This window comes from Myzus persicae, unplaced genomic scaffold (assembly GCF_001856785.1).
Source record: "Myzus persicae strain clone G006 unplaced genomic scaffold, MPER_G0061.0, whole genome shotgun sequence".
Classification (NCBI taxonomy): Eukaryota; Metazoa; Arthropoda; class Insecta; order Hemiptera; family Aphididae; genus Myzus; species Myzus persicae.
In genome coordinates, this window is record NW_019103952.1 from 69043 (window position 1) to 141131 (window position 72089).

At 28.5% G+C, this 72089-nt stretch overlaps 2 protein-coding genes and 1 long non-coding RNA gene across 15 annotated transcripts; 1 reads left to right on the forward strand and 2 right to left on the reverse strand.

Annotated features, from left to right (window-relative positions):
* Positions 1 to 12219: 12219 nt before the first annotated feature.
* Positions 12220 to 14766, reverse strand: LOC111036801 (lathosterol oxidase-like). 3 transcript variants are annotated; one of them, XM_022318997.1, is made up of 6 exons: positions 14524 to 14766; positions 14187 to 14336; positions 13812 to 14060; positions 13048 to 13231; positions 12741 to 12913; positions 12220 to 12642 (listed from the first exon to the last, which is right to left on the reverse strand). In XM_022318997.1, the coding sequence occupies exons 2-6, from the start codon at positions 14229 to 14231 to the stop codon at positions 12445 to 12447; spliced, it is 849 nt and encodes a 282-aa protein (XP_022174689.1). In that variant the 5' UTR covers positions 14232 to 14336; positions 14524 to 14766; the 3' UTR covers positions 12220 to 12444. The 3 variants fall into 3 exon arrangements, with proteins under 3 accessions (XP_022174689.1, XP_022174687.1, XP_022174688.1); XM_022318995.1 differs by having other exon boundaries at positions 14155 to 14336; XM_022318996.1 differs by having other exon boundaries at positions 14155 to 14336; positions 14484 to 14598.
* Positions 14767 to 14948: 182 nt separating this feature from the next.
* Positions 14949 to 17655, forward strand: LOC111036802. The gene is made up of 3 exons (XR_002604804.1): positions 14949 to 15178; positions 15418 to 15697; positions 16823 to 17655. It is a non-coding gene; the product is annotated as an uncharacterized LOC111036802 (long non-coding RNA).
* A 1924-nt stretch (positions 17656 to 19579) lies between these two features.
* On the reverse strand, positions 19580 to 57938 carry LOC111036804 (F-actin-methionine sulfoxide oxidase MICAL3). Of its 11 annotated transcripts, none has more exons than XM_022319007.1 (19): positions 57619 to 57932; positions 37855 to 37900; positions 35187 to 35333; positions 34530 to 34631; positions 32079 to 32171; positions 31863 to 31934; positions 29814 to 29906; positions 29611 to 29750; positions 29441 to 29538; positions 29133 to 29204; positions 28350 to 28509; positions 27611 to 27863; positions 27125 to 27350; positions 26945 to 27057; positions 26485 to 26667; positions 25053 to 25391; positions 24674 to 24877; positions 21106 to 21242; positions 19580 to 20078 (listed from the first exon to the last, which is right to left on the reverse strand). In XM_022319007.1, exons 2-19 carry the CDS (start codon positions 37870 to 37872, stop codon positions 19892 to 19894), a joined length of 2637 nt encoding a protein of 878 aa, XP_022174699.1. In that variant the 5' UTR covers positions 37873 to 37900; positions 57619 to 57932; the 3' UTR covers positions 19580 to 19891. The 11 variants fall into 11 exon arrangements, 10 of the variants coding, with proteins under 10 accessions (XP_022174699.1, XP_022174694.1, XP_022174693.1 ...); XM_022318999.1 differs by having other exon boundaries at positions 19892 to 20078; positions 37150 to 37900; positions 57619 to 57937; XR_002604807.1 differs by lacking the exons at positions 19580 to 20078; positions 21106 to 21242 and adding exons at positions 21676 to 22455; positions 24449 to 24570 and having other exon boundaries at positions 37150 to 37900; positions 57619 to 57938.
* Positions 57939 to 72089: the final 14151 nt, after the last annotated feature.

Genomic DNA, 72089 nt, shown 5'->3' on the forward strand with positions numbered 1-72089 from the left:
GCTTCGCTTGATATTTCCTATTACACTCTATAATTAGAAAGAAAATGGGTTTTGTAAGAGGATAAAATATATTGTATTGCGTGTCAACGAGTTCATATACCAATATTGTGTTGGACTCTCAGTGCAATATTATCGAACGCATCTGTCAAACCTCTCTTGCAGACTACATAGCGATAGTGCACACCGTTTTCCCGGCACGTTATTCCGATGGTGGTACCCTAATTAAGTTTGTCAACCGACGTTGTGTAGTGACGGCGAACAAAAAAATTAAGCACATTCGACGTTCTCGAGCACTGTCGGCCACGGTAATGCAATTGCGGAAAAATAATAATATTTCACCCCCATATCCACCATCCGCGGGGGTGAAGGTGACAGCGGCGAGGCGGTCTGCACACAGAAATAGCAGCAGAGCCGTCTCTTTCATTGGGTTAAAAAAAAATCCTTTGGGAAAAAAAAAATAATGAAAAGAATGATATCGCGGATCGACGGCCCGGAAGAAATGGTGCACTCGCTTCGTGTTTGTATAAGTGCCGGCGAGAGGTGAGTGGGGTATTAAAATCCGTTCGAGTGTCCGCCTCCCCAATTAAAAACGGCTCTTCTTCCGCCAAAACAGCGCGCGCGAAGTCCTTTGCATCGTATATATTATTATATATATATACCAGATACCTACACATACACCATTATATACCGACGTTTTAATATTCAATATATATGTGTGTATGTGTGTGTGTGTGTGTGTGGGGGTGGGTGGGTGTGTGTGTGTACATAAGCATACGGTGTGCACCTTGCGCGGGATAGGTATATTAAATTTCCGCCAACACGTCAAAACCACTCGGCGAGTGAACGGTGAGATTCCTTTTGTTCTCGGCGCCGACAATAAGCGCAGATTTTTTTCCCTCTGGCCGAATCCTTTGTTCGTGTATATATGGGGTATTTTTATTATCATTATTAAATTATTATTTATATAGGTATATATATATATATATATATTGTGATGTTTAATGTGAAAAAAAAAAATTAAATATCATCGTATTGTAAATCACACACGGGTCATATTATGCGGTCGGTTTAATTTAATTTTAACAGCTCAACCCGCTCTCGTATTTTTCATGATAAATATACCTATAATATATTATTATATACCTATAATTTCATTTCCGCTGAATATTATTGTGCCGGTGAAAAAAAGATCCGAAAACCGCACAGGTTGGCTATGTTCCAGATATCTATAGGTATACGCGTTGCAGCGCCGCCGGAAAATCCTCCAGGCGAGCTTTAATTAAATTAAAAATCTCTACACACGACCTCGCGAGACCCATAATAATTCCGAGCTGTGCGGTTAATTCCGTCGGATTTGCCGTCTCTACTTTTTATCGTTATTAAGTTCATTTATACAGTCAGCGCTTTTAATGTCCGTCCAACGAGTATATGCCTTTGTGGGTTACATACCTATATATGATCTGAACTATATACATTGTACAATATATAGTTTTTGGCCCTCGGAACATTACCAACTAGATCAAATTCACTAACTAAAACCACCCTCAAAGTGGAATATTCAAGGGTTTTTACTTTAGGTGATGTCAGATACAAATAAAGATTTTGGTTTTAACAGGGTTCTATACATTCCAGATGAAAGATTTTCTGAAGATTCTTTTTTAATCACTGTTCCTAGCCGTGTGGCATAATTGAATAAACACAATATTTATAAATACCTATATACCTAATTACTATACAAATATTTATTTTATGGACGGGGAAGTGATTTGAAAAATAGAAACACAATGCAATTTGTTACATTCGCGCGTTTGAAGTTCAAATTTAGACATACGCCTATAGTTGGATCGTTGGATGTTGGATCGTTTCAGCCTTAAAATAACGATTACCTACTTTTCAAACAATTTTTTTTATTCTGTTTTCAATTAAAAATATTAAAGATTAAATATTTGGACTAACTTTGATATCCGAGCTATTTCTAATAGCAGGTACTTAAAATTAAAATTTTTTTTTTTTTTTGCCATTAAGATTGTCAACTAATATTTTGTCTTTAAACAAATTACCTTATATTGTGTTTACACAAGTATAGACCCCAGTCTAGAATCGATTTTAATATGTTATAATCATTCATCATTGAATTTAAATCTAACACTTCCATCACAGTGGCCTACTCAACGACGAATACACTTAAGACCTATACTGCGCAGTATATACAATAGACTAACTTCTCCGGTTTTTGCTTATCTTATGGTATTTTACACTTTGAAAACTAATTGTGTATTTACTGGAACTCAAATCTTTTTTTATGTAATTTTAAAATAAAATCCGAAATTATAATCTAAAACATTAAATTTTGAAATCCGCAGGAATCGGTTCCAAACCATAGCATAATATTAAAAGCCGTTTATGGACTCGATACGTGATTGCTTAGTCGTCGTCGGTTTTTCTGTATCTATGTACAAACTGGCGAAAAAATAGTTTACAAAATGACTGTAAGAATACCGCAACAATAATAATATGATATTGTGCAGGTGACGTGAGACTGTGAGAGTTATATTTCGTAGCCATCGTACATTGGAGGTACCTATGTCCTAAAATTTACGTATATGGATTCACTACGGTGTTATACAATATTTTATATTATAAAACGCATCGTAAAGCGTCGATGAAAAGTCGTACGGGTAGACTGCTCTTATTATAAGAGACCGAGACAAAAACGAATTGGCTCGAAAACACTATATTTTTACTGTATACATATATATATTATATACGGCGTGCTGTGAGCGCGCTCCCGTTCGGGATTTATGTACCGGCCTCCGAAAGGTCAATCCCGGCTTTCAATAAAAACCTCTGTATTTTCATCCCTTTCGGGGGGGGCCGCCTACACCGCCAGCGCCGGTGCCGAGGAGCGGCACATAAATTAAATCTTCGCCGTACGACAACAAGGGGGAAAACACGAAAAATATATCGCCACTCTTGACACCGGAATTATTTACGATCGGCTATAACTTACTGCGAGGTTTTCCAACCGCCGCCGCACAACCGGCCCGGTCCCGTACTCGTATATACATATACAATATACATATACATATACAATAGATATACATATATATTATATACCCATGTATATACGCTTCTGCAATATCTTCCCCAGCGGCCCCCGTGTCACGACTGCGTTGTTTTATGGACAGCTATATGAAACACTTTCGTTAATTCCGACCAGTTTCCCCGTTTTTCGTTTTTTTCCCCCATCCCCGTTTTCTCTCCGTTTTTCTCGCCCCTTGACGTTTTTGTTATTTTTACGGCCTTTTTTTTCATCTCGAACGTCGCGTCGACGTGGTTACTTATTTAAATAACACGTTTTTCGGCGCCTGCTAAACTTATCGCCACAACACTTCCCTCCGACCCCGTGCACCGTGTGATGAAACGGGGCCAGAAGCCTAAAGTCAAACACCACAGCTTCCGTTCTTTATATACCTGTGTGCTGTGAATACGTTTATGCGTATGTATTTACAGCTGGTGATGGACGTGACCGCAGGTTGCGGCAGAGAATATTATGCTGGCGATTAGCTCGAAAGAGGTACATGTAATAATTGGAATATTTTACTACGAAAATATTACATATTATTCCCTAGACGTGGTGTCCACATGCATAGGTATATTTGCATTTAACAGGTCCCAAATAGTATTAAAGATTTTGTATCGTATTATAATACTGGGCAGGTACCTGATAGACTAATGGAGGTACCTATTCACTACAAAGTATTGCGTTAAAAAATTATAATCTAAATAGTAAATAGTCATATTATTATACAGAAACATTAAATATTTTAAAATATTTTACTATCAATGATAAAAACAAGATTATATAGGTATATGATGAACTGTAAACGAAAACTAACAACAATTTGAACCAAAGAATATCCAAAGTATTTTACGCTTTGAAGGCTTAACGTTTATGTGAATACTGAATAATGGCTTATAATTTATATTAATATGTATATGTTAGTATGTTACCGTAAATGCCCGATCACTAGGTAAACCTAGGTTTTACTAGTTAATGCTAATTGCTAGGTTTTACTGTTTGTACTCAGTAAATGCTGAAATTCTAAATTTTATTCGAGATTTTACTAAACACGTTGTGTACATCCTCGGATATACAAATTGACTTAGTAAAAGCTGATCAATACACGACACATAACATTTAAGCTGCTTAAAAATTATAATTATATATTATTAAAACAAACTACTGACAGTTATTTAAATTCTTTATACAAAATAAAAATCATTTAAAAACAAAATCATTAAAAATAAATAAAAAAATTTTTTTTCTTCATAAAAATTAGTAAAATTGGTGGATAGTTAGAAATAATTATTCAAAATTTTTATTTATTTGCACATGTTGTACCATTATGGCACCTGCTGATAAAATGCAAGTCCCTGCAACACATTGCAGTCGTAAATTTATATTCGCAAAATAATTGTTATTAATCGTTGCAAGCAAAAATGTTTGGGGTATGATTACAACTTAAGATGCATTTTTATTTTGTATAAAGAATTTAAATAGTAAAACCTAGGTTTACCTATTGATAGGGCATTCACGGTAACATATATAATTATAAGGATATAAGCTATAATATGATCGAATCAACTGAATCCCATTGATTTTTTTTACGAATGTAATATGTTATAAAAATGAATATAATATAGGCATTGTATACACCTATACAAAAATAATAGGAAATATTAAATACCTATAACATATGGTAAAGAAATATAAATAGCATTTATTTACCTATACAGTAAAGTATAGAAAAACATTTGTTTATTCATTGTTATATATAATATGATAACTTGTAATTAGTATACCTATAGTATAAATATTTTACTGACTTGAAGTTAAGTAAGTAATATAACAAAACAGAAGTCGTCCATACTCGACCATTAATTTGTTTTTATGGTTTTTCTCTACAGTAAATTGGAAAATAACAAATAAGCTTGTTGTGTAATTGCAGACATGCAATAACTGATGATGTAATTTTAATATATAAATAATTTTTGTTTGTAATGAATAATAAACTCGACGCGTCTTAAAAATATTCCACACACGACAACGCTGTTATGTGCAGACGTGCACACACACACACACACACACACACAGAAGAACAAACACATAACCTACAAGCGAGACTGATAGCGCATTACGACAAACGGAACGGGCAGTAAATTAACCGCGGCGGAGGAGTGTTTTCAAAAATAATCTAGAACGCGAAAATGTGTTAAAAATAAGGATGAAAAATTCCTCGGGGACTGTACGCGTTCGGGTCGTGAAATATATGGCCGTGTAGCCGCCGCTCCTCCTCGCGCGCTCCTTTTTACTAAAATATATCTGTTTTTTTCTCCTTCGTCTTCTCCTTCTCGTTCTCCACTTACTAGCACCGACCGTACTTTTCGTGTTGTCCGCCACGGAGGCGTTACAAATCGTGAACATAAATAACACCTCGGAAAACGGCGGACGGAGAGGGACTTACAACACGCACGAGCGGGAGACGGTTAAAATAATGTTCGGGGACCGTCAGTTAATTTGTTTCCACGTGTCTTGGCCTTTGACGGCGTTATTATAGAAGACGCAAACGGTCCCGGAATGTAATTTGTATCCATCAATTACTATTATTTTTTTTTCTTCTTCTTCCTCGATCGCCTCGTCACTTTACGCCAGCCATCGCTGCATCGTAGCCGCACCAACGACTGCACCTATTCATATTGTATAATATTATATGCAAATATTAAATTACGCAAATGAAACGTATAAATGCGGGGAAAAATCATTCTGATTACAAGAATATTATTAGTGAAAAGTTCGTCAATAATTAATTGTGTGACGTCGCGTTAGCGATTGATAAGGACGACGGTTCAAAACAAACTGTTATCGCGGTTCACTCCACTAGAAGAACCTGGAAGTAAAATAATAATTTTTTGTAATTAGTATTTTGTGTTCAGGTCTATTTCTAAAAATTTTAACTGTCAAGATCGAATTGACAGTAATATCATCTGCATTATCAGTGTATAATCAGTAATCTTCTATTCACCTATACAATAACAAAGTAAATAAATATAAATAAAAGACAGACGACCACTTGTCTCGTTTCGCTAATATCGAAGTTGGAAATTGATAGCTTCTACCTATATGTAATCTTAATGATAATAAATTAAAAATAATAAATAACAAAAAACTATTTTAAAACCAATTTAGGTACATTTCTCTTTATTCAAAATCTAAAATAGTGTTTGCAACATTGGTACCTAGTTAAATAATTTTAAACTTTCAATCTTATTTTTAAAGGACTTTTCCTTTGTTATTATTGTAATTTTAAAACCTGACTTAACTTTCGCTCAGCATAATAATATAATAAAAATTGATCCTTTCAGTCCTCAGATAAAACATATTGTAAAATCAATTATACAATCTACTCTCCACTAAGAATCTAATTAAAAACTAGATGCTGATTTTTAGTACTATAAAATACGAGGTAAAATATTAATACAAATTTCAAATAAATATTTTAATACATATGTACATATTACTAGCTCGATCTAGTGTCCAACTACTTCACCACTCGTTGTGATCATCGCACCAATAGTGCAAACGAATAAACGACCCATTCTCCATAAAATATATTATGGTGTAATAATGGAATAATTTATTTGGCAAAATGTTACTTAAGCTAGATGATTCATGAAAATTTCAGCTTCGACTTTTAAGAGGTCAGTAAGTATACCCACTATATCCATTATCCACTACTGGCACTACTCACTAGTTCGTCGAATAGTTATTTTATTGTTTGATTATTTCAATATATTTTGACTTGCAGTTCAACTTATTCTTTCGTAAATTTGTTAAATCGTGAAATGATAACTAATCTAAAAGCAATGCCTATATTGCTGTCCTTAAAAATAATTAATAAATCTTTATGTATGAATTAGAGCAACAGAACCTATAAAATGTGATGTTGTTGGTGCTATAATTCATATATCGATATATATGTATCAATCAAAACAATTGTTAAAATATAGACAGTGCAGAATAGCAGTGTTCTGAATGTTAAATATTTACAAATCACATACCTATTAATATTTTATTCAATGGTAAATTTTTCTTTTGGTAAATTAAAATATGTGGGTAAATGTTATAAATTTATACTTCAGATAAGTAAATATAATATTACAGTTCAAAATAAGTATCTAGCAATTTTTGTGGTATAACTCTACTGTTGAAATTTTGTGAAAAATATATTTTTTTAATGAATAAACCACTTGTGAAATTAGAGAATGGCAAATACAAACCAATAGCCATTGGAACCGATTACATAAAAAGATTGAGTACAAATTATTAGGTATGCATTTTAACTGCTAATATAGATTCAATAACAATACGTTGCTATAACCTATAACCGATTCTTTATTCTTATTGTTCTAAAGTTTTGACAAGAACTACAACAGCAGATAGCTGTTTTCCGATATTCTCGAACTCTATTGCTTATAGCACATCAGTACGGATTTGTATGTACAATGTACATATGTGTGTGTATGCGTTGTGTGTGTATAATAGGTACACGTGTACGAGCAATCGACGCTGTATTATTTCATTTACAAAGCGACTTATTGATTGTGAACAAGGAACAACAATAGCAATAAAGACAATTGAAACGGTTTATCGACTTATAAGCCCTGTGTGGATAGTGACGTGATCACGATACACTCACACACACACACTCGTATAATATATATATGGCGATACGTATACAGTGTTATGGCCAAAAGTAATTGGAAATCGGTTGTCGAAATGGTCAGCGGGATCGGTATAATGTCTCCTGCGAAGAAATATTGGAAATACACCCGCGGGAGGTCAGTAAGAAAAAGAAGATTGTGCGGATATTAAGAAAATAAAAATAAAAACGCCATCTCCCCTATCATTCTAGTTATTTCTCAATTCCGAGAGCGCACAATAACCTCAGTTTTTGTCGAAAACGCGTTTTTTTTTACTACAACTTACCGCACCCAAAAGATCGTTTGCACTCTCACTCACAAACACACACACACACACACACACACACACACACAGTTCAGTGGCGAAACTAGGTGTAAAAGGTTTTTAGCACCCCTTGTTTTTTATATCTAACTTTTATTATTTTATTGAAATACCATGAATTTTATGTTTTTAAACTATAGACAATTTCCTGAAAAAATGTATAGTTATTTGGTCGTTATTTTATACTATATTTACTATATAAATTATAATTTATCATTCAATTACAATGACATTTTCGAAAATAGTAAGTTATACTATTCCGCTGGAGTAGGTACCTAATCAGTTTACACAAAAATATAAAAGATTTTAAACTATGCATGGAATAATTTTAGTTTATTGCGTTGTATAATATTAAAATATAGGAACATTAGGAACGTCTCGAGAACCTGGAATTTACCGCGCTCGCTTTCCTAACTTGTTTAATTCCTTAGGACAATTTTTTTAAATTTTTAGATTAATATTTTAAATAATAATCAATAATCAATAAGGCAATATTTATATCCGATGTACAAAAACTACAAACCATTTTGTTGCTATGGGGCACGATAAGTGTTTGATACAAATTGTATACGTTCTAATCGTCATAACCTATCTGCTTGTCGCACTGAGCACATCTAATAATTTGGTATATTATTTACTGTCTGTATAACTTACTTTACTTTCGGGATTTACCCTTGTACCATAATTAGCCGTATCATCATGTCTGCAAATAGCATCGCTTGAGATGAATGTGCAGTCCAAAACGGAAGTGATGCGCCAAGTGTTCGCCGATCTGCTGTCGAACTCTTCGAAACCATGGGCGTATCTTGCTGGTCCACGCAAGGCAGATGGCACTCCTGCCGGCGACGCGGCGCTGGTCGAGATGCCTTCCGCGACCGCCTTGATGCTTATGGCGTTCGAAGATCTCAGGACAAATCTTCCAACTCTGACAAAGCGCCGAGGTCTGCCGGGTTCGCCGATGCAGCGAGGGGCAGGATATTATTGCACGCCCAAATCGGTAGTGCCGGAGACAGGTTCCTAGGAGTCTAGTGTGCCGACGAACCACGCACTGTCCTCAAACACAACGAATCCGGAAGTTGAACCGCTGGCAGACTGCACCCCAATCGAACTGGCGAATCACACGAGTCCAACGTTCAGCTATTACGTAGGAGTTATGGCGCCTTCAGCCCTCGAAAAAGGTCCAGTGTCGTCTGCTTCGCCAGAGAACTCGTGACGCCACGACTTCGCAGCCCCGTCGTCGAGCGGTTTCAATGCCGAACATGTGGCAGTGCTGCAATTCTGTCCACAGGTGGATCGACCAATGCGGTCGAGTTCATAGATGTCTCACCGAAATTGGCTGTCCACGAGACGACAAGTTTCGGCAAAGCCCCCCACAACTCTGTGACGCATTCGCAGATTTATCACCCCGCGTTTTAGGGGTCTAGTTGCGCCACTGGTACACACACACATACGCGCGCACACATATTTCTCTATATACGTGTACGTTGTTGTACTCCAGTACACTATTTTCGTTTTAAGTCCATGGAAGATTTGCGAATTTATGAGGCGCCTGGGGGGCTGTTCCGAGTGCTTTCTGGGCGGATACGCGCACGCTGGTCTAGATTAATATCGCCAACATGATTAACGTGTTAATAGCAAAGTGCTCACCTTAACTCGTGTAGAGCCTTACGAGAAAAAAAACAAACACTATATAACACAACAGATAAGGCATATACACAAATACAATATTATACACATTAATATTATAATATGCTGTGCAATGTAAAGTGGAATAATAGAGGTGTGGTGTGTGTGTGTGTGTGTGTGTGTGTGTGCGTGTGTGTGCGTGTGTGTGCGTGAACACAGTATTAAATTGAAACAGAAAATTACTGGAGTCCTACGCCGGCGATGGCGACGACAGAAACATAATATATCGCCGAAATATTAAATCTTGTAACGTGATAATAACGTAATATATGGCGACGAGGAATATTCAAATATAGCCCGTGCGTATTAGTGTAATAATCGCATTTTGTACGATGATAAACTATAGTTTACACATAAATTATAATATATAACATAATAATGTTAATTTGCCGTCTAGAAAAATGTATTCTTATGAAAAATTAGGACAAGATGACATGGAAACTTAAATTGAGTTAGGTACTTATTAGCATAGATTAAAATATATACTTCCTATAAATTAATCTGTTCCATAAGTTATAACTCATCTATGGTTATACAGAGAGTACCCAAATTATATTTTACTATTAGGCTGTAGCATTGAACATATATTTATACCTCTTCAATGCTAGTAGGTATAATAAATTGAAATATATATGTTATTAAACATTAAACAAACATTAGGACAATATTTTTCAGACTTTAATATTCAGATTAACCATGGTTTATTCTTACATAATTTTGACATCCATCTGCAGGCCATTGCTAAGTAAAAAGTCTATTAAAAAAAACAGATGTCATTAATCATATTAAATAAAACAAACACAATTAATGATAATAATTTTATCAGAGCAACACATTATACAATAACAAATATTTTTACACATTAATATAGTAAAAACTAAAAAGAACTTGAACGTTTTAACTTAACTTTTCTTTAATTTTAAAACGACCACAAGTAGAAACGTACTGCAATTTGTAACAAAATACCCTCCACTTTTAAAATATTATTATATATAATATATTACATATAACCAATGTATTTTGCATAATACTATAATTCTTATAAAGTTAGGACTTAGGTATTTGTAGTTAGGATTTTTAAAAAAAAGATGTAGGTTTAAAAATTTAAACATACCACATGAAAATACAAAATTCACTTAAAAATTATAGAATTTATCTTTAATAATTCTCGTAACCGTTGAGCTGTAATTGTATTTTACTGGAAACTTATAGAGAAAAAAACAAAATAATTAATATTTGCGTAATGCGTATGTGTACGAGATATATGTGAATGACGTGTGACTGCCATTTTATTTGTTTACATTTTACAGTCACTACACACTTACGATCACTTACTTCAGACACATTTGCATGACATGCATAACTTGGAAAATTGCCTATATGAACTCCTTGAAAATATTCGGTATCATATCCCCTTAATATTAAAAAAAAAATCAAGTTTGTTGAAATATCTATCCATCTATTCTATCCATATAATCATAAACAAAATTAAAAATTGTACCTACTTTATGTCTATGTACATGAAACTGGGGAGGATTTCAAAACAACAGCATCATAGGTAGTTCTTTTTGTAATTCCTCTTGTAAAAGACAGCAGAACATCTGAGAAGCTCGCAAATGTAAGTATCTAACAAGAGCAGTGTCCATAACGTGTCGCTCTGTAGAAAGTTAAACGTATATGAACGTATAAGTACATTACTAGCTCTTGTTGAATAATCGACCAATCGTAAATGTAACTTAAAAATTGTTACAACTAAGTTTCATCCAAAACGAATGTGAGGAAAATATACTTAATTATTATAACGAAGAATGAATATAACCAATATAGGTACTAGAAATATTCACAAAGATACAGTACCTAATCAATTTAAATTCCAGTTTAGTTTTAAGTGTTGATATGGTGTAATTTATAGTCATTTTTGTATCGAAAATTGCATTCATTTTAACTTTAAAATCTCTGACACCAATCAGATATTGTAAAAAAGTGCTCCAAAAATTGATTATGCATTGGAATTGATCATTTGTTCGAGCAGATTGACTAACTAACCTACCTATTATAGCAAAGAAGGAATATTTATCTATTAAAATTATAAAGTGTCATCAATTAATAATTATAATATTACAATGCTTAAATTCATTTGTTGATTATTATTCAAAAAAGTTAAATAATTATTTGAATAAATATCCAACTTAAAAGTACCTTATTATTCAAATATTAATACATAATTTAAAATTAAATACTAAGAATATGTGTCTCGTTTGTTTCATCATAATATTGTACCTACTTATATATTTTGTATTTTATTTATTCATTATTGTAAATATTGTTTAATTGCGAAAGACGTTTTTGGTAAAGGTATTAATCAAAAACTAGACAATTTTGTTTCAAAAAGCTTCAATAATTGGAGAAAAACAAAAGAAATACCTATTTAATAAACATGAAAAGAATGACTATCATAATACCTATTAAAGTATATCGTTTAGTATTGAGGAAACGAAAAATAACACATGTCACATTATTAATAATATTTTGTCAGCGATACAGAATTTGTTAAACGAAAGTCACAAACCATATGGAGTTTAAACATTACTCTAGTTCGTATATATACGTAAAAAGAAGAGAGGTCGGCCCAAATCATAGGCGGTGGTCATGCAAATAAGTCTTCGCAGTTATTATTCACTGTCGCCGTCGATGTCTTTCAACAAGTACGGATTAATTTGTTCGCGGTAAGCCATTGGGTTTTCGGCGATCCTCTCCTGGATTTCTCGGTGCCGTTCTTTGCTCGACAAGTACACCAATGGTCGCCCAGAACCCCAAGAATCGGTGTGCACACTGTAACAACGATCGACCTTTCTCATGGATCCGTGGATCTAAAAACCAAAAAGCGGTAAAGATGGGTATTCCGAAATATTATAGTCTCTTTATAGGTATTAATATATATTTTTTAATCCAGACACATTTTACCGACCTTGTCCCACATAAAGCAATTAAATCCGTAATTGACGTGACAGTACTGATGGTGGTTGTCGTGGAACATGCAATCCGGCTGCCACGGTTGCCACCACTGAGCCTTGAGAGCGATTCCCGTGTGTTGCACGATACCGTGATAGTACGTGTAAAGAGCCAATCCGTAAAACGGAACTGTGAAGAAAAATGGGAATACATTTGATTCGGGAGGGTCATATTATAGTCTTATAAAAGTTCACCGTATAAGTCGGGGTACGACCATAACCACCTTTATTTTATACAACAACTAATACTTGAGATATACTCACGCCAGTGCACGGGATAAATAAATATTGGCACGACCATGGCCAGTTGCACGACAGTCAACTCCACCGGATGTATGGCGGTCACCGACCACGGAGTAGGCTGAAAGTACCTATGGTGGATGCTGTGAAAGTGTTTGAACAAAAACTTTGAGTGGAACGACCGATGAATCCAATAAGTTACATAATCCTGTAAGGACAAATATGAATTTTAAACGTATGTAAGCTCACTGCACACTACCGAATTCAAAAATACGATATATTTAATATAATATTGACATCATTGTAGCAAATCCTATAATATTATGTAATTTCACATTTAAATACAAATACCTACAGTGAATGATTTATCTTTATCAATATAGAATTCTATATAACAGCAACAATTTCTGACACCTATAATATTATACTATATACCTACAATTGAGTATAAAAACTGATAACAATTAAAATGTAAATAAAAAATATAAAATAATATGATAATATAAAATATAAAAAAATGATTTCAATGCAACAATATATGATAATTGTATACAAATATTTAAAAATATTTACAACGTTTTGCGGTTCACTAGGAAAATGTCAACGAGACGCTAGCAGTAAAGTTTCTATATTGTAAGCTGCACAGGTTGGTAGTACCAGAAAAAATATCTTCAAAACTTACAAATGAAAAGATGAAAGATCTACAGGTCCAAATACGTGTTTATTTTCCCACGCACTAGCTCTATATTAGACATTTTAAAATTATTTTTGAACTATATACGACCGACCTGCTGGAGGAATATCACTGGCCACTGGAGAATCCACCACCACCACGGGTACTGGCCGAATTCGATGTAAACTTTGCTGTAACCGCCGCAACTGACGTGTGTGGCCACCGCCGCGGACACCGCGTTCGTCACCATCAGACCTATACAGCCCCATTTGATCTGGTCCCAGAACAGGTGTGTGGGCAAGTGTCGGTTCGGTTGACATTTCCACTGGGCCTCCTTGCCGCGTCCCTTCACATAGTATTTCCACTGCAATGGAAAGTCGTGGAAAATAACGAAAAATCAATGACAGACCTGTTGCGAATGCCCGCGGGTTATATGTAATATGCGAAAACGCACTCACTTCAAAGTACCCACAAAAGCCAAAGTATATACCGTATCCGATGACCATGGCCCAGAATAACTGCACTTTGAATTCATCGAAGAACGACGCGCAAGACAGTCGCGGTCGGTGGTGTGACCACTGTGGTCGATGTCCTTCGTCGAGGTACTTTTGCGTGTGGGCCACAACCGTCAGCCAGTCGCCTGATATCGTGTGAGTACGCGATCATCGTTTCAATAGTTCACATCACACACACCACGCGGACGACGGAGTTGGAAATAAATGGCCCCGATAGAGAAAAAAAAATGATGATAATACTGATCACATTATAATACTAAAATATTTTATACCTAACCGAACAAAATAACATTTGGTACAAGTGATGGTTACCGTTCATGAAGGCGGCGGCGATCAGAGCCAATACGATCATGTCGGCGCACGGATTCGGACTGCACTGGAACGGCAACAAAAAATATTCTTGTCCAGACGGTATACAGTAATAATAAATTGAGATTTAATAATACTATTCGCGTAGAAGCATAGTCGCCACCTGTGGCATTATAGAAATAATTAAGAGCTATCAGGTTTTTTTTTATCAAGTAGGATAAAAACGTGCGTACACACCCGCGTGTCTTTAATTGAGTAAATATTCAGTGGTTATCTAAAAAATAAAAACACACGCTCCGAAGTCCCTACTATGTCATGTTCTCTTATAAGCGTATGTATTCAAATGATAACCATATGACCGTCTATTAATAATATTGTTTTAGTTTATAGATTATAAAATATTCGAGTGCAATAGGTACAAAAAAATCTAATGCAACGCACTCTCAGCTATATCAGTTTGCTGACAAATAGGTATTGCAATGTTAAGATTGTATACATACCTATATAGTTAACCATATTAAACACTTAATATGAGATAGACCCAATTATTATTGTTAAGAGGATGTCAGCGCAATGTTTGTTTTCTCTCCATAGGCGACGCGCAACACGTAGACAAAACGCATTTACGCAAAATCATTATTTTTATGTTTTTGACTAAGTAACATCGCTCATTACTAAAACGACAGAGAATAATATTTTTGAGGGCATGACTTATCGATTTGACTTATCGACATTAAACTTCCTTTAAATGTATAGCCTAATACATAGTCTAATAATAATAAAATATAAAACCAATATGTCATATCCTCAAATATATTATCCCCTATAATTTTAAGAGATTACTATTATATAATTTATTTTTTAAGATTACTCAAAAATCATAAAAAATGATTTTAGGTGAAAGCATTTTATTAGCAGAAGATCTGAGGGAGAAAACAAATATTGAGCTGACATCATATTTTAATGCATACGAAATCGAGGATTTTTTAACAAGGTTGTCCACGTCATGAAAACACAGAGATAATGTATAATAATTGATTAAGTCAATGATTAATCAATAATATTAGGTACTTTAAAGTTGAAGTGCAAAATTAATTACAAAAATTAAAAGCATGACGTATCTTTATACAGGTTAGCAAAGCAGTGTTTGCATTATCTAGACAACTAAATGTAATAGGTATGTATTATTATAATATTTTATCTTATCTAGATTGTTAAAGAAATTGTCAACTTAACTAATTTATCCACACAAATAAGTTTTAAGCATATAGTTTGCGAAAATATAATGTGAAAGTTAAGAACTACATATCTCAGCTAAATAACAAAATATAAAGTAGATAATAATAATATTGTTTGTGGAGCCGTGGGGGTTTAAACTTTTTAAACACATTTTCATAATATAATTTGTACTTCGAATATAATATTAAATACAGGACCTTAAATTGTATAGTCAGGTAAAAAGAAATAAACTGACCGCAAATGTCCCAGAACCCTACTTCGTCCAACGAGAGAACCGCCGACTATGCGCATAACCTTGTGACAAACCCTGTCGTCAAAACAGTTCCACTTTAATAGGGTATCACGCGATAGGGATGATGCCTGTAGCAAAAGAACTGGCGAACAGATTTTCTGGTGCACCGTAACTCCGCACGGATCGTCGCCATTTTATAATATATCACCTTAACTCCGCATAGAAAGTTTTTTTTCGACACCTTAACTCCGCATACAAGATTTTTTTTTAACACCCTAACACCACACACAGTATAAATATATTATATACACATAATAGGTATTTATTATTGTATTAATTAATTTATTTTAAATACAATATATTATGTTTTTAAAATTAAATAAAAATAATATTTAAGAATAAAAAGGTAATACTGGAAACGGCTTAAACAGCCTAATCTAAACATAGTATAATAATAATAATAATAATAAAGACAATTTGCAACAAGCATTGTCGCTATTGGTAAAATAAAATAAAATATAACATATCTAATGTATTGCATTAACTGAATTCAAACTCTTTACAAAATTATATCTATCAATTTGGTTGTCGTTAAATAATTGTATTTTTTTATTTATAAATTGTAAATTATTTTTTTGTTGTATTCTAATTATCCTACTTTCATTATTATTGGCAAAATTTATTCGTATATAAGAGTCCGTCTGCATGGCTAATAAATTTGTATATAAAACTGCAATATTTGGATTTGCGGAAGTAAATAAATTACTTTATTACTTTACTATTATATCAGTTTTATGACATGTGGACTTTTGGTGTTTGAAATATTTTTAGAATGCGGAGTAACGGTGCGTTCATGTTTTCGACCGTGCGGAGATGTACGGTGCATGCAGAGTTACGGATTCACAAAATATTTTTATTCATGCGGAGTTACGGTGCGTCCAGATTTTCATGTGTCAGGGTGTGTTCTCTCGCAGTACATAGTGTATATTGAGTCGGCAGTAGGTTATCGCAGATACAAGCGACTTATTATCTATAATAGAGGTAGACGCAGATATAGTTCTGGTAACTGATGGTCGGTAAAGTATGTACCAATACATATAATTGTGGCCATGTACCTATATTCTTTGATATTTTTTATTATTATTAAATTCAATACAACTAATGATAAATCATACAAGCTTCTTTTTACTCACAAACAAATATTTTATCGTACATATATTGGAGAAAAATATGTCAAAAGTTGACAGTTTCAATATTGTCTACCTATAAATAGCGTGAAAAATCCAAAATATTTAGAAAACTATGCCGTCATATGTCTATAAAATGCCAACATAAATATTATTTTTGAGCTACAATATAAAGTAAATAACGTTTCGCCACTTCATACCAAACCATCGACCAGGACTAAATTGGCATTTGACACTCGTCCAAAGAGATCCGTGAGGCCCACTAACATCGGTTAAACTCACGCACATGCACAATAGTTCGATAGGTCCTCGTTTCGTTCATAATCGTTTAAATATGTAATCAAATTTGGATTGACTTTTTGTAATTCGATTAGCTTCATATTCATACTTGGCGTAAATTATAGAAGAAACTTTTCAAAATGTATTTTTGAATTTTGATGTTGAGTTGATTTGTTTTTATTATACCGACATCATCGTTGCCACTTTAATATTTAGTTTTGTTATGAAACAACAATATTTTTCAAAATATGAAGTTTTTTATGAACTATTAGTATATTTTAAGTTTTGTATAAATATTTTCCATGCATTATTTAGGTAATTAATTTTTTAGTATTATTTAATGTATTGTTGCTGTGAATTGTTTGTATTTATTTTTATTATTTTCAAATTGAGAAGTGTATTATTGGTTAAAAAAGATATCATAGGTATATTATTATATGTCTTACTATATATTGTATGTAAAGACGATCCCCTCGATGTATACATTATGCTTTTTATAAAGTAGTTAATATTATATTGGTGATTGTTTTTATTTTTTATACGTATGATACATACTAATGTTTTTGTTTTATTTAAATTGTTGGTACAATTTTTAGCACCCAAGCTCGGGATTACTTGTGCGAAATAATAACTAAAAAAATCTAGGCAGTGGGTAGGTACTACTCTGCTGTACCTACAAATACAATACCTAGGTCATAGATATCGAATGTGTCTGCAATGTAATATAGCCATGTGGCGATATTCAAAACAATTTTGAACTGCCGACGATTAATTTTTGTTTATCAATACATTTATAAAAAAAAATGGTATGCCTAATCTCTATTAATTATAATATACTTATATACCTATGCCGGGTTGAATGAACGGTCACTAAACATGTAACGAATCAATAGCGAGCAATGCCACTGAGCTAATTGTCCTTTAAAAATGATTTAGTAGATTATTAGATTAATACATTTTTCATGCAACTCCCTCCCGACACTAGTATTATAGTAATATAATATAATATGTAACCGATGTGTGAACACTGAGGTATACCCTTTTATAACTAATAGGGGTTTAAAAATTAAGATATTACACCCTTCAAATCTAAAGAAATGTATTGGTATAACTTTTTATTGAAAATGGTGAAGTAATTTTTGAACCTAGTTTTTTAATATTTAGGATAAACCAACGCGGGTTAAAAATGTAGTGACCAAATATCAAAACTTTTTTTTTTATTGAACTTAAGCCCGTCGACTAAGGCCATAAGCTGTTGTATGGGTTATGAACTGTGGTATGGGTAAGGTTGCTACTGCAGGTTGTTTTTACGATTGTTAGGGTTGTTACGGTAGGTAGTAAACACGTGTATGTGTGGCAAGGTTTTTAACTACTATGAACACGGGTAGTCACCCATCCGGAAGCTAGTAGCTGTGGCCGTTACTTACTCCCAGTCGTATTCCGCGACTGGTAGCAGCCAACGCGCCACGCCAAGCCACCAAATACCAAAATTAAATTTTAAAATTTTTATATCCAATCGGATTACTTATATAAAACCTGTGACAACCATTTATATTAAAAAAAAACTAAATTTTACTACCGTTATTATGTTGTAGGTAATATTCTAATATGTAACAAATGCCCGATGAAAACCTCATAGAAAAAGGGTTTACGGTTTTTCCCAAATTCTAAAATAGTAATATATATTATAAAATAGTAATATAATATGTAGCCTATGGCAACCATTTAAATAAACAAAAAAACATGCATTATACGTGAGCTGAAAAATGCATGTATGAGCTACTCTTTAGCAACCTATACAGTATAGGGTTTGAAAAATAAGCTATAAATCTCCTCCAAGTATCAAGGAATCTATTGATATAACTTTTATTGAAAACCGTCCATGAGAAGCACGATTCATCTGTGGGGACATATTAGATATAGTACTTTGTATAGATCGAAAGTGGTTCAAACTTCAAAATACTCTCTAAACTTTCTTGATATCTCTAAAAGCAATTCGACATATTCTCAGGCATGTAGTTTTCCAGTATATAAGGTTATGAAAAAAAAAATTGATCTGATACAGCAAAGTAGAACATTATGTGAATTACCTATTCAAAAAATATTGAATATTTACAAATGAATGATTATTTTTTTATTATTATTTTAATATAATGTCATTCACAATGCTTATACAAATAAAAAAATACTAATATAATAAATAAAAATAATTATTTCGGTAATGCTTACCAATATATATAAAATAAATAAATTCTGGCGTTAAGTACACAAATATTTTAGAAATAATTTCAATTAATTTTTTTAATATAAATATAGAAATACAAATTAAATATTTTATAAGATCACATTTTTTTGCCATTGGTATTAAACTGTTAATTTTTTTTTTAATATTAATATAATTCAATTGTTTTCCTTTGTCTAGTATAATAATACATTAATCAGTTGATGAGTCGGCGGTGACGGCGGCGACTTGGAGAGCCTGCTGCATGTGTCCGTTTTCCCATTTCTTTTTGTGCTGATCACCACCAAATCCTTCGTCATAATTTCCTTTGGATATGAACAGCCGCTTGAAATGCGGCAAACAGTACAGACGTTTGTTATTCCATGTAAACGTGTCCATTCTACAGGTTTATAAATAAAGTTTAAAGTAAGATAAAAAATTAAAATTAAAACGACTATGATTTGTAAGTAAAAAACTTGTAGTTCAGTTTTTTGTATACATACTATAGTTTAGTCGTACACAGTTGTAAACAGAAAATAGATAGCATAAAAACTGTAATATTATACGAATACGAAATTTATGATAGATAACTTAGGTATTCTAATATTTTATTTGGTGCAATCATTTGAAATACCCTTACAAATATATTTAATTATTTTTGTTTATACACTATATGTATGTTTTCTATATGTAAATAAAAACAGCTATCCTAGTATTTTACCTACATTAAGCCTATATATATATATATATATGTTGATTTCTTCGTTATTGTTACAAGTCTACAATATTACTTGGTGTTACATTATAAACCATGTTATTCGTAATTCAGTACCAATAAACTATGAATAAATAAATAATTATAGTAATTAATAGTTGACAATTGTTTGCACAAAAAAAGATCAATACTTTTGATTTGTATAGGTATTGAAATAGAATTGATAATGTATATAATATATATTATATAAAACAATCGCCTAGGTAGATCTTTCTAAAGAATTTAAAAAGCATGTAATTTCTATAAATTTCAATTTAAAATAATTGAGGTCCATCTTCGTTGTCTAAAATCTATATTGACGTAATTATTGCGTGGATAACATAATATATAGGTAGGTATGTAAAGAGCGCAGACGTATCTGAGAAGTAGTCTATAATAGTGTACCTATTCATAATACACAAAAGGTTTTATACAAAGTTCATCAACGTAACTGCAAGAGTGAAACAGAATATGTTAAGTAATTTCTAATTTGAACACAACTATTTTCTAACACTCCTACTATACTAAAGAAAACATATATTTCGAAACATAATCAGTCTCTGGTTTTAAAAAACGGTAGTACTACAAATAACTGTGGAGGTTGAAAAGTAGAACATCAAAATAAACGTCTGAAAGTATTTTTAAGTAAATATATGAAAAATGTGAAACCCACCTCAAGACGCATTGGCATTGTGTGCACCTGAAGCACGACCGGTGGAACGGTCTGCCTTCGATCTCGACCTTCTCCAGGGGATAGACTTTCTTCTCGCAGGATTCGCACAGCGTGGTAGCGTGGCTATCGTGATCTTGCTAAAACGGCAAACACATGAAAAAATGTTAATCATACACAATGACAGACAACAACAGCACCAACATCATAGTATAAGTATATAAATATTATAATATAAGATATAGCAGCGTAGAACAGTATGAAATAACCATAGTAAGCCTAAAGAAACAATAAGATATAAGAGGAATGGCCAATAAGTTATCACAAAATAATATATTAAGACGTGAAGGCATATGGAAATGTACATGAGTGGAATGTGTATGTGAAGGGAATAGGGTGCAATACCTAATTGTTTCGAATGACGAAATGCACACGGGGCAGTTCAGGTTTTCACAGGGTAGTCGGTCTTCCGCTAAAGATGCCACCGCCATTATCACCCACGAAGACGCAGAAAAAAAAGAGGTAATAGAAAATACCATATTGTAAAATACAAAAAAAAAGAAAATACCATAATATATTGTACCACTACACGATGACAGCGTATATTGATAAAATGTTTATTAATAGGTGTATAATTCAAATCACAATCATAATTGGTATTATAATATTATGTATAGAATTACATTTAAAAATAATAATTATGGTCATGATATATTCTTGTAAAGGTTTAAAACTAAAAAAAAATCACAAGTGTAACGACAATAATAAATTATTTCTCCTTCTAAAATTTAAAATTCAATCATTCCGCAACAATATTAGTGATTTATCACTAATTTTTTTTCGTTCGTTCTAATACTTAAAACGGGAAAAATCGTTACTGTTTTTGTTCCACTTAACTATAAAATGTTGGCAAGCAATAACGTAATTTATATAAAACTAAAAAGATGATTGAAAATAAAGATTTATACAAAAAAAAACATTCAATTTTACGCACTAGACTTTAAATAAATTCACAATCCAACGTTAGAATAAACTTATAATTTTAAACATAACAAAAACGTGATACTGGATACCAATTTAAGAGTGTATTCGAGCATCACTTTAAAACAGTAAAAGTAAATATAAAATTGAATAAGAGCATCGCGTGAATCTTTTATTTTCGAATCGATAATACAATATTTTTGATTATGTGCCTACGTTATTATTTTTTTTAGAAGAAAAGTATAAAATGAAATCCAAACAAATAATATTTATGTTAGATAATATACGTATATGTAGTTTCAAGTAAGTTTTTAATTTAAATTTGTATGTACACTAACGAAGTCCATGGGGTGTACGGAGCTTCAGTTATTACTGTAACAAAAGAAAACAAAAACAGAACAAAATAAATAAATAATAGTTATATGCATTCCTTATTAAATTACTATTATTATTATTTATGACGTAGGTATAGTGTATGGATTTTATTTTCGTCAAACGTAGAATAATAATATACTCTACAAACATATAAAATATCATGACGACCGTCATACGGTTCGTTGGTATCAAATATCATAAGTTATAACGTATATTATTATATTGTTAGTATGGAAAATAGTACGAACGCGGAGTAATATATAGTATTGTGTTATGTTTTCAACGAAAACGAAAACAAATGCATATTATTTATGTAATAATTAATATTATTATTTAGTAAAGTCATGTTCAAGATAGCGCAAAAAATTGTCTTTTACACCCACGCATCCGAATTGGTGTTCCATTAATAAATGTCGAATCGCAGCAAAATTTGCTTATTATGCATATCGTATACCGCGTACTTTGAACGTCCGGTTCACCCACCACCGGCAATACAAATAATAACACTACATAAAAAATAAATAAATATTTCACCGCGACTCCGTTACACGTTGTTATAAAGCTGAAAATTAGATTTGATTATTTAAAAAAAAAAATTAAAATAATAACATTAAAATAAAAAAAAATTGTTAAACAAACTCACCTCGCCACTATACGAATCTACTAATAAATTCGCACACATTTTATGGACTCGTTGTTAATGGATATTAAATTATATGACTATAATTATATAGACGTAGTATTGTGTAAGCATTTCGTTGTCATTATTAATGTTTTAAATTTTAATCACAACAAACGGTAAGTAAATATGATTCAAATTAAAAATTGTTTACGATGTTAAACGCGATTTTTCACAACAGGCACGCGAGGTAAATCGATCAATTTGTTCTTTTCTTTATAGACATAGTTTAATTTTAAATAAACACAACAAACATAATGTTAAATACTAATTAGTAAAAAAAAAACTAAACGTTATATTTCGCTTTCTGTGATAACCACTGAACTAAATAGTCAAATAATTGCAGATATATACACTGTTAACTTAAACTTTTTACATACACCCTTTATGGAATTATACAATAATTGATTTAATTATTTATTAAAAATTGATTTCTATTCATTTGTACAATACATATTTTTTCTAAGAGCATATTATACATCAATGCATCATTCACACTACTTACAACCACCGAAATGCAATAGTAAAAGAAAATTCGTTTTTCTGATGGTTATAGGAAAGTTTATTATCACAGAAAACGTCATTTTCAGGGATAACAATTATTGTTAGCTATTTAATAATTGTATGTAATGAATTACCATAAGCATCGTTATAATATTGTAGCAACATAAACTTGAACAAAATTAAACTGAAAGTATAAATAAATTCCTTGATTGAAAATAAAATCGTATGGGTAAATTTGAAAATAATAGGTTCCCCCTCTCTTTTGAGAATATTACTGTGAGAAAAAAAATAATAAGAACAAAGTATTATTAGTAAAATACAAATAATTTGCTAGTAATTTATAGAATATGATGATTATGTGACTAAATGAGTCTTAAGTGATAACATTTAATTACATTTGCAATTGTATTCAAATCAAGGAACTTAATAATAAACAGTTATGTTTTATTTATTTTACTAAAAATGCTTCATAATAATTTATTGTATTTGAATGAATTAAAAGACTTTCATCAACAATAAGTATAGAAGTCTCAAAAACTTATTAGCCTTCACAATGATTCCTCAACTAACACAAATAAAATTTACAAACATACATACAACATATAAACTTCTCGAAATTACAAACATGTATGTGTAGTATTAAGGAAAATCAAACTGGTAAATGTCAAAAAATGTTTAAAAAAAAGAGTTAAGTAAAGTCTCTTTTCCTCTTTATTTATGGTTAATGAATTACGCATAAATTGAACTAACAAACGTTTACCACATAAACTGGATTTTCAATAATCCAGAAACTCTTGTGTCATTTACCTAATAAAATGTATCGATTAAGAATAATAATTTTTGTGTCTATGTCACCATGTCAGACGTTAGTAAAAAAAGTCCCAATAAATGTCTTTTTTTCGTCCGACTGTCGACATATTAGCATCGGCCTACAAAACAAAAAAACAAGAAGAAAAAACAGACAGGCCAAACGGAAGAAGGAGATTAATCAAAAGCGTCTATACTGTAACTAAGACTTTTAGAATTATTTACCACGAATCTGTTAACTTTTGGTTTTGGCTTATCAGCTGGACGATCACCTTTCAGTGATTCAAAACGAGCACGCAAAGATTTAGTTGATTCGATGCTTTCTTGTTCAGAGTCAAGCATTGTAACAGCATTATTCATAGAATGCTTGTCTGGTTCCCAGTGTTCAAATTTATCTTTCAATGACTTGGCCATTACTGCGCTTTGAGACTGAAATTGGAGGATTTTAATTATATACATTATATTATATCACACAATCATTTATTTTATTAGCCTTTTTAAATAATTATTTAATTCAACAGAAAAACACAGGTATTGTATTTTTCATAAATGTCCAAACCATTAGTTTAATATAAAAAAATTGTTAAATGTTTTATAACCTTACATTTTTCAAAAATTCATCTTCAACTTTTAGGGATGATTTCACAACATCACCATTAGTTTCACTACTCGAAGAATCTTCATCACTATCATCTTCACCACTCTCATCATCATCAGATTCTGATTCTGTCTCCGATTCCTTAAGGTCTGCCGGTGGAGGAGTAAAGCGTTTCAGTGGTTTAAGACCTTCGGGTACAGCTGGTCTGGCAACTTCCATCTGTCTAAACAAGGATAACATCTTAGCCGTTGTATTACTTTTGACTAGTTCCGCTGTCTCATCAATTGGGTCTTCACTGCGCACTACATTTGGATCGCGGTAAATATCACGTTCTGGAGATTCTCCCTAATTAAACAAATTACAATAAGTATTATTATGATGATATAATTGATGTACAATATGCAATAATTTTTATCCATGATAATGCATATTATTTAAAGCCAACATTGGAAAGCTTTAATTTTGGTATAAAACAAATTCTATGATTTAGGAAGTGTAAAACTATTATCTCTAAACAATAATATATTACATTAAACTAATGTTACACCAATAAAATATATAATAGCCAATTGACCAATGTGTCAATATGTTTTGATATTATATTCTACTTAATTAAAAGAGACCATGAATAATAAAAATTAAATATTCACTCATTAATCAATATCAGTATGAATAAAACTGAAAATTATAAAATATAGGTAGTTTTTGTTTTTGAATTTTAATTAAAATAAACATGTTTATTGTTTGAAAAGAATATTGAATGAAAATAAATAATAAATAAATAATATTTGTTAACTACTGTTGCTTATAATATAATATTATAATAGATAATAGGTAAGTATCTAACCAATTATATATCAAGGTCTCTTTTGTTGTATATTTACAAAAAAAAAAGTTTATATTATAAGTATATTAGAATTAATCTACTAAAGATTATTTTAAATCATAATCATAACTATTAATTTTACAGGTTAAATTTTAATATACCAACTACAAACAGCTCTGATAATCTTATAGTATGTATTAAAAGTAAAGAATTTTAATAATTAATTTTTTTTATATTATGAAGAATTTATTTATGTCCAACTAACTATCCTTTTAAATTACATACAGTAATTTAATTAGGTAATTTATACTCTTTCAATGAATCTTAGATACTCAATATTCATAATAAAATAAATGAGTAGATAAAAAATCAAACTGTTATTAATTAGCAATTTTATTTAAGTTAAACAAAACAAAAACAAAAGAATCACAGTTATTATTTTAATCCTGTAAGATTAGTCAATAAAAAGAAACCACGTTAAAAAAAAAATACATAAATACAAAATCATAAATACACAGAAAGAGTAACATGGCATAAGAAAGTTGATTACATGATTAGTGGTTTAGTTAGGAATAGTTAGGATAACCAATAAAATAAGTTCAGATAGAAAACCTTAATTTGGCCTTCTCGTGGGGGTGTAATTCGGAACTGTTTCTTAATGACTGCAGGAGGCTTGTATGTTTCAAAGAACTTAAACTTTGAAGAAACTTCAGCTGTTTCCACAGAAACGTCCTCGATGCGGTCACTGCATTTGACCACATCATCAGACACTTGACGACTGTATATCGGTGTAACCTGTCATTTGTATACATATTCACATACATAAAATAGGGTACAACTCAGAGTAGAATTATAATAGCATTAAAAATAAAACATCAATGGGCATATTATAATATAAATTAAATACTTGATATTTTTTTAATTTTCTAACATTACTTGAATTAACCACAGAATAAATAAAATGTATAACGTAAGAATGGAGTACATTATAATATAAATACTAAGTGTTGATTGCTCATCTCACTAAAACGAACTAAAATATAAATACTGGTAAACTTTGAACTATATATACCTGTTTTATAGGAGTATATTCTTTTTTAATATTCACAATTGGTGCAGCTTGTTTAGTCTTTACAGCATTAGCATCCAATTCCATGAACAGACTTCGAGACTTCTTAGAGATTCCTAAAATAAAAAATAATATATATTATAAAACACACCATTTATATATATATATATATATATTTAATACCAGCTTCAAAAACACTCATTTCATCTTCATCATCATTTACTGATGCACTTATATTGTTTTCATCTATGTCACCACTTTCAGTGTTTACTATTTCGCCCCGTTCAAACTTCTCTTTGATAACTTTAGCTTTGTCAGATTTGTTTATATTTATATCTCGTTTAACACCCGTACGTTCACTTTCAGCCACAGCCTGTTCATACATTTGTTTCATTTTTCCTTGTTTTCCCTAAATAAAATAAATACAGTTATTTTTAATTAATAACTATGAAAACTAAAATATCCTACTCAAATTTATAGTAAATATGATCCTAGACATTTTATTAAATAAAAGTATAAAAAAAACAAGTAATATTGTAAGCCCGACTCAATCAATTATTTAGGGTTATCAGTCCTTAAGACAGTTAAAACTATCATAAAATCAATAATAGAACATAATGAATATTGTGTAGTATAATATGTTATTTTGTTACATTTTCTTTGACTAACCGCAAATAATTTAGACCTTATGTTTTGTATTTCTTGTTTATGTTCCTCTTTCATTTCCTCTCGGCGCATTTCCCAATTACGTTTAACGGACTCCATTTTGTCAAAACTCATTGGTTTTTCTTTAGAAATACTATTTTTTAACATATCATTCCCGGGATCTTCATCTTCAGTGTCACTGCTTGACGAGGGCTCAAAGAATGCGCCATTCAGATCATCATTGGCAACTCCTACATCCATTCCTTTAGACTGAAATCTATTTGGACAAAAATAATTGTTATTGGTATATGTATGAGAAACAGATATATGTTAATTAAGAGAACACTACACCCGAAACTTGTTATCTCCGTCTTATAAGTGCTTATTAAAAAAAAATGTACGATCAGCAGTTAAGGTTTAGCTTCGTTATTTTAAAAATTAGAATGAATACTTATGAAACTGAAATGGTAAGAATATTGTTTATGTTCGTATGACGGCTTTCACAATAAGTTTTGAGTACATAAAATAGTGCTATTTAAAAATGTTTATAATTCGTTTAAAAACTGAATTATCATAAAATATCGACCTACGAACACAAACTTCTTACGATTAAATATAATTTTAGGTTTATTCACTCTAATGTTTAAACTAACGAAGGTAAAAGTGAACTTCTCCTGTAAATGTGCAATATTGCTAGCAAGTAAGACGACAACAAATGCGGGATAAGACAAGTGTCCTCTAAGATATAAATAAAAAAACATACTTGGCTAATTTACTCAATATACTTGGTGAACGTTTAACACTGACAGGAGATTTTTCCATGTGACTATTACCATTGGTAGTGGCGTTTTCAAAAGCTTGAAAACGAGATTTCACGTTTAAAGAGCTTAATTCTTCTAAACCCAAATCCGGTTTATCACTTGCTAAAAATATAAAACATTGATTAATACGTCCTTAAAACTATAATGGTTCATTTTTTTATAAATCAAGACAGATGACAAACAAACAAATCAAATTAAATAAATTGGAAACAAATTGATTGTTTTATAACACATACACTGTGACTTTTATTATGTGAATCAGTCTATATCTTGGAAAGTATTTGTATATTTTCTGTTACGTTTTACCGTCAGGTTAACCAATTACCAATATTTTTAAAATTTTTAATAAGGGTATGTATGGAGGGTATTAATAACGAAAATATACAGTGTAAATGAAGTCAAGGGTTTCAAAACAAAATATGGCATACATTTTTCCTGAGATATAGAATGATAACGTAAAAAATAAGCGATATAAACCAGTATTATTGACGTAAATATGAGGATATAGGGTATTGAGGTTAGTAAGACTAAGTTTTTTTTAACATTAAAACGTAATTTAAATGTTCTGTATACATCGGGGGTTGACTAAATATTAGGAGAATTTTAAAATCTAAAAAAACCAAACAGAAACAAATACGAGAAACCATATAAAGACAACACACACCACACACGTTATGATGGGTTTAAACTTTATAATACTTTATACTGTCCAATTATATAGGTACCTCTAACCACGTCAGGCGGTAATTCCAAGGGCTGATTTTCACGTATTATCATTTCTGGTTTCTTGCGTCTAACTATAATGATAGCAATTCAAACGTTTTATGGAAAAAAGTATAATACAAACAGTTGTAATCATTTTAAAATTGAATTTATAAGGGAAATATTTTATAAAATATTTTTTTTTTAAGTAGGACTTAATATTTACTTAAAATTATTATAATTTTATTATATGCCTTTCGTAGCATAATCACGATCCATTTATTTGTTTTAAATAAATATAACAGAACTATATTATTGACTAGGTACTTACTTGGCTCTTCGTCCTCAACTACTACTTTAGGCTTAAATAACTCCTTGAAATGTGGTTTACAATACAATATACCTTCGTGGCTACTATAAATATCAAGCCTGAAATCAAAAGTCAAAAATCATTAACTTTTCTTCAATTAATAAATCATGATTAAAAAAACTTTAATTTACGTCAACTGTTTATTGCATGTTGTGCATCGGAAACAGTTCTTGTGCCAAACCTGACGTTCCGCTTTTATTTGTTCCATAGCATACACAGTCTTCTCACATGATTTACATATAGAATTAACTTCTGGACGTATAACACCATTCTATCAATTAATACAATAAGTTAAGTATTTCAAATATTTATGAATTATAGTTAAGTTAAATACTTGTTTAGTATCGATTTTTTCAGATTCTGTAGGAGATCTTTGTTGAAGGATAATTTTTTTTTCCAGCTGATCAAATTTCCCAAAACTTGATTTCTAAAAAAAATACCATTTTCATGTTGATTATTGTACGTATATAAATTAAATACAATTTTAAGAGTGACAAAATACCGTAACCCTTAAATAAGTATTAACTAATTATATAAAAGTAAACACAATTAAAAAAAATTAGAATAATATAAAAATAGCTTTAATTTTTTTTCAACTCTGTAAAATAGAATTAAGAATATTACAGATAAGAAATATAATGGGGTAACTTAGTAGGTTAATATTAGATATTTATAAAATAGGAAAATGCAGCTATTATAGATCGTTCGTTTTGTTTTGTTTATTAAATTATAATTTAATGTATAATGTAGTGTAATCTGATAATACCTACTAAGTACCCATATAGATTAATTGAATATTTTATAGAATACATTAAATTATAAACATAGCTTATAAAACTTATAGTTATAAGCTTTACTAAGTTTTAAATTTTAAATGATGGTACCTAATACAATTTGTTTAAATGGATTCATAATAAATTGTATTGATTATAAAGGTGCCGAAAATTGGTTTTATTTATGACTTGTGTGTTTATCAATAGGTAAGGTAATATAGATAATTTGATAGTTACCTACTTTAAACTTTAAATTGGCTGTATACATACAATATAATATTTGGTATTTTGTCAAAGTGTATCAGATTACTTCGGTGGCTACAATTAAAAATAAAATGTATGTGTGTTGTAAACAAAAATTATGACGAAGACAAAAATATTTTAGGCACCTACTCAAAACATTGGACTTTATCACACACTTTTCTTTAAATTTTAAATCCTAGAAATAAAGTATTCTAATTTTCTCAAATGTGTTTCTTAATAAGTATTTGCTTCCATTAACCAATATAAATATTAAATACAATGTTAATAGACATATATTATAAAATAATAACATACATGTAGATAAAAGCAGAGAAACAAGGTAAATAGGGTATTAACTAAAATGCATTGATGTTTCGAAAAAGTTTTGGTTCTATTTTAATAATGTTAAATGTATAGCTGTAAATAAAGTTTAGAATGTATTATAATAAAATATAAACCATAACAGAATTTTTTTTAATACTATTTATAACGATAATTTAAAAACGTATCATTGTTTAGTACATAAAGTTTTGATTTTATTCCAGTTCACGATCAAACTTCTAAAAAAAATTAACTGTTTGACAAATCCAGCTGTACTGGACTTCAAAAGATACTGAACGCATCCAAATCAAAAGTCAAATAGTCATGTACATTTTATACTAAAAACAACATAAGCCGGTCGTATAACCCAGCACGCAGTTTAAACCTAAACATTAAAAGTCTGGAAACATTTCATAACAAAAATAAGTAGTTTATAAAAATTAACAATGAAAATATTTCATGATATAATTTCATTCAACATCATATAAAATCCGCTATTCAATATTATACAATTGCTAAATCACAGGCCACAGCGACGTATTTCGTGGTATGTAAAACGTAGTCATCTGGGTTTAGTATCTGAATTTACAGATAAAAATTTAAGTTTGAATTTTAACACTTATCACAATAACATGAAATTATAAAGATATAGTACACTCGACTTCCATCATAAATGTAAACAATTTTTTCGTTATTATAGGTCTGAACTCTGAGTAGTAAGAATACAGCAGAACATTGAGTCATATAATATAATATACTTGGTTTTATAGGTAGTGCAGTTGTATTATTTTTACTTTTTTACAAAATCTTAAGAAGAAAATATTTAAATATTAACATGCGATCTATAAAGCATTATACCAATCTGTCCCATAACATTAGCTATACTATCTATTGTCTACACGCAATATTTAAAGGTATTTTAAAATAACATTCCATGACCTTACTAATTATTAAAACAAGATGACAAAAATATACTAAAGCATAGTAAGTGTATAACATTAGTAATAGTTATAAATGTTTAACAGTTTAAAGAACCTATAACTTACCGAACAACCGTTTATCATTCCGTTTTCACATCCGGATGGTTGTTTCTTGATGGCACCGACAAAATTTCGCTTCTTTACAAAACAAATAGCAAACAAACACGCATACACAAATTACATGGATGCAACAAAAATAAAAGCATGTACATACACGAAAAGCAATTCAACGATTTGTTTGAGGATAGGAAGAGGGAGAAAATAATAAAACATTTTACTCACCAATTCATCTATGGGAATGGAAGCGGGTACAGGCTCCTCTGGCATAATAACGGAGGAAGACTTTCGATTAGCTTCATCGCAGTAGGATTTTTTCTACCAAAGCACACACAAAAGTAAAAAAACATAACAAAGCAGACAATTGGCAGACAAAGTTCAAACAAAACTAAAATGTATAATTGTTTAACACAACGTGCAGACACTGAATTATAAATTAATTCAATTGATTTTTAGTAAGTAGGTACCCAGTTATAAGTGTGTATTAATATTATTAAGCCACTTGTTTTAGAAACTTTACTTAATATATCATCTATATTATACAGTACGCTAGTACTTAATAACTTTCTCTGACTAAGTTCTCTATAAAAAAAATTGAAAATAAAGCTATAACAAACATGTTACCATGTCCGTCATTGTTTAATACATTAGCTTCATATAAGCATGGGAAATGCAATATTAATTAAAACAAAATAAACAAGTATTTTAGAACGTTTATATTATGGTCTACACATTGTGTTCCTCAAATAAAACCATTGTTTACTTCACACATTTATCTCAGCTAATGAAAAATACCATAGGCCAATTATATTTTATTCGTATAATTTATATTTTAAGAGAAATAGATAACCTCACAACAATTCTAATTTTAGAAGATATCAAATTTAATAATATTTAATTGCACTCGTTTTGAGTTATTTGGGAGGAGTACTACTTCAGTATGAAGTGTAAACAAACTATAATTAGGGGGGGGGGGGGGGGGTGATCTCGATTATTGAATTCAGGCGAAGGTGCGGCCAATGGGTTTTTATATATTTAATTTTCCATTTTAAACTTCCGGTTGGATAAAATCATTACTCATTAGAGACAACATAAACTTCTTCCCTTTATAAAACACACATGTTAACGTTTTTTTTTTTATAAAGTAAAGCATGGGAAATTTAATGAACCACCATATAATAAGCATATTATACAAACCCAATTCAATATTTATTTTCTAGTATAAATTTTTGTTATTTTAAATCAACTTGAGCAAAACAAAAAATGTAGCAACATTTTTTTAAATGAAAATAAACATGTGTCATACACTTTGATGACGTGTATGATAGCTAAGCATTGAGCGATATTATAAATAGTACCCTACACTAGTGTAATTTAATTAATTTTATGGAAGGGATACATATACAAATAAAGAATTTATTTCAAATATATACTTAATAAAAATGTTTAAGAAGCAAAGTAGTATATTTCATTATTGTACTATAATTTGATACTTCAAATTATAATCTATTTATAATCATTTTAAATAAATCCATAATACGTGATTCATGTAAACAAAAATATGATAAAAATGTATATTAGGTATTAGTAACGAAAAGATTTAGACTGACTCATTTCATTTACTACAATTGCAAAGTAAGATAACTAATATTTTATAACTCATTCGTTACTATTCTAAACGTGTTGATGACACAACACAGTACATTCTCAATACAGGAATCTTGCTCAAAAGTAGAACGAACCATATGAGGTAATGACTAAAGATGCACAGATATTATTAGATAAAACGAAGTCAAACTAATGTGAAGGTGGATATATGAAATAGAGCCAATTAGTTTATCCAGCCAAATGAATAATTCAAAAGCAATACGAACAAGTTGTCAAATCACGAAAAAAAATCAATATTTACGTTAAGAGAAATACCATTTTATAAATGGTTTTACCTGTTTTCCACATTTTTTTAAAAGATATTTTAGATTTTAATAGCAAGTAATATTAAATCTTAAAGTTGTAAAAATGTATATTTTTTTTTTTTTTTAAATAAGCATGATATCCCACCATGTTGTAATCTGTAAATGTCAGGTATGTAAGAGTTTTGTTTTGAAAAATAAACAATTAATAGGTATATAAATAACTACATTGTAGTACTTGTACTCAGATATGTTTTAAACCAAGTAATATTATAAAATATATTTATAAGGATTAAAGAATTATATTATGTCATCTGTTAGTAAGTATGAACATTTAACATTGTACACGCATATACCTACTGTACAACATATTATTATATTTAACATGTAAAATTAAAATGTTTCTCCTATATGTGAACGGCATTTTCTAATGAAACGTTACTTGGGAATCTTTGCTAGCTGCTACCAGTGCTACATATACCTACATATCTGATACGAACTACTTCAAAACTAATTTAACGACAGAATACTATAGATACAAAAGAAAATATATGAGAAATCCAAGGTCAACATCCAATTAATTCTTGGACAATGTAAATGCTTGCACCCAAATGGACTATTGTAAACGAAAAAATAATCTCATTGTACTGTTACAGTTACTAATTGAGAAACAAATATCTACGGACTAGGAGGCTTAACTCAAGAAACGACCACAATATAATACTTTAATACTAGTTATAATAAAACGATAATTTTGAATACTAACGAGGTCTCGAACGCATACGTTAGATAAATCATCTTCTTCGACAATATAGTCGTCGTCGTATTGACCATTTTTCATTTCATTTGTCAAATGGCCATTTAAATTCTACAAAAGCCACACATAATAGGCAACACTTAACACTATTAAATCTATATAAAAGCAGATATGACGTTGGAAAGAGGCAAAGAGCATAATATAGAGCATTTTTGCAGGATAACATAATATTCTATTGTAAAGCATAATACAAAAATTGCCATTTGACTAATAATAAAAGATATTTACAAGTTAAAATGATATAACTTTTTGTTGTACGTAATCACAACATACCTAGTAAAACTAATTTGTTTAATAAGGAATATAAATTTCAAAACAAAGGATAGTATTAATTACACTCGTCGAAAATAAAGAAAAAGCTCCAAATAAAAACCAAAAACAAACCTTAAACTAAAATGTGATTTACCCTTAGTTATTTAAAAATAAAACGAACAAACTTTAAAATAATATAACAGTATGGGAGTTTAAAAAAAAGAGGTTAAAATGTTTTTACCTTGTAGAAGTAAGAACAATAATAGTTGTTTCACAGCAAGGAAAAGTTATTTATATTATACTTGGTATAAATTTTAAAAGGAGATGAAATAAATATGTAGCGGATGAACTTACTACGGATATATTTTCTTTTTCGTCAGATTTTTTGGACTTTTTGGTCTTTTTGGTTTTGACAACCGTGGTAGACGCTTCACCACCGGCTGCAGACGACTTTTTCTTTACTGTTCTGCGTTCGGTCGTCGTTTCCGACACTACCTCGGTCTGCCAAAACACAATCAAACATTAAACGATTAAACGACTATTACTTCCTGTGAATTTTTAGAACAAAAATGGATTGAAAATAGTCATAAATTTCCTACTGCAAGAAGATAATATAATTTCCAGTCAACTGTGGCCCCCAGTACAATGGTATAATGGACAATAGGGGAAGAACACCGTGACGGTAACCTGACAGCAATGTGTGGACTTAAAATACATCATGTCGTATGTTTCGGATCAATCCCCACTCAGTGTTTACGTATGAGATACAATCGACTAGTGTTTTTTTTTCAACTCATATTAAATATCGCGTATTTTGTGGTGACAAACGTGCACCACATAACGAGAACTTACTGCTAAATACGTTCAGTAGGGCAAAAAAATTGGTTGCACATTTTTTTCTCTGACAAAATAATACCTTATAATAAATGAAAGTAAATAAATTTACTTAAGTATTCAAGCATATTATAACATTAATAAAAAAAATTAAAAATGTCTAAGAACGTATATAATTTTTGAAAACAGCTCAGCTCATAAAATATATTTTACAGCAAATTACTGCAAGTGTATTTTAATTTTGAAATTTATTTTTAAACTATGATAAATATAATTTATTTATATTTAAAATTATTTGTTTCAGTTCACTTTAATAAATATTAATACTATAATTTATAGCATATAAAGGTTAGATGTTTTCTCAGTTTTGTACAATATTTTAAATATTAAGCGAGTTATGAGAATTTTAAAATAATTTATACTCAAAACTCCCTGATAAATAATAAGAAAAACCGGGGGCCACATTATACAGTTCTCTTAATCAACGACTTATATATCACTAGCAACGACCAAAATTGTTCAAGTATTAAGTTTAAATTAAAAATAATAGGTCGATAAAATCAATGCTTTAATTTTCATAAACATTATCTTAACCTACATACTATGAAAATGTACAATGTTGGGTACTACAAAGTAAAATGTAGTATAATGCAGGTGAACAAAATATGTTATAAGCTTCAGTTTGGCTTTTGAATAGCGATCAAGTTTTTTACACACATTTAGTTTATAAATATATATAAATAACAAATGCAATTTCAGTAAGTAAAAAGCAATTTTTATTAGGAGCGGCAAACAAAGAGATGGGAAATGAGTATGAGAACATAGTAAATTCAAACAATATTTGGCAAGACCATATTTCCGGTATCATGAATAATTTTTCACGGTGGGTCGGTAAGTATTCAATGTGCATAAACAACATTAAATTTGGACTAGTATTTCATAGAATAAAAATATACACATCACTTAGTCACGATAATACATACCTACTATACTCTTTAGAAAATGTGTAAATAAGATAGGAAGGACTAGGTACATAAAATATATTTAAAACAAAACTAACATAAGTAGTTTTAATGTAGCTACAAACATACACATTCTAAATATCAATAGTTTATAAGGAGATTTTTTAACTAAATATTTTTCAAAAATATAGTATATACTGAAATATATTTAGGATTTCGTATGGATACACAAAACATTGTTAGTATAATTTAACACCATTATACATAGCCCTGCGTACAGTTCATGTCATCGGTAGGAATTGTGGTTGATTACTTCAGTCGTCACACACTAATGAATTATGAATCGAACGAAACCATTTTATTTCATAGCCTATTTTTGCCTATACAAAAATAGTGTATACGTAAAAATGTTAAAATAAAAATAAAACGGTAAATTGAGTTGTAGGTACAAAGTATGTATATAGTGGTCAAACCAAAGCTAAAATTATTAATTACTAAATATTAATCAAACAAAAACTCACAACACTGTTAGTTATGGCAGGTGTATTAATATCAAAACACTCTTGATTAAGGCAAGCAGTACTGATGTCAATTGCCGAATTTTCTTCAAAACCATTTGATTCGGTTTTTTTAATTTCTGATCCCACGATCTCATCAACCGTGGTCCAAGTATCAAATACCAATTCAGTTACATTATCTGCCTCGTCAATTGGTAGGGGTCTAGAAAAAATACGGGGTTCCTCTAATTCTCCTTGCGAAGAATCCTGGTCCACAAGCTCTCTCGTTATACCATCTTCTTCGAATCCATTACTCATAGTATCAGATAATGGACCATCATTATCAATATCTTGCTCTAGTCCCAAAACGATTTCAGAACCCAGACCCGTGTCATTAGTCTCTTCTATATGTTGTTTTTCTGTCAACAGAAAAAGTTCACTCGTGTCTTTTTGGACCTGGTACTCATTCGATTTTAAAGACTTGAGGTCTACGTATTCTAAATCATTGGACTGTTTAACATTGTCACTATGAATTGATTCTGCAGTTAGCATTATGTCCACACTGCATTTAACACGATTGGCTGGAGTTTCACTTTCGTTAAAACGTTTGGACAGCTCATTGTCGATGACGTTTTGCAACGAATCATCTTTGTCGTCTGAATCATCAGCCTTGTTAGTTTGCTCAACTGTGTTATTGGAATTTTCTGGTGCATTATCATATGTACTTACGTTATTGACGCCCGCCATATGCAACGGTGATGGTTTTCACGTTTTCCTGAAAAAATGGAATAATAATTCAAATGATACAGATATATTTCAGAAAGATTATGTAACTAAACAACCATTTCTAGGTAATTTTTATTTCAGTAAAAAAACATAGTAATACATAATATTATAAGTAAATAAAAAATAACAACATAATATACACCTATTGAGATTATTATTACACATAATTTCTTATTTTATACAGTTTAAAATTACCTTACAGAATGCTACAACCACTTGCACTAGTTCAACTATTAATGGGTTGATAATTAATTTTGGTTTTTTTTAAGTACCTATATAATATACCTAGTTCTGATTTGCTTAAATTTAAATTGTATTTTTTTTTAACATTTTGTACAATATACACACATATAAGTACAATTATAAATTAAAACCTATAAACGATAATACCTCTTATTATTAATATTATTTCAAACCATAATGCAAATCGTATCCTTTTATCCATTAACATCTAAAAGTCGTTGACATAAAAGTGACATATTTGAAATAGTAGTAGTATATAAAATTATTCTTAGAGGGTTTACGACTAACAGAGCCCTAGTATAGGGGAAACTGGTTTTTATCGTTTTTTGTATAACCATATAGAACAATATAGTGCATTTAAGTCATCACTTCGGCTTTATATAGACAAGTTGAAAAACTGGCTAAACAACTCGTAAGATGAAGGAAGGTTAGTGTCTAATTTTAAAGAAAGTGTCGACCAGAATCATTTAAAAACTCTTCGTCCTATGTTTAAACAAATGCAAGCTACACCAACAATGTACCAAGCTTTTAACGAGGCTTTTAAGATAATACATATCATAAAATTCTTATGTTACGTACCTAAATGTAAACTTCAAGAACAAAACTACATAACTTCAAATGTAATGAAACATAAAATAGGGATAAAAAGTACTAAGAATAAAACGGAACAGCGATATAATATATTTTTTACGATTTTTCAATTGTAGGTAGGTCAGTGAAATAGTAGCAATCATAATTTATGTATAATGGTTTTAGGGATATTTTATAACATAAAATACGTAAACAATGAAAAGTTATTTTGTGGGAGCGGTGAGTTACACTGTATTTTTTAATCAAGCTAGAAGCTACTATAAAAGTCAAACCACAAAATATAACATATAGTGTATAGTTGAAACATTGAATGTATGTCTATACTCTATATACCTATCTATATTCTATACAAAAAAAGTATAATAACTGTACACACCATATTCGTAAATTTAAATAATTTATATGAACCAACATATAATAATAATGTTATTGCAGAGACTAATAACTTATAAGTAATAAGTAACCAATTAACCAAGCATATCTTAAAAACCAAATACGACAGCTATACGTCCATCTTTATACATGCTATAGAGTATATATAGGTACGCGTATGGCCAATTTTATTTGAGTGATTATTATAAGTGTTGTAACTTTTGTATTTTCAATATGAAATGGATATTTATTTAAATTAAAATACATTTTTGGATCATTAGTTTCCGCATTACTTATATGTATAATACTATAAACTATACTGTGAAAATTAAAATAACTTCGTTTTTTTTTATTATTTGAAATAAACAATATATACACGCAATGTACAATAAGCTTAGAAATAACAGGACGTGAGGTGTTGAATAAGAAGCCACCCATTGACGACACTTATTATGATTAATTTATATTATATATTAATTATTATTCTTTATTTTTTTTTAATTTCGTACTTAAATAAGGTTTTTCTTACTATTTAAATTAATAACGTACCAATGACATATTATGCCATACAAACCTATAGCATACACTATTAATACCTTGTTGTCAAGCTAACGACAATTATTACAATTTTAGTAAATTTTTCGAAGTAGTCACTCAATATTTAATGTAAACATCCTATTCGATTAATTATTTGAAAAAGAAACACAATAAAAATAATAATAATCAACCATAATCAATATTAGTTTGAGAAAAATAATACAAGTACCTAATTGGCCGTAACGAATTAGTAATGGTTACAGTATTTATAGATCACACTTTTTTCAAATACAACTATTGTACGAGTATTCCACGAGCGTAAACTCTATAGGTCTGGACTACTTTTTAACACACTTAATTTAATTATCTAATTTAGCCAAAAAATTGTACCAATAAGTTGTTTTTTTTAATTTTTTTATTTAAGTTTCTCTGACTTTTTATCATTTAAGCTTATTGTGAATGGAATTACATATTTGTGCATATGGAGATTAGATTTAGATAACAATAACAAACATTTTAAATAGTATTATAAATCAGTAACTTAAAATTATTACATTGTTTAACTATCCAATAAGTAATAACGTTCAATATATAAATAATTCATAATTAAATAAACACACGATACAATGTAATATGCAATAGTAATAATATATATTAAATATATATTATATATTATTAAATATATATATAATAATATATTTTAAACTCATTAAAAATTGTTATTTGAATCAAGGGTAGTCCAAAACTATTTTAAATCTAACGTGGCCCAAAATGGTTAGGTCAGGGTAGTTATTCTTAACAAGATTTTGTATATATCTTATAAGTTAATGTAAAATAATAATTTAAGGCTGTCATAATTCTACTATACTGGTATTTTTTATATGATCAATAAATTGTATCCATCACACTGTTGAAGGATTAAGGACACTTCATAAAAGTTCATTGACCCCTGACAAAATAATCTACAAGCATCACATGGTCCATTGCCAGTTTCTAGACATGTGGGAGCTTTATTATTAAAACAACACGAGTGTAACAATAATTAGAAATGAAATGGAATGGCAAGAATTATCGAACCTGGCAAAACTATAAAACAAAAATTAAACTATTCTCACTTAGCTCACATGGAAAATAATCAAGTTATCTAGGTACCTTTAAAGATCGGAAAGCTGATCTGGAGGTGCTTTGAAGAGTTCAATAGTTTTATGTTAGCAAAATATGTACTCCTCTAAACACAACAAAAGGTATACAGACAACCAACTATCGAGAATGTTTGAAGAAATACAAGGAAGCACAATTATTTTCAAAGCACATTCAAAATCGTTTTTTTTTAACGTGAAGACATAATAGTACATTTTGAAATTGTTTAACAGAACATCTACTGTGAACTTCACCCAAGTGAGTAAAATGTCTTACACTCACGGTGTGTTTATTCCGCGTTGTAAGATTATTTATAATTTACTAAAAAAAACTTGACAATAGACATATATCATCTTAAAAAGGTAAAAAAAAAATAATATGAGAAATTGGTACTATAAAAACTAAGCAATATAATAGTATGTGTTACTAATAACTAGAGCTGGGATTTGTATGTAAATACATATTTTTACTACAACGTGATAGATTAATTATTGCAAATGATAAATTCGTTTCACGTGGTTTGCAATAAAATAAGACATATTTTATTCTACATCATTCTACATATTCCGTAGTAAATACATATTTTTATATCATTTATAATACGTCTATTTTTTTCATAATTTGTAAATTACGACAAAAAATCCAATATTTAAAATAATTTTTCAATTTACATCATTATTTTATATTTTTTTATTTTTTACTACATATTTTGTAGGTATAAGACAGTGTTAAGACACCATAGTTTCAATTTTGAAAATTTAACACTTAAAATGGTTTATCATTGTTTTACTTTGAATTGATTAAATTATTTAGGATTGTATTTTAATTAAACAAGCTGTCACGTTAACATATTTTTGAATTTTTTTAATTAAGTACTTATTTTTCATTTTTTATTACATATTTTGGCGAATTTAATCACACATGTATGTGCATTTCTCTGGCTTTTAATTACGTATGAATCCCAGCCCTACTAGCTACTAATAACTATCTACAGTGCAAATTCATTCTATGTAGTATTTATTTTTTATCCAAAAATAATCAACCAAAAAACATTCAAAGCATATATAATTATTAGAATCACTTAAGAATATAATAAAATATTCAATAAGTTGAAGTCATTTAACTTTTAGGTACAATAATCCATGGGCGTAACTAAAAGTAGAAGACATTGCCTTTTATATTGGTAGTTCTAGAACTGGATCAATGATACTATAAAAGTATAAAACATTTACAACCACACGTCATGCAAATTGACTATTGTTTACTCGTATGGATATAAAAAATACATTCAATTCAATTTAACTTTAATTAAAATAAAATATGTATCATTAAAAATATTAATAATACTACAACATAATGTAGTTAGATACTATACAAAAACGATGTTCAGTTTAGTGATACTATCAATTTTTTTATTTTTTTTTATTTAAAGTTCTTTTTATTAAGTTATTTTAAATAACTAGAGTGAGACTACGGAGTCTCATGGGCAACAAGAAAAATTCATTAAATATAATTGAATAAATTTCGTTCTCAAAAATATTTAATTAAACAAAACATTTTGGAAGTTCGTTATAATATGGAAGTTTTACTATATGCCTATTTAACAGTTTTTCAAATTAAAATCCGTAAAATAAAAAAAGTTAAATTAAAGACAAGGTATATACAAGTATTAATTAACTTATCAAATATTTGAGAGTTAACTTAAATTAAAAATTGTACATTTAAACGATGTAAGAAATAAAAATAAACAATAAAAGTTTTGTTTTAAATTTATATTTGAAAATTTAGCTTTTTTCATAAAAGATAACCCTCTGAATCGAGACCATGGGGAGATACGTTTTTTTATTTCTACGTATAAAAATATAGTACCTATACAATTTACATGCTTAGAATTTATAAAAAAATATTATCTGCAGCAGTAATTAATATAATAGTTTATCCAATTCTGGTATCTAAAGATGTTTGATGTTGGAAAATCTGGTTTAAAATTTAGCTTTGTTATATTCATACAACTCACTTGAACTGTATAATATTTTTATTTTTTTTTTATTTAGAACTTTCAATATAAAAATTAAAAACTATTATAGTTCAACTCCATAATATAGTGTTGTGATGTATTTACAACTATAACAGTACAATAATTAATAAGTACCTTATAGTTCTAATACATAAAGCTATTCTTATTTTGTTACATATTAAAAAGATTTGACACTTGAATATTTTTTCAACTGTACTCTGAGCAACCGTTTAATCAATAAACTAAAATAACATGTTTCAATACAGAAAATGTGCGAATTTTGATTTGAAAATACAGGATTTATATTCTATCTACATAATCAACAGGATGCTAACGTACACAATGAGATCACATTATCTGTGACGATTGGATCTATGACTGGAAATAATAGTATAAAACCAAATCCTTAGAAAAAAAAATAGAATTTAATATAGTACACGGAGTCAAAATAACAAGCGCCAATGTATCAAGTTCACTAACCTACAGAGCAATTTAGCCTCGTGAGAAATATTTCCACCACCGTCATCTTGTTAACAATAGGAAAACATTATAAGACACAATATACTGGTAATTAAACATATTATTCCTTTTTATTTAAAAATTATTAATTTAATATTTTACAACCTAAGTTTTTCAAGCACAATTGTTTCTTCAATATTTTATACGAACAGCAGACAAAAATAAAGAGTGGATTCGAATGATATCACCTGTTTAAATGAAAATTGGTTAATAAAATATTATTTTATCAGCCCGGAACCTAAACCTACTTGCGTACAATAATAATTGTACTAGGCGTTTAATGTACGAACATCAGGCCAAGATTCTGAGACATGGAACATTTTCTTTATGTAATTCTCTACCAAAGATATTTTCGTTTTGGCACTACCGACAACATTCTTGTACTTTTGTATGTGTGCATTCAAATGAACGACGAAAGAAGCTGATACGATGCACACGTGAATGTGTGCATACGCATAAATAGAGATTAATTTTTATACTCTCTGATCCAATAGTTAGTAATTACGGTACTATAAACGTATTGAATAATTATTTATTTAAGTATACTTTACATATTTTATGTTTAACAAAAATAGTGCAATATTTCTAAATAACATCTAAAAATGAGAATGTTAATACATAACTGAAAGAACGAAACCTATAAAATACACACATTTAGGGCAGCTCTTTTGTGGTATCGAGTTTCCTGGTAAAGAACGTGATTTTTAGAATAAACATGGGAGTCGTACAATATTACACTGTAAGGGACCTACACAACTGTAGACTATACACAATACGTTTTCAAGATATACCTTAATTTCCCACAGAAAAGAATGTCAACAATTTCTTACCGTATTATAAAAGTAAATGCATACAACATTTCTGACACTGTTCAGAACAAATTGTAATAGCCAATAGGTATTACAAAATTACATCAATGTTGTCCATAAGTTAATAAAACATTTTAGAGTAATTGATTATATTCCGACCGTCGTTCATAGTAAAATTATATTGTACATGCATAGTTCCTACAAGCGAAATACCCTATTGTGGGCAAACATCGTTGTGGCGGACTGTGTGTATATACTATATAGGTAGTACCTATACAACATACTATGCACTCATACCCTCGAGATTAAAGTAAATATTATTAACAAAATAATAATTCAATTATAGCTAGGATATCACACATTTATTTCATACATTTAGAATAATAATGTATATTAAATATACGTAGATGAGACTGTGTTGATCTAAATATCTTCTATTTCTTTTATCACGTGTTCGTCCGTAACTTTTTGATGACATGCATGCTATTAATGACGTAGTCAGATTTTTCACTGTGGGAGAGGTTACAATAAATTAGTATAAATGTGTAAGACAATAATTGTAATTCATTCACTTTTTATTAAAATTGAAAAATGTATTTAATTAACAGTGTTATCATATGAATAGTAGTTATAAACTATTTAAATAGTTAATCATAATAATTATTACTAAAAAGCGTTTAAAATATGTAGGTACCTACTTCGCATAAGATATTAAATATTAAATGTATATTTCGACTACATAATAAAATAAAATAGACATTATAATAAGATAGAAGATAAACCCAAAAATTGCAAAATAAATGTGTAACCATATTGTTATAAGGTTACAAAAGTATAACAAATACAGTTATTTTCTACTTACACAACAAAAGCATTTTTTTTTAAACTCACATTTGAAATTAACAGTATTATAAAAAATGAAATGCACCATACGTTTATGAGTTAATAGTATGGTACAAGCATGAATGATCTTTTTAAGGAGCTACCCATTAGTAACACTTAGATCGATGAAAAAATATTATATTTTAAATTTATTTCCTATTACTGCGCACTAAGATAATGACTTACGCACTTTGACTCTGTGTGTCAATAAACAATAAAAACTAAAATTATAATTTTTATTAGTAGATAAAATTTAATTAACTCTGTCAATATATGCATGTATATATATTATAACATACTGATGTATAGTTTTAAAATACTAAAATCGCAACACATTGATTGGGTGATAAATCCATTATTTTAAGGCAAGTCCCAATACTAAAAACGTATCTAATGGTCATCAGTATGTAAGTCCAACAATATTGAAAAAAATAAATACTAAATGTGTTCCTAATATTAATTATTTAATATATTAAATTAAAATATTTAAAATAAATACAATAGAACTTAAGTTATAGTTGGGATCAACAGTATTAAAATGAATCCAAATTAAAACTGTTTAAAACTAGTAAATACAGTAGTTATTATATTGATAAATTTAATTTTAATATAAAAAAACATCACATGCTCATAAAAAATGTAATCTATTAATATTGAAAAGATGAAAAAAAGTAATTTTAATACAGACGAAACCAATTTTTTTAAGCTTAAACCGTTCAGTTGGCACACTTAAATATTAGTTATTTTAATCTTATTTAACAGTATAGTAGCCAAATACTAAGTAATATGGAACTTTCATCGGACAATATTCAAATCTTAAATGTTTTTATTGTTTAACATTTTTGTTTGTTACCAATATTTATGTTTTTAAAATCATAGAAAAAGAATAATATGCGATTTATAGTATGGTCAAGAATTAAATGTGTATAAGGTTATGTGGATTGATGCCAACCAAGTTTCATGCTTCATTATAAAAATATGTAATGTTTTATTTTTGAGCTCTACTTATCTAATTCTATTAATATAAACAACAAATATTATTTCAAGAAAAAGCCAGTTTATTTATTATATTACTCTTAGTATTTTTTGATTAAAAATACTTTTAAAAAATGTAGGTAAATATTGGTATTAAGCTATAACACAAATATTAACATCTAATATGTTCAGAATTATTACAATTTTATATTCCTACAGTACTGGTCGAGTTATATTATAATAATTTAATATGATATAAAATATTGACGGACAGTGATGAATCAAACAAAATATTCCGACTTTAATAAGCAATACTAAATAATATTACATGTTTATTAAGTTAGCAAAATAAAAAACTTTTTGGAGTGCATAATTTAAATATAAATGTCTAACCAATCCAATATTATTGAATCCCAATAATAATAAACTTTTAAAACAATGCTAATTTTGTACAAGCCGTGATCATTTAACTATTACCTAAAGTGAATAATTTTCATAAGCAATTATTCTCCCAATAAGACGTATAATTAAATACTTCAATCTACAGCTCAATGTAATAAACACTATAATTAAAATTAAATGCATTTAAAATGTTACCAATATTTTAGTTACATTCAATTAAATATAACAGTAATAATTTTTAAATCGATGAATAAATTGATTTGTTAATCATTACCTACATTAAATATGATTTACGATAATTTATGTACGTAGATAAATGTTAATAAGTATTATATATAGGTACCTACTAACTAAGAAATAATATAGTTGAATTTACTGCTTTGGGTATTAATCAATGGTTAATTCTATAAAATAATTTTAGAAAGACGTCGTGAAAAACAATATTAATAATATTTTGATTATTTTACCTTATATCCAAGGGTTAATATACATTACGAACAAACTAAACTGTACCCATATATTACGAGTATAAAATATTAATTACAAATGATGAAATGTGCTTACAATGGTCTTAATAATTTTCTTTAAATACATACACAGACAATTTTATTTAAGTTAGGAGATCTAAAAAGACATTAAAAGACGTAATTATCCAGATATCTGTAGTCCAATTCGTAAAATAGATTTCATTATAAATGTTCATTCCTAAGCATAATATAATAGGTACTTTGAACCTTTAAAAAAAAAACTGCCAGCATAAAACAATTTTTATAAGAATCCTTGAACTAGCCACGGGCCAAAAATCGTTTGACACCGTGTATTAACTTTGAACGTCATGATACAAATTATACACACATATATTAATTATATCATATAACAAAACTCAACAACAAACATATAATATAAAATATTGTATATATATTTAAGATAATAGTAAACCAATTAATAAGTTAAATTTATTTTACCAGAAAGAAATATGTATTTGTATAATTCATATTTCATAATATTATAGAATGGGTACGTTGTACAATATTATAAAAAACATTTTAATCAAATTATTAAAGAACCGTAAAAGATGTTCTAATAACTATGACTTTAAGTAAAATATATTAAGAAAAAAAGTCATACATACAATTTAATACATATACAGCTCATTAAAGGTGGGTGCATTGTGCATATAAAAAAATAGATAATTAAAAAATGATTAGTAAAAACTTTCAAATATCGTTTTGTAAATTAATTATGTTATGGATAACGGGGAGGTACCATTACCTTACAACATTACAACAATACGACACTTACTACTTTCTTATAACTTAAGTTGTATATATTATACTTACTACCATAAATTACACGAACTTTAATTTTGCTTTTTTTATTGCAATAAAATCAAGTCTTCAGAACACAAATTACGTTTTGCATTAGAACAATATTCAAATAGGAGCTTTCAGTATAAAATATAAATAGCTCCCTTTTAAAGTATAGCATCCCAATAACATTTCTTGTAAATATAATACAATGGCATACGCAGGGGAGCAAACGGGCTGTAGCCCTCTACCCAAATTTCAGTATTCAAACCCCTCTCTCTCCATTGAAAAATCCTGCGAACACGACTGCATAATACCTATTTTAGTCAAAAGCAATTACCTACTTTAATTTTATAAATGTATACTGTTAGGTAACCTAAATCAGTATTTGAATTATGAAAGTATAAAACAATATAGATAGTCAGATCATCACTCATCGCAAATAATTAGTTTTGTATAGGTACTTACAACATTCAAAATCACATTTTTATAAAAGCATACTATATACTCATACAAAATACTATATTTTATAATATAACATAAGTATTAAAACTGAAGAATAATTTGGTGTATAGGTGTGTAATAGGTAATGTGTGTATGTGTGCATCGCACGTATCACAGCTGGGGTAGTTCCAGAACGATGAACCTGTTTTATAATAGTGTGGGAATTATATGAAATACGTATTAGCTCCTTGTCAATTAACGCAAGTACTTACTCCCACACAGCTATTCTTTTAAATAAAAAAATATAATTCATTATTATAATGTGTAACACTAAAAATTAGTTTGAACGACTCGTGAAATATAATATACATAATAGCTAAGTTGTTTTTTTCTTTGAAGCAGTGTTTATTGAAATAATTCGGAGTATATCTTTCTTACGCGAAAAAAATATAATACATATACCAGACTCCTATTAGTCCAGTTATAGTACCACATACGTACCTTTACAAGATTGCACAAGTTATTATCTAGATGTACCTAATGGTTATACCGTTATTTTGAAAAACAGTTCAGAATTTAAGTGCATATTGACTGGCCAGTGTTACTTAAATAAAAAGACAATATTAAGTAGACTGCACACGAGTTGTCATAAAAAAAACCAGTTTTATAATAAATTTTAGGAATGCTAAGGTAATTTTAAATTACTTTATTCTAAATTATTGGTTGTAATATACTGGTGCAAATTATACTGTATGTACCTATACTACCTATACATTTTATAATTTTACAATCCAGTCATCATGGAATAGTTATTCAGTAAAAAAATCAAATATATTAATAATGAATATACACGATCCATATGAAATTCGTTGTCGTAATTGTGGATATTTTGGTTGTACGAAATTACGTAATAGGTACATAATATTATAAAATATATATTATTATATATAAATAAATATTATTTTAACTTTAATAATTGTTAAGTATACCTACTACATTATTAATTCATTATTTACCCATGATGAATATTAGGGCATATCTAGTATTAGCGGTCATAAGACCCCACCTATACACATTATTTATTATATAAACTATATAAAGAGATGTTAGCTTGATACACATTTATTACTATCATACATTTCTTTGGATTTTAAATTCCCTATGTTATGTTCAATAGAAAAATATTTAAATAGTTAAATAGTAATACAAATACAGTTTTAAATATAATTATGTAGGTTAAATACACTATAACTACCTATAAAGGTTTTTATTTGATAAAATATTAGTATGAGAAATCATAAAAATTTCATAATTTTGAACTTTTTGAAAATTTACACGAATATATACGTCACTAACTAAATATTATATTATATTATTTACTCGTAAATACATTGCAAAATGCACATATATGATGCATAACATAACTGTATTTACACTAGGCACTAGACTTATTAACAAATTACATAATCATAGTGTTGAATTATTTTTGTGTTGTCTATTAAATACATATAACATAATATTAAAAATACATACAAAACAAAATAAAATATCTGTAACTGTAAGTTGTACCCAAATCTGTCAAAAAATTATTTTTATACCGGTAGGTAGTGTTAGTGCATTACTCGTGTTTTTTCTAACAAAAGTGAATTCCAAAAATAATACACTCCTGGTCATAATCTGTATCTGGCGACTGGTAGTAATGTGATCCAAGTATTAAAATAGCAATATGAAATATTAATGTATTATACTAAGCTCATAGCACTTACCTATCAAGTACTAGTATACATCCAAGTTTTTATCATTTTTTAATTCTCAAGAACGTTTACAATTTATCCCAACATAAATTAACCTATTCATGGGATCTAGTATCTAGATAAAATAATCTCTACTGTGTATTTTGTAACATGCAAAATAATATGCAGACATTATATTAGCCAAGAGAAATTAATTTTCTACCAGCGACATTTTTTTTTTATACGAACAAAGATTAATGCATTTCTGGCAAGAATGTATAAATTACTCCATATTTCACTCTTAACGTGTATATAATTTTAAAAACCGAATAAGTTAATTTTCAGTTTACCTAAATAGTTAGTGTCTCAATATAAGCTTATTAATATACTAATAATATTTTAAACGATTAACAAAAATAAAATCGAGGTGACAGCTGATGGTATAGGAAAATACGAGAAAAATATTTCAATACATTTAAGTGATCGTAACCAAAGTAATAAGCATGAAATAACGGTAAGAAATAGAAAAAATCTAAAATAAAATATGCACACTTCTCCATTTGTGTACCTACCTATACAGTTTGTATTTGTTTGCAATATTACGCATGAAATGGTTGTAAGTCCAATTTTTAAAGTTAATCGGAAGAATATATTATTATTGTTGTTGGTATCAGAAAGCAGTACTGACCTTCAGCTGCATCAGAAGCACTAACGGTTAACGTCAACCGAGCGGCACGTTGGCCGTGTGGCTTATAAGTTATAAGACTATACTCAGAGCTATAGCTACAAACATGAAATATTGGAGTTGTCTAGATTTTATTCATAAATACCATTTAAAAACATATAATTAATAAAAGTAAATTATATTTTCCGTGTTAAATTACGTATTATAATAGTTAAGGAATCTAAAAATACTATTAAAAGATATAGTTTGGCTAATACCTCCACACTTGTAATTTTAAATAAATTGGTATCTTCAACAAAATTGACATTAATTATTAAAGAAATAAACATTATTGTAAAAAAATGTATCATAATAATACATAAGTACATAACACTTATTTTTTTCTGTTAGGTTACAAAATATTATGTTGATAGCCTGCAATGAATGGTACAATCCAGAGCTCGATTTAAAAACTAATTATTTGTATGAGTAAAATTATAATTAAGGTACTCAGTTTTCAATTTATTTGAAAAAAAATAAGTAGTTATAGTTATATTGAATACTTGAAAAAATATAGTTACCTAAAAATAAACTATCCAATTAATATTTTATTGTAGTCAAATACCTAGCAGTTATTAAATATATGATACCAACGTAAAATACTTTTAGCAAATTGAACACATAATTAATAATTTTACATTTTTTATCATCGCTGGAAGATAATAATAGATAAGAATAATAGATTTCAAGTAGAATTTGATTGAAATAAATCAATGGTATATTTAACAAATTATTATTACGGCCAACAAGGCCAAGCGTAAAAATCTCTATCGAAGGACAATGATATGGTCATTACATTTCAAGGAACAAAATAATATAAAAGAAATTACAATTTTTGAATATTGTGAAGTATAAATTTTTTTTAAGTATTCGGCACTATGGTGTAAGTCTACAGATAAGTAAAACAATTAATTGCTTTAAAACATTTATTGATAGCAAACTTTGAACATTTTAGAAATATTCTATTAATTTAATATTCAATAAATTCTATATGCACGTATTTCAAAATATTTTATGCATTTTACTGTCTTACATCTTTGGCAACACAAAACAATGTGTGCCACGATAACATTTCCAACCAGAAACTCCAGAGTCACAATACTTCACAGACAAAACCTGCATCGCGAACCGGTTTTTCTTTCATCCTTTCTCGGGGTCAATGTTAGCCACAGAAGAAACATGAAGAGTAATTTTTTCTCAAACAAACAATGGTAAAACTTACGAATTTGCACTATTCAAATTAACACACGGTAAAACGTTCAATATAAAATACATATACATTTTTAAGAGCTCATGAGATTAAGTATAAAAGCAAGTATTTAATTATAAAAATTACACTTTAATATATTTTACTATAATCAAAATCTAATAAGTACAGTAGTACAGTAGTATAATATTTAGGGCTACATAAGTTTATGTGAATATAAAATTCTAATCACAATAAAATATTGTTTGATGTTACAATATAATGAACTTATCTGAATTATTTTATAAGAGAACCTAGTTTTCTTATTTATTAACAGTTTTTGTTTGAAATAGTCATTTTTATGAAAATTAAAAAAAAAAATAACACGAATTTTGAGATAGGCTAGATTAGATTATCTCGGTAATTATAGTAATTCTTAAGCAGTACATTAGGTACGGTTAATCTTAAAACTTATGGTTAAAAAAACCAGGACATCTTCTCTGTACAGTAGGCTTCAAGTACGCCTAATAATTGAGCAGGCCACTGTAAGGGATGCATACAATTCGAATATAAATAAATCATTGTAGTTAATAGGTACGACGAAAAGACGAAAAACGATTATATGCGGTGACGCTCGACGAATTTTTTTGTACACGCACTTTATAAATCATTAATCCTTCGATTCTTTTTTTAATGTTATAATTTATCTTTGTTTACAAATTTCAAAAAATAAAACAATAAAACGCATATTATTCTGAAATAACTCTGGAAATAACTCCGGAAATAAACGAAGATAAACAAGTGCATAATCAATTTCTGTAAGTCCTTCTTTTGGCTATTTTTACACATATAACATGCTGTTATAATTATTATGCTTTATTCAATACGACGTATAACATATTAATGAAATAAAAAATCTATAAATCTATAAAATAATAATGGTCGGTAAAAATATCTTATACCTTGGTCCTACAATTATTGAAAAATAGTAAAATAATTTATTCAATTACGGAAAATCAAAAATAATCAAAACTTGATGTTATAATATAACAATCGTTGCAATAGTTATAGGTCAATTACCAAAATGTGGGTACTAGATTCAAAAACAACACTAGTTTTTCTAAAGGTACCTACGTTTACCCTGCAGCGTCATACAGTGGAACGGCAGGGCAGCGTCAGACGTCGACCTCTGTCCAGACCGGTAGTGACGCTAGACGCTGGAGAAATCCGTTCCTTTACGAAACATTTTTAAAAAAAATTATCCTTTTTAAAAAATAATGGGCACCATTGTGAATTTACAATTTCATCAACATTCAAGAACAAAAATATTATTCACAAATTAAAAAAATATACAATTTACAAAAATATTATTGACACAGAAAATGAACTAACAACTACTACCAATTTAACTTATAATGCCTGTTTTCAATAATATATTTTGTTTTAATATTATGAACAATCTGTGGTATTAATTGGTGTTATGTAAAAACATAACCACATAGCTAACACAATGAAATTGCTATTTAACAATTGAACCGGATTGAACTATTATAATAAAGTACATGAAAGTAATCAACAGTGCCCAGACAATATTAGTTCACACTCGTGAAAGGACTTAACACTAAAGCCATTGTTTTGATTAAATTGGAAGCTTTCTTTTACTCCATGAACAACATATCCGACAGATGAATTACTCAAACGTGTGATACATTTTAATTGCTACTGTTAAGTTAGACTAATAGATAATACTCCTGTATGAATATCAGTATACCTATATTAAATTGTTAAGTATTAATTTAAAATACATAAATATTGTTAAATACATTGTTCAATGACGACAAATTATTCAATCATAACTAGGTAAGTATAAACATATTACCTATCTACTACTTAATATTTCAATAAAGCATTTGTAACTTAACCATACAAATATCTTGTGTCTAAAATAAAAATGAAGATTCCGTCATCAATGCAATTAAAAAATAAAACTAAAAATTTTACATAGTAGGTTAGGTAGCTAGGTATAGATTGGAAAAACATGAGAATTTTTTTAAAAATGTGGTGTCATATATACTGATAAATACCTACTTGAAAATTAAATATAAGTTTAACTAGGATAAATAATATTCCAAATTCTAAGAGTTATATAGATGATTACATAATTTAACTCATAGGCAGGGCTCGGAAGTTGTAGCAAATGCATATTTTTCTTGGTATGCCCTAGAACATCCACAGTAAGATACAAGTATGTTTCACACTTCTCTGATGTCTTACACGAAATTTTATTTTGTTATTTTTTGAATATTTACGGTTATTATAGCTATTTTGCTAATTTAGGGTTTTTAGTGCTACTTTTGGATATATATTCACGTATGCCGCGAACAAAAATGTACACCAATTCTTTACAAAAATCGTGGTTTGTCAGCATTAATAAAAAAAAAAAATATTTTAACGGACGAAAAAACATCTGAAAATCTAGACGGGCTGCCTGAAGACTTAAAAAGTAACGATTTAGTACGTGAAGTACGGTTAAGTACGCACCAATAACGTCCGTAGACGTTCAGGGGCCATTTTCCATTCACAAAAACTATACTATCAGATAACCGCAGATCTTTCAAATTCGAAAATATAAGAAAACATTTAAGAATCCAGTGTAATTTTCAATGTATATTAAATAATATAATCGTAAGTACACTTTTACAGACATATTAAAATAATTTAACATTTTTGTTAACAGTTAATAACCAACCAGTCCAGACTATTCCTGACGTCTATAAGCCCAACAATTTTATAAAATTGTAAAATTACATTACAGTTTTTTTTTTAACTACTTAATAATTTTTTCTAGTTAAATGCATATTTTTTGATTTTTTGTGCTATTTATAACGTTTAATAGTTTTTTTTTTTTTATTAGCTTTTAGTTTTACTATTACAGCTCTACAATAATACAATACAACATAACTGATAACAATAAAATATTTAAAAGAAATACAAAAAATTAAAACAGCAATTAACTTAAAAGTAAATTATATGATAAAACCAGCTTTCAAAATAAAATTTATAATTATATATACAACCATTTCAGAATTGAAGTTGAGGATCGAGGAAAAAATTATAGTTTTAAGTACATATTTAAGAGCTAAAAAAGTAACATTTTAAGTGCTACAACTTCCAGGACCTGGTCATATGTAAATTATATTAATAATAATTTGAGTTATTTTAATTTAATTTATTTAATTTTGTAATTAAAAGCACAAAAATAAATAAAAATTATTTTAGTAACTTAAAATAAACTTAAATACCTATATGAAATAGGCACCTAAAATCAAAGAATTAGATCAAATACTAAATCTAAGAAAATCCATCATCTAAATTTGTCAAACTATAAACTAAACAAAATTATTTGAAATACCTTTTGGATTGAATTTTACAAAGAATAATATACCAAAGTGTTTAATATATAATATCACCATAAAGGTACTTGAGCCTAATATTAAGAGGTGCACCATTTGTTTTCTCTCTCACCTACCGGCGTCTAGGTACATTTACATTAATTTTATAAACTATTTACACATTTATTGATTGGGAACTCAGTACCTACGATGGGGTTAATTCTACTGTAACATTCTGCCTCAATGATCTTAAGGTTAGTTTGTGTTAATACTTGTACTAGAAAGGTAGTAGCTCGTGTAATGGAACATTGTTTTTTGTTTAATGTAATAGCGATTGTATACTGAAAATTCAACAAATTGTTCATGATGAATAAAATTCTTGTAACTGTAAATTATTAAAAAACTCAGACAAACACTTGTTGATGAAATAAAATTTATGAAAAAAATTAATAGTAATGTACATCAAAATGCTATAGGGAAGCATCTATTCTACAGCTTACTTTTGCATTTTTATTTAAGGTTGTGTAGACCAGTGTTTCTTAACCTTTTTACTGTGGCAGCTTGAAAATGAATATTAAATTTTTTAGAGATCCTTAAATATATATTTTATATACATGTTTGTGGTACCTATGGATTAAAAATAAATACTAGTACTTAATAGTTAAAACAATAGGTACTTATGAAAGACAAAACACAAATATGACAGTTTTTTTAACTGTAAAAACATAGGTAAAAACCATTCATCTGTTTCACCACAAATATAATTGTGTAAGTATAATAAATCTTTAAATATTAATAATCATTCTTAAATTAAGATTCATCTCCACACTCGATAGATTTCACATCAAACACAAACTAAGATTTTTTATACACTACCTATTATAGTTTTTTAACCAAACCAAACTTTACATAGGTATTTTCTTACCTATTTATTACTTTTCAAATATTTCTGAACAACCAACAAAATTATTCAGAAGTACCACAAATCACATTTTTTTGAAACCACTGCATTTTTAATTTTAGAATGAAAAATATATTTTTAGTTACCTTCATATTAAAATTTGTGATTTTTTTACATGGTTTTACCTACTAGGTAATTTGTTCAATAAATTGAATTTTAAAATAGTTTAAATTATAATGAAGTATTTATTTTAAATGAATATTGTGTAAGTATAATATATTGTTTTCTCTGGAGTTTTATCCATTATATAAGTTAAAACCGTTAAAGATCTAAACATTTGAATATTTTGGACATTGAAGCAGATTAGATGAACTATACTATACTAATAGGTTTAAGAGCCATAATTTATCACTCATCAGTTATCAGTTAAATTGTAAACATGATAAATAACAAAATAAATTATGCCAGAAACATTTTATTGATTTAAATTATAATTCAATACAATCAATCTATATTTGATACTCAAGAATATAAATAATAAGGTAACTATAAGTAGGTAATAGTCAATAGATAATTTACTTCAACAGTCATAAATCAATAGTAAGTAGTACAAATACATATTACATACAATAAAGGTAAACTATAAAGCTTTTCTAAATTACTAAAATATGAGTTTTTTAAGAATACGAATACCCAACACATTATTGATACTTGTATTAATAATATACCTAAACCTAGAATCAGCTATATATGTCATGCTCAGTAAAACAAACATTACCGTGATTTCAATTAGATTAAAATGTAATAGGTTCCTAAACTTGTACACATTATCTATCATAATAAAATATGAATAAATGCAAATAAATACCATAAAATGTCATTTATGCACCTTAATACATAGAGATGAATGTAGTATTAATACTAATATTATACAAAAATTTTTGTTTGATACATTATTCAGTTGTACATGCAAAATAAATATTGTTTTGTTGCCACTCTGTGCTGCAACTATTATCGAATACCATTTGGCAATTTCTAGCGCTGACATTGTACACAATGAAACAATGAATTGTGTGTACCTAGTACCTATTCCTACTATCGTATTACTATGGCTTGTACACAAATATTGAGTGGTTTTAACACAATAATTATAATAGTTAGTAATAATACCTATTATGTGGATTGTGGATTGCTTGGTTTTCGGAAATCTATTTTCGAGAATCTACGCAAAAACCATAAAAACCCAGTAGGGGTGAGAAAGTACCTACGTTTGAATACATTGTCCCACAGAGTGAACACGTTGAAATATGAAACCGATTTATTTTTAAAACGCCAAGAATGTATACGTTACACACGGTGTTACGTCATTTGTTAAAATTAACCAAACGATTAGCAGACCTTAAGTGTAACTAAATGAAAACGAGTTTTTTTTTCTATATTTATAATACACCGATACCAGATCCATCACACGCCAACCCGTCGAGTTTAAACGTCAAGATCAAGTAATAACATTAATATTTTTCAATCACTTACAGTAATACTTCTTTGAAATATTTGAAGTCGGATTTTCAGCAAAACCGACACTCGCTCGCACACTGCACTCGATACAAGGTTTTTTTTTTTTTTAATCAACTTCTAGACATTTATATGTCAAATAATTTTAAAAATATTACAATTTATAATACTGAGAGTCGAATTCACCAAGCCAATACAAGTCGAGTGAAGAGAGGATAGATCTACGAAAACACTACACAACACCGACCGAAGGTAATGACAAGACTAACGAACCGGCCGCGGTCTGTCGACTGCAGCAGAGTGGAATTTACAGTGCAACAGACGGGCAATAAAAGTGATAGCAACATAAAATTCCCATGTGGGCCAAAGACAGAAGACAAGACCACCACTGAACCGCAGTGTGACCAGACTGCACGATAAAAGAAAAAGCCGATAAACGCGATACCGGCAGGCTACCGCCGCTACTGCTGCTGCTCCCTCCAGTGACGGTGACCACCGGACCGGACGTGGCGATGGCAGACGGCACTACGGCAGCACCACCGCGTCGACAATGACGGGTTGACGTAGATACGCTTATTCTCGAGCACTGGCCGTAGCGAACTCTTTGCCTCTTAGGTTTTCCTGTAATCCGTGGGGCGTGGGCGAGGAAGATGAGATTTCGTATTGTCGTGGTGAACGTTGCACAGTTTCTCGTAGACACTAGCTGTATGTAATTGCGAATTGCAATCAACTATATTATTAAAATGTACCTACCTATTCGGTGTAAAAACTAGGAATCCAGTTATTTTACAATAATATGTTATTATTATATAAACACTTGTATATTTCATGAGTGAGTGTAGGCAATTAACAATCAAGAAGAATGTCAGAATGAGTGCAATTATAAAGAAATTCGAATTAATAATGGTTCTCATATAACATAACTACCTACGAATTAAGATAAGTATATATATATATATACATATTATGTATACATCAAGTACTAGACTACCAGCTATATTTAATGTGTGAATATTTTCACTTAGCCTGCGATCGTAATAAATTGCATTTTTAGCACACTTATGAAACTATTTTACTACGCCAACATTAGTACCATAAGTACCTACCTAAGCTCAATCAATTTTTATATTACTATTTATTAGTTTATTACTAAATATTCAAAAATATAAAAAGGTACAAGATAACGTATTACAATATTTAATTACGATAAAAGAAACAATAAAAAAATACATCAAAGTAAACGTTAACCTACATTGGATGAATGATATTTTTAACTACAATTGTATTGAATGCAGGTAGGTAATTGTAACTATTTGTCTAGAAAAAATACAAAATTTACATAAAAAATATAGGTTTTTTTTGGTAACACAGCAAAGTTGATTTGAATAATAATTATGAAATTATCAAGTCCATATTTTTTAAAACATTATTTATTATTTATTTATTTATTTTTAAGTTATTGTTGAAATTTTTGACTCAAAAACAAACGACTTTTTCTTATAAGTTATAGTTCCAGAAGAATCGAGCTCTACTTTTTATTAGATTTTTATTAGATAAAACTAGTAGTTTACAAAGTTCAAGCTAATCCTGTACAAATCTTGATTAGTCTAATCTTATATAGCAATTACCTAATTTGGCAAGTAGAGTGCAGTGGTAGGTTTCAATCGCCGGGGACACTGGCTAAAGCATCATATTATCATAATTCATAACATGCAATTTAATCCATAATTCTTCGAATATTATAACAGGAGTTACTTCTTATACGTTTTACATCTAACACTCCATTAATACCATCACATTAACTCTATTTTCAAATTCCATATATGATTTACAAAAAATCACTTACAAAAATGTCTGTATTAGTCTCCTCAGTTTCTATAAAATATAAATTATTAAAACTCTTAACTCAGTCAACGGCTTTAACGCCACTGGTTTAGAGACCATTTTTAAAAATAACTACATTTACATATTATATAAATTAAACTGAAAAAACAATGTTGCTCAAAGAGTGTCACTGCTTGGCGACTTATTTTATCTATACCTATTCAGGTTTCCATGCGACTTGTATGTTCTCTAGCTATTCGAGTAATACCTGTTATTTTAAAATATAAATTGCTCTTTATTACACTTTTTATGTATATACTAAATAAATGTTTAAAAAAAATAAGTTATTATATAATATATATGTATAGGAGTTTAGGACATAGGTATATTATATCTATATGCTCTAATTGTGGATACTGTATAATATTTAATAGGTATAATATTATAGTCTATAGTTGTACGATATATAGTGACATGGTGTACTATCAATTAAGTACCTATAACTTATTGATTAATTATAGCCGTAATTAATCAATGTGTATACTGTATAGTGAGGTTCATACGTGATACTTATATATACTATTGTAATAGTTAGATATTAGTTAAGGTACCTTCTACAATACTGCAGTTGTCTGTTATAAATTATAATTTATTATAACTTATAAGTTATAACCATGCTGGGCAGAAGGTTTCCGCTGTATTATTTTAATATATCGGTATTTGTTATAAACTTATAAATAATATTATGTGGAATGTGGATAGCAGTGGAGATCAAACGGTGTGATGAGGGGAGTAGATCTCCCCGACTCCCCGTGACCTTTTATTAAATCTATAATATCTGATAACCATAAATTGTATTTTTAATAATTTAATAGTGCATGTTTAAAAATCAGCCATATCCCCCCCCCCCACATCACAATATCATTTGACAGCCACTAGTGCAATCGTACATCGTACATCGTACATAATATTGAGCACGCGAATTTTGAATGAACTATGGTCTATGAACTGAAAAAGTCTTTAAAAATATAAATAAATCAATACGAAACTAAAACTATATTGTTCGCCTTTCTATAAACAATATAACATAATTCGATATATTAGCTTCTTTTAATACTAAATATAATACATTTTAACATGCCGTTGCTCTGTTTATTGCTTGAATAACAACTAAAAGTGTTTAATATATACTTATATGATAACGGTACCTACCATATATTTTTAATATAATACTCATAGTACTTATAGGTGTAAAATATGTATAATAGTTAAAAATTGATTGGTGATTATCAACAAGCACTCTTGAAGTATCCCGTTTGGTTCATTTTCGACTTGCTTCTCTTATACAAGTAGAACACTTGCAGCCTTATTTCGCCACCCTGAAAACTAAGGGCCTGGGAATTATCCGAATTTGTCCCATTCTTGAGCTGGAATCAAGAATTCAGTATGGTGACTGTAGCGTTTTAGCTACCTTCCGCGGTCAATCAGCTCCGTCGGCGAACCAAATGAAAATTGACACCTTATCTCAGTAGCAATAAGCCGAAAAAATATGAGAATATTTCCTCTGAAAACTTATAATTATGCCATGAGTTAAATTTATTCTATTCTGTGATTATACGTCTGCGACCGCGCTAAAAAAAAATGTAAATATTATAATTTATAATATAGTTAAATAAAATATAGGACGTACATAATAAACAGTAATTCAGTATTGAATTCAGTAGACACAAATATATCCATAAAGATTTTATAAATATATATGTTACTACAAATTATATATATACCTCATTTAGGGGTTCCGCAAAAGCACTTTATCTCCATCATCTATCATTTATACTTTTTCAAAGATAATTTTCATAGGGATTCCGCACAAAAACAATATGTTTGTTTGGTGTTCCGTGATATCAAAAAGGTTAAGAAACACTGCTCTAGACGATGTAGATTAGGCACAAAGTCATCACTCGTGGCCACCACAATAAAAAAACACGCTATTATACATACCTCATACCCATTATATATGACTCAAAGATTGCGTTTTAGATTACAATAATAATTATTCAATGAACATGGTTTTCTTTATTATAATATCGAGGCTTTAGTGTTTTGGTGATTAAAATTTATAAGATTCGGGATTCCTATAAAAATTATAAACCAATCAGTCTCTAGATTTTCGATGTTTAGTGTAAATAAATATTGTGTACATAATCTATGAGCTGCATGAGGTGACAGTCATCGTCTACATTTTAAATTTTAATATGTAAAAAGAAGAAAAAAGCATTAACATTTTCAGTACAAAACAGTTTTTATAAACAGGAATATTAAATTTAAATATAATTTTAAAAAATCAGTCATACTTTTACTGTAGTAGGTAATTACACCCATGATGCGTTTATAAAATATGCCATTTTGTCTCGTTATATTGTTTTAAAGTGAGTAAATATATTATTGTGTCGAGTAAAAGTCTATTCTCGCATTTCCAGGTCAGATACACTTTTACTAGTTATAATAAACTCAAGTATAATACATTCGATAGAAGATATTACAATATTAATATATTTCATAAATCATAACAAGACAAATAGGTCCCCTAGGTTGAGACTTGAGTTTATTACAACGATATTCTGTGAGTGAAAATCATAAACATTTGATATATTTGGCATATTATAATGGTGACATAGAACATTGCAAGTTTTCTAGACACCTTAGCTCACATTAAATGACAATCAAGAAGGTAGGTCGTTGGTAACTAATCTTTGTGTCATATTGTCATAATATATCTACTAAGGTATCTACTCCGTCATAGCGCAGCGTCACCTTTAGAAAAATAATTGGCTTGCGCATTTCTGTGACGCTTACAATAATACTATACATTATTTATGCCTAATATTCAAACCATATTTAATACTTGTTGTTAAATATTAAACCAATGATTCATATTATAGCTATTGAACACAAACATATTAAACGGAAGATAAAATAATTGACTCTCGGCACACAACCTACACGTATAACTCAATAACAGCATTACAATTTATCATATTCTGTATAACTGATAAAATTTATATTTACAGTTATTTTTGTTTTTAGCATTATTATCTTCTAAACTGCCATGGGAAGTTGATCGTGTAATCTATACTGCACTACTGCAGACTGCAGTAACTATATTTTACTATCAGTTCAAACTAAACTGTATGAAGCGTATATAAGATAAGGGCTGAATTAAAAAAATACTATTTATTAATATTTGTGTATGAAGTTTAAAAATAAGATTTTTTGTGATCTAAGTCTTTCAGGTAAACTGTGCTTATTATAATAAACTGAACTTTTGCGAATGACAGTAATAATGGTAATAACAATGTATTCAAATAAATACAACAAATTAACGAACCTAAGCCCAATAGCAGAAATTAGAACAACATTTAGAAATATAAAAACATAAAAATATACAATAAGACATAAGTTTATTATAGGTATATAATTATTAAATTGTTTGGAGTACCTAATATTTATAACATAACGTAAATTATATTTTATGTGAGAGTTTAATAAATTGGTATATGAAGCATAGATGTAGATTGTAGTACAGTTATTGTAAGCAGGAATATTCAAAGGGATACAATACTAAAATAGAATATATCGGGAGCATCAGTGATATCTTTAATTAGATTGTAAATAAAAGTTATATTACCTAGTTAGGCATTTTTAGAGAGGATCTGATTGCTGAATAATCGTGATTATGTCGATGGTCATATTTGAAGGCTACAAATTCAAGACATTTTATCAATGTCAATTTTAAAATGCAGACTCTATGTATACTCATATAATCACTTTTGTAATTATTTATTTATTTATCTGCATACTCATGTATTCTATCATCATCTCAGAGGCTCAGAATATAATAAACAATAATACCATTTTTGATGTTTTACCTATTATATTATTATTTACTATCACCAGGATATTAAGTATACCGATGATTAATGGAAGTTAAAAATGTAATGTGGGACTTCAGCCCCCCTCTAATATATTTTATCACTCTATCAGCTAGACATAATATAAAAAAGGTGTTTTTCAATGACCAATATGAATAATATTAGGTAGTCGTTTGTTGTTAATATAAAATTTCAATTAGATTATATACACATATATCATTATTATATCCTTATAATATCCTGCTGGAATTAGACTGTATTGCCAAAATGTGAACCTATTGTTATTAGGTACCAGATACCTACTACCTATACGTAAAAAAGTAACTAGCTTTGTTGGTTATCAGAAATTCACTTCAATGTTGGAATTAGTTGCGATAATAAACAGGATGGCATTGGCTCTGTTTAGTACAGATAACCAAAATTGTATTTATTATTAGATTATTTCAATTTGTAAAAATTAATTGCAAATTATTAAATTGAAATATACAGAAAATTATTTATTTAACACATTTATTTTGTTATAATTCATATTATTATTGGTATTAAGTATTTACTACTAACTATTATTTTAATAAATTATAAAACCATAGATATCCACCTATAATAATTTTATTTTAATTTCAATAACTTGTAGTATTAAATTTCGGAGCAGTAAAAAAAAATTAAATTACAAAATCACATTAAGAATTTAATGTGCTACGCATATTACTCTATTTTAATTTTAAGTGCAAGATATTAAATGATTTAAATCAATTACTTTTGAAGTTTAAGTATCGAAAATACATTTATTTATTTGGTTTTATATTGAGGTGAAAATTGAATAATTTAACGAAAAAAATATTTTTATTTAATTCTATTTTTTTTAGTACATAAAAGTTTTAAAATAAGCATTAAACAAAGCTCTATTTATATTTGGTACATTGAATACATACATACTGTTTATAAAAATATAACCTCCTCTTGATTTAATTATTTAAGAACCATTAGTATTAAACCACTAATCACTTAGTCACTATTCCATTATTATATAAAATTTATCTTAGTCATCGCACGTAGTAAGCCAACAAAATATGTATATATTTATTTATTATCACTAGATGCAGATATCGCAAGCTAAGAACATTAATTGTAAAAAATAAAATAAACAAATAATATTATTATATTATTATATATAATTAATCAAAATATTTTTTAGTTACTATTGTATTGATTTATTAAACATTAATATTTATTTAAACCAATTAACTTAATTGCATCTATAGGATACCTATTATGTTTTATTTTATTTTAATATCCTTGTGTAAGTAGGTACAACATATTTTAAAAATTAACACTGTAGATCAAAATATTTAGAATAATTTTAAAAAAATATAATATACTTGTATCAATCAATAACCATAAATAATAATAACAATAATTATTATTATTATATAGGTACCTATGTGCATTTATGAAAAAATGTGTTTTTAATTTTTAGAAGAAAAAACATTTAAATTTATTACCCATGTATTTTTGTGATGATTAGGCATTATGAATGAAAAAAAAATGACTTATTGAAATAATCGTTCCATTTATCAAATTTTCAAAACTCGATACTATTTGGAATTAAAAATATAAATATATGTGGCTTATGTACATTTTGTGCATGTGTATACCTACTACCTATATATAATATGTACAATAAACTTATTAATTATAGAACTCAATAAACAACAACTATTAGTATCTTAAATATTTTTTAAACAATTTTAGATTATAATATTACATTAAAAATAGTATGCACTAATAAATAACAAAAAAGTATTCATTTATTTCTTTGAATCTGCTATTGTTAAATATATACCGAGAGTCTACATGGCAGTAATTTAATTTGCCGCTCTAACAGGCGTTACCTTTGTATTGTATATTTGTATTATTATTCTACAACAATATTATATACAAATTACGTTGTCAACATAAAATTGTAGAAAAAATTTTAAAAAATGACTCGCTATAAATGATTTAAATTTTTTTCTATATATAATTGATTATAATAATATTAATTTTTAATGCATAATTCTTATTTTAGTTAGATTTTTAACTAATTTTAAAACAGCACTTAACAGTTAATTATACCTAATTACATAATACGTATTCGTTTAAGTGGTCTTGTTATATAGTAATGATCTATTAACGTATCTTTTTTGTAATTCCGTGTGAATGTGTGATCCTAATCCATCTAGCATCTTATATGTAGTATAATATAATGTTATATTTTAAATTATGAGTGGAGAGATGAAAGTAGGTATTTATTTTACAACGAAGTGTGTTTTTTTTTGTATCTATCTTCACTTTTTAAGGGTTCCACCGATTAATGGGTAGTCGTTTTTATAGTTGGATTTATAATAAACAAATTCCACTGATACATTTTTCGGTGGTAAATTAGGTAGCAAATTAGATCTATCTGCGCAAGTCAAGGGTTCAAAAGTAACAAACTCCCAGTACTTTTATTAATAATTTGGAAAAACAACAACATTTGGGGGAAATGGAAATTTTTACGTTAAATTAGTTTTTTTTTTAAATCGATTTTTAATTTTATTGTTATTTAAAAACAAATAACCTTAGATACTTACTTGAAATTTCTTTCAAATGCTATTATTATCATTCCATATATATGGACATATGGTATAATAATTAAAAATATTTTGACTCTTTTTAAACTGTTTATAAACGCTGGATTTTTTTTTTGTTTTACTGTTATAATGTAAAATTTTTCGATCCGGCAAAAAGTTTGAAAATTTAACACAAGGGGTTCCTCATCAGTTGTAACTGCCAGAATTACAAAAAAATTGAAGGCAATTCTACAAAACATAATTTTTATAAGCTTCTGAGTTTTAACGAATTTTAACAAAATTAAATACATATTCAAGTATCAATGATTTATCATCAAATGATTTTAGTTTTCTCTTTGTAGTTCAAAAAAATATCAACCGTAGAAACTTTCAACATTCCACTGTTACTTAAAATATTATTTTCTATACTTAATACAATTTTCAAAATATTAAGAGTCAATTGAAATATTTAAAGGTAGGTATTCAAAAATGTCAATGTTTTATTTTAAGTAGGTATTGATAAACAAATGTATGCAGTATGTTCGTTCGTAAAGCTTGATCATTTAATATAAGGTTTCTGATTTGTAGTTCATAATGAAATCAAAAAATCTAATAAATATTTAAAGATGTTTTTATAGCCATTTGAAGTTTAAATTGGGAATGGTTTTAATTATCTTGTTTATTATTTGTATTTTTCAAAAATATTATGTAGGGACTTATACTCGTAGTACTAAAACTTTATCCTCGAAACTGTTATAACTTAAGTAGTCTAAAAAAGTGTGATGATTATTTGTGATAGACTATTACTATAGGTACTATAGATTCTAGCACTATTTATCAAAACTGTGAAACATTTCAGAAAACTATACATTTACCTACTTTCCGACTTACCGACTTACCAGTTATCATCAACTGCAAATAATCATGGGTTGCTAGCATATGAATGAATAACTTATGTCCTTAGTTCCTTACTCATTAGTCATTAAATTTTCAGTCAATAAAAAAAACTTAAATATGATAGGTAATAAATACTAATAATGAATACAGAATGAATGATAAATAAATTAATGTTCATGAAAAAACCTATATTGTTAAAACTTAAAAAGACGAAAAATGTATAGTAAATTATTATTTTTTTTGATATAAATATTATAATAATTTGTTAAGATCGATAAATATCGATATCTGTTTAGTGATGAACTTTAATAACTTACAAATAACCGTTCATAATTTTTTATATGTAAGTTAGTAGATAAGTAATTTGCTTTCGAGTGTATGAGTTTTTCATTAAAATACTTCTTTGGAGTTTGCATTAGGTATACATACATATTATTTGTAATACCTACTTTTTAAATCAGGATCAGGGGTGGACAGTAATGTAGAACCCAAGAGCAACGAGATCTACATTTCTGAATGATATGTATTATACGGTGGTCGCCGCTTAGTGATCAAGTTTGTCTAAGAGGGTTTTTGATCATTAAAACCGGAAATCACGATAAGTGGGTATTCGAAAAGCCGCTAAAAAGTATCGTAAAAAAAATTTTCTTAAAAAAAATTTTTTTTACATACATGTAATAAATGAAAAATTATATGTCCAATACAAAATAAATACATATTACATAATATATAGTATATTATACCTAATTTAAATTTAATTTAGTATATTTTAGTGTTTAGTGGACAAAATTAAATTAAACGTAGGTAGGTTCTTTCAAGAAAGTTGGTGATGTGTGTCTATAGTTTTTTGGTATAGAACCCTAGGTGTAGTTTCAACATAATCATCACCCATGGAGGTGGTTTAAATTAGATTAGATTAGGGCATTAGGTTCGTGAAAATGTACTAAATCGTCAGGTTTTTTGATTCCTTATTATTTTTATTTCCATTTCTAATCTCATGATTAGGTATTTCTGATCACTATAAATGAAAATCTGAACACAGTAGGTGGCAAAAAATACATTATACGGCTGTTTGTTCCGTTCTTGGAATTTTTGATCACCTTGAACGGCTGATTCTTATTACCCATGAACACTTTAAAGGCGCGTCCACATAGACATAGTATGCATATACATGAAATACGCACTCATATTCATCACATACACGAAAAACAGACTTAATGTGGACGTGTCTTAAGCGGCTACCACTGTATATAATATGTATTAAAGCCTATATAGGTAAGTACAATATTTGAAACAAGGTAATAACATCATACAATGAATTAAGATTATTTTGTTGACGAATTACAGCTGTAAATCCAACGAGTTTTTTTACTTTAGTATTTTAGGTATATCAAGTATGCGTGGATACACCTGACATGCTTAACTCCTGTACAACGTATGAAATATATTATTTTATTCGTGATTGAATAATCTTGTCTTAAGTATATACCTTCATCCGGCTTCACAAGAAACGCAAGTACAAAGACGAAAAAATAATTTATATTCGACTCTGATGAAAAGTTATTTTTCATAGAATGAAACATTCAACACCTTTTTGCCCTATATGTTTACGGGTGCACTATTAAAAACAATGTAGTATGTAGAATATATTATACTGTAGATAATAAATAATAATAATGTGATAAAACGTAGTGGGTCGTGGGTACATTAAAGCTTGACAACGTAAATAGGTAAAATAACTATATAAGCTGTCGAAAAGGTTGTAACTAATTGCGCAACAACGTTAAACAAGGATTATTAGAACAATGGTACATTTTATACATAATATAATGTACAGAGATAACTGATAGTGATACTTGGTGAATAGGTAATAACGGATATTATAACGTAGGTACATCATCGATGGGTCTTGGAAAATGTCTATTCTGAGGAACAAGGTTAAAGCTTATTTTGTCAAGACAAAATATTTAGGTGCGTAGAAATAAGAACGAAATTTCGCCATTATGGAATTTTTTTGTGAGGTGTCCCCATAACATTATAGATAAAGGTATATACTGTATACACTACACAAATGGTATGTTTGTTTACATTTTTTTTTTAATCCACCGTCATAACAGAATAGGTGTTTTGTACAAATTTGAACACAAAAAACATTTTCAAACATGCCTAAAGCATTATTTGTACCTATGGGGTGTCAATATAAGTTTGATATTTTACTCATTTGCAAAGTGAAATATATTTACTATATTGGATGTGTACGTAATGATTAAATAGTCATTAAAAGAGTAACAAAAGACTTCATGCAAACCGCACAGTGTTGTGCAATCATAGTTTATTTAAAAAAATAATATTATACAAGGAACAACTGTATGGTTGGCCTACCATCTATAAAACATTTAACGCCGATTGCTTCATTTCACCAAACGATTATTGAATCATTGAGCCATAAATAGTAATTACACTATGTTAAATAGTAAATAGTAAATACCTCCTACAGTATAAATTTAAATTATGCATGTTTATAATTAGCCTTTTGATCTTTCGAAGTACATTTTTAAGAACTAAAGCAGTAGAGCCTATATTATTCTTGTAATTATTTTACATATGGATCAACCTACATTATAGAAAAACAATAGTATGTAGTATTGTAGTGTATTATTTATAAATGTATGAAAGTGTAACGTATCCTCTCTCGCACGTGGTACAAAGTTTCCAATATTGTTTGCGAGGCTTAGGATATCGGCCTCAATACAGTTGTTATGCCACTATATTATATGGGATAACTTATACATAGAATCTAATGATATAACGGTTCAACTAAATAATCATAATAATAAACAAATAGCAATAATTACCATACCAAAAGTTAGGTTACCATAGATTCATAATTTATTTATATTGTATACACAAATACTTAACTCGTAGCTCAATACTATGCTTTTTATTTCATTACTTTTAGTTTTTACTGAGCCGTCTCTTCTTTCTAGCCTCTACAGCCTGACTAGCTCTGGTTTTTTCTTTACTACTTATGAACTTAATTTCCATTTTCCTGATTCCCTCATGGCTTATCATTAAACTAATTTCTTAATTACTACGACATCATCAAACTTTATAGTCTCCACAGCTATTAAACTCATTACGCATAGTTTCACACACACACACGATAATTTAATTATAGCACCTACATTATAAAATTAATTTTACAATGTTTGTACTTTTGTAATTAAAGTATTGTACATTTTATTATTTTAATTTTTTAATTATTTGGATATCTAGAACCTATCTGGCTACCTATTAAATTTAAATGTCTCTATCGGCTCTTTCGTAATATGGATTTTGAGTATAGAGATGAGGAGAATACTGATAAGGAATGCATTGATTTTACAATAAAGTATTCATGAACTTTATTTTCAGTAAACACTTATTAGGATTTTAAAGCCAAACATTTAGCACTATTTTGTATTAAAAATGCAACACCACTAATATTTAAAAAATAGTACATAGTCAGCTTAAAAGTATAAATATTCACTATACTGTTCGCAATTTCACACTGTCATGACAATTTGTCAATACCTACTTAGTAATAAATAAATAAGGTTATAAAAACTTGTAAGAATACAGTTCTGACATGAATCGATTCGAATGTTGATTACATTAGGAATAAAGATCAACATTATGAAATTATTATTTTTTTAAAGTACGTGTAAAGATTTTAAAGATGAGTCCGCTCTTACTGTTCCATAATTCTCAATAGTTCGATCTCATTTTGATTATGATTCCTTCATTGAGACATTGACATATCACCCAAACACATAAGTTAATTTTCAGTCGAAAATAACTTCTTAAGAACTTCTTCTTGTCGTATCGGTCTTTATACTCCCTTTCCTTCTCAATAAGCCGTAATTTGTATTGCCTTGTCTGAACTTCTTAAGATAGGTATCATATATTCATATAAATGTCACATTAAAAGAATTCCTAATTCAGAATAATATGATAATATATTCTTGTAGTTTATTTAAAATAATGAATCTAGATAAAATATTTAGTATTTTATATTCTACATTTTTGTTTGAATTATTACATAGTACTATTTAGTATTTACTGCCCTGAACGTCTTAAAGACTTGAACGCTTAAATTTTAACTTGTACGAGAAATAAATAAGTATTTTATCCTTCATCTAATAATTAAAAATATATGTTATACACCCTGGCAAATGCTTTCATGTCCACAGAAAATTAAATTAAATATTTTAGATTTATTTAACATAACTTTATTCAATTTAACAAAATATATGAAATACTTTATTTTTCAAATAAAAAAACAATGAATATTATTTTCACTTTTACTTTATTTCATGAAGCTTTCAATGTATATTCAGTTTATTTTATATTTTTAATTTTATATATTTGAATTTGATGTTTATAAATTCCATTTATTACACAATCCGCGTATATACCTACTGCCAATTAATTCTTATGTACACAATTGGAATTTATTTCGGTGAATGGAGATTATTATTATTATTATAAATATTTTCTAATTAACTATGATACTACCTACCTATTATATTATGATTTTATTGTAATTTAAAATCCTTTAATAATCTCACCTTGTATGTTGTACATAGTTTCCAAGTTATTTCTACTTGTTTAATTTTTTTTAAACGCTAATAATGATTAATGACCTTAAACAATTGATGCGTGAACTGCGTATTGAAGATAATATTAAGTATAATTATAAACTTTGAGCAGTGTCAAATAATATATAATAATAATAATAATATATAAAACAAATATGTATATGTCTTTCTATATAAAATATTAAAATATATATCTAATTATATTGTATTATATTAATTTATTTTTTATTATTTTTACGTAGGTACCTACTCACAATATGAAACTATTAAATGTTCTAAAACTTTGAACTAAAATCTGAAATTGGAATGATGTGATTACAATATAGCTCAGCTGCCAACACGCAAGAGTGGTGCCATGTAACATGTTAATGTAAATTAAATCAAAAAGAAAATAGGTATAGAAAGTAGTAATGCACACTTGAGATAAATATGTATAATACGTATGGATTAAAATAACATTGATTTCTCATTAAACTAAGACGTGTTTAGTTTTTTGTGTTGATTAAAAAATAGTTTAATACATTTTAATAGCACAAAATTTGTATTTGAAAATATTGGCACTTCAAAAATATGTGTAAACATTTTAAATATCTACCTATATTCAA

Bases quoted from the DNA above. Each gene is read 5' to 3' on its own strand.
- LOC111036801 (XM_022318995.1), bottom strand. From the start codon at position 14,563: ATGATCGTATTGGCTCTGATCGCCGCCGCCTTCATGAACG. The intron at 14,061-14,154 runs GTGAGTGCGTTT...TTTCCATTGCAG, and splicing joins GCTTTTGTGGGTACTTTGAA to TGGAAATACTATGTGAAGGG. The intron at 12,643-12,740 runs GTCGGTAAAATG...TTTGGTTTTTAG, and splicing joins ATTGCTTTATGTGGGACAAG to ATCCACGGATCCATGAGAAA.
- LOC111036804 (XM_022319000.1), bottom strand. From the start codon at position 37,872: ATGGCGGGCGTCAATAACGTAAGTACATATGATAATGCACCAGAAAAT. The intron at 31,935-32,078 runs GTGAGTAAAATG...TGTTTTGTAAAG, and splicing joins CCATTCCCATAGATGAATTG to AAGCGAAATTTTGTCGGTGC. The intron at 29,751-29,813 runs GTATTTAACTTA...ATTAATTGATAG, and splicing joins AAAAAATCGATACTAAACAA to AATGGTGTTATACGTCCAGA.